At 47.4% G+C, this 72,089-nt stretch overlaps 1 protein-coding gene across 1 annotated transcript; it reads right to left on the bottom strand.

Annotated features, from left to right (window-relative positions):
* Nucleotides 1-17,082: 17,082 nt before the first annotated feature.
* Nucleotides 17,083-47,939, bottom strand: LOC120920756 (tyrosinase-like). Its single transcript, XM_040333031.1, has 5 exons — nucleotides 47,833-47,939; nucleotides 34,628-35,477; nucleotides 26,707-26,920; nucleotides 22,560-22,701; nucleotides 17,083-17,475 (listed from the first exon to the last, which is right to left on the bottom strand). Exons 2-5 carry the CDS (start codon nucleotides 35,414-35,416, stop codon nucleotides 17,295-17,297), a joined length of 1,326 nt encoding a protein of 441 aa, XP_040188965.1. The 5' UTR covers nucleotides 35,417-35,477; nucleotides 47,833-47,939; the 3' UTR covers nucleotides 17,083-17,294.
* Between the last annotated feature and the right edge of the window lie 24,150 nt (nucleotides 47,940-72,089).

The following is a 72,089-nucleotide window of genomic DNA, read 5'->3' on the forward strand; positions in this document are numbered from 1 at the left end:
CATCTATTCTGCTGGCTAGAGTCCCTCCTAGCAGGTTGGTTCCAACTTCCATCTCATCAGCAGAGTCCCTTCCCCCGTCGGGTCGGGGGTGACCCTGAGGTCCCTTCCTCCTACCACTACGCTCATCATGTGTTCTTATACAAGTTTAACAGCTAACTAAGCACAAATCTAGCTTTCCAAACAAGGTTGCGATGAGCTCTAACGCTCGCTTATGTATATTTAAGTATCATCTCCACCCATCTTCTTGACGTATGTTTTCAAGAATAGATGTGGCCTAACCTACACCAGTTGTTCTGTCCTGTAACTACATTGACCTACGTTTGTCCTCAAAGCTACCATGTCCTAAGCATTGATTCAGATACATTTATTACATAAAAATATTAATGAATTTAAAATCTAACAATTCCCCCTTAATGCACTGTAATTAACAAACAAAATAAGTGCATTCATCTTAAATAATAAAGGTTTCTGATTCACTTTTTTCCAATACAAACAATACAATTTAACATTTCAGATATTGTACATAAACTTTTTCCAAAATTCTGCGATATTCCTGTGAAATATTTAACCATTTCATTCCTTTAAGAAATTATAAATTATTATATTATTAATTAATTTTTAATTTATTCTCCATCTAAATGATGTAATATTAAAATGTTTCTTCCTTTACCTTCATAAATTTTACTTCTTATAACTTCAACCATATCATATAATTATTTTATATTTTATCATAAAGAAGAAATAAATATATTTTTGATGTATCAAATTATATTTCTCTATAATATTAATTAATAAATACAATTTGTTCATTTCTTTTGAAATTTCAATAACCAAATTTCTTCAGTATAAGTTTTTTATACATTATCCTAGACACTGAACAATTATAAACATAATACATAATCTATTTGTTTGTGGATACATAAAAACATAACTTTCCCATTATTTGATTGTCATATTTTTATATATTCTATCTTTCTTTCTATTTATTTTCTATCTTTTTAATCTATTCATTTTATTTATTTATCTATATAATTTATTTATCTATCCATGACCAGCAAGCAACTCTTTCTTTTATTTATTTTTCAATGTTCCATATTTTTTAATTCAACGATAATTATGTTTAGACACTTTAAAAATCCTTTTCTTCCACATAAGCCTGTATGTTTTTTAACTATATTAATACTTCAAATGTATACTTTGTTATACATTCTTGTAATAACAAACTATCCATCCAATTTTCCCAAGTTATATGTTCTATAAAATTTAATACAAAATTAATTATTCTATATGAAATAATAATTCTATGTGTATCAATATGTATTCTTATAAAAGATTTAGAAACCAAAATATAACAACTATTTTTCCATATTTCAAAAAAATTCTAAAAAAGTCCTATATTAGAATTACATTCCAACTCCCCCTTACATAATGATCAATCGATCAATATGTCACTTTTGATGTAAGTCCATATGAATAAATCATTGAAGTTCATCCAAAAATGATGATCCTTGATAACATAATCAAAAAATAATTTTGAAAAACTAGAAGTAATAACCAAAATAGAATTTTAGTTGTGCTTGTTTCATGGTCATGGAAGTATCCAAAACATAAAATAACCTTCCCAATTGAAATCTGAATAATATTTCAGTTGGCATACCTATTGATATCCCTGGTACCTTCAGATCTATATTCCTAACCATAACTTTAGCTACTGGAATAAATTATGAAACATACTCATGAGAGGTAGAAATCTTATTCAAAACATCATTTCTATTCAAATTTAGCAAAGGCCTAGCCATATTTTGTGAACAAACTTCTGAAATTCCTATACTTGTACTTTGTCCTATTCAACAGATTGCAAATAACTACATATGCTAATTTAAAAAAAACATAGAAGAACAGACATTCTTCATCCTGTCATTACCTCAAAAAAATGTAACCAACCCTTACTTTAGAAAAGGTTTTAAACAAAAAATATAACAGGTAAATAAGTCACCTAGTATTTACCTTTTCTTAAATCATCTTACCCTATTTAGACTTTAAAATACTATTGTAGCGTTCTATAATATCTGGGTACTAAAAATGATAAGAAACAATAACTTTATCAAATACTAAAATTGCATACATGACCTTCATCACCTGTCCTATAAAAATGAAAAAAAAATCATTATCTGATTCCATGGTTTGAAAACAACCCCAATTGAATATGTCAAAGTTCATAACTAGCTTTCATTAAAAATGTATTAATTTTACTAGAATTACCTCAATTAATTGTATCAAAAAATTAACTAAAAAGGAAAAAACATCCTTGTATCCTCCTTTAACAGGTGAAAAAATCTAATATACTCAATCTACACAGATTGCAAATTTCTCAATACTTTATAGTATCAGATCACTCTTTGCCTTTTGAATTGCTCTATAAACATAATAAAACAATATTCAGAAGTTTGATGACAAAATGCTCTAATAATGAGTAGTTCAAAATTTCTTTCATTAGCTCAAACAAAAAATCAATTAATGTATTTGTCAGTCAATCTGTCAGGTACCTGGATATGCAAAAATTAATATTTTAATTTAAAAAAATAACTCTATCCATTATTGTTGGAATCAATTATTTTTACAATGAATTTTATCTTCATTATCAGTCTGTACTGAGACAAAATTTTCATCGTCCCCATCTTTATTCTGTGACTAATTATATTTTGTAAAAGTAATATTTTTACCATATCATTGTATTTTTCTTTTACTATACTTTACTTATAACCATATTAATTTTGCAAAAGAACATTTAGGTTGGGCTTTCCTAAATATCTTATTTCTAAAAGAAACTTAATCATGTTTAAGTACTTTTTTCTGAACCAATCATACAGTATGATTAATTGAACCACATGTGTTCTGTCACTCTGTCTGCTAAGAAAACACAAGTCTTAAAGCGGTGGTTCACCCTTAGAGGGCATTTTTTAGCCTTAGATTCCTGCTCGTTTTTACTAGGGGAATCGGCTATTTGTTTTAAAATATGAGCATTACTTACCTGTTTACGAGATGCATCCTCTCCGTCGCTTCCGGGTATGGGCTGCGGGAATGGGCGTTCCTTCTTGATTGACAGTCTTCCGAGAGGCTTCCGACGGTCGCATCCATCGCGTCACGATTTTCCGAAAGAAGCCGAACGTCGGTGCGCAGGCGCAGTATAGAGCCGCACCGACGTTCGGCTTCTTTTGGCTACGAGTGACGCGATGGATGCGACCGTCGGAAGCCTCTCGGAAGGCTGTCAATCAAGAAGGAACGCCCGCTCCCGAAGACCCATACCCGGAAGCGACGGAAGAAGATGCAGCTCGAAAACGGGTAAGTACGGATCATATTTTAATACAAATAGCCGATTCCCCTAGACCGAACGAGCAGGAAGCTAAGGGGAAAAAAAAAAAAAAAAAGAAATGGTTGAACTCCCGCTTTAAGATCATTTTTCAGTGTAGACAGATATTCAGAAAGTTCAATTCTGCCAATATATGGATCCGTTATAAAAGCACAAAATTCCTTCCCAATAAATGTCCAATGAAAAATTTATAAAGTAACTTTTGCATGATTAATTTGCATAACTGTGGCTTTATCACACTGCATAATTTTAGCTTCAATGTCCCATTTCAACTGACCTAAACATTCAGTTGTCACTAGCTTAGTCAAAGCGTATTTTGACACCTCATGTACCAAAATAACACCTTTAGTTTTTCAAAACAAATGGTGCAAAACCCACGTGTTTTTTCAAAACAATTACTTTAGTTAGTAATACCTTTTTAAATATTTTTTCCCCATCCATGAACCTTTATTTCAGATTTCTGAAAAAAGATTTAAACACTTACATGTGTTCAGATCCATAGAAGTTAAAAACTCATGGCATGACTGACCATCTGTTTTTCTCTGATAATAGTACATTCTTTTACATGTCACACTCCCAGAGAATGATTTGTCACTGTCAATCATTGCTACCCATTCACTATACAATTTGTCTAAACCAATCTCATTTTATCGTTTTTATAATTTTTAACCTTTTTTTAAATTTTTAAACATATTTGGTTTGTTCATATGCTAAAAATCATGTACATTACGTTTTTATATGACGTTTCTTGATTATAATAATGACAAAAAATTGTTTAGCGAAACAATCTCGTGAAACCCAGATTGGCCCCTGCGCAAGGAACCGACCTGCGTCTCCCCGAGAAAATTACTCCAACCAACCTCTTATCAGAAATACTCAAATTACAAAAACTTTTAACAATAGTTTTTTCTTCAATTTTTGCTAATTTTGGATTGAACAAAACTTTCATATTTTAATATTTTTCCTGGGTAAACTTTAGTAAATTAGAACAATTTACTACTTTAATTTAATAACCAAAACCAAGTTTGGAATATTTTGTAAAAAGTGCTCAATCCTTAACTTATTATTTTCTACAACCAAATCTGTAGGATTTTTGTTAAATACTAGATACCTTGGGGCAGATTCACGTAGAGCGGCGCATATTTAGACCGGCGTAGCGCATCTCTGTTACGTTACGCCGGCTCAATTTCAAGACGCAAGTACCGTATCCACAGAGTATTTGCGCCCAAATTTGCACCAGTGTAAATTCCGAGGCGTAAGGCGGGGTAATTGAAAGTGGGAAGGAAGTGGGCGTGCTCCATTGAAATGAGCCGTGACCCCATGCAAATGAGGGACCGGCCAGACTGCGCATGCGCGCATGATTCTGCACCTCACTGCGCATGCTCAGAACTCGGCCCGGCGCAATCAGTGAGATAGGAACTAGGCCCGGCGTGCTTAGTGAGATACGCCCTGTTTATAAATAGGCCCAGACAAACGCCCTTCCATTGCAAAAGTACATCCATGTGTTTACCTTCCTGAAGCAAGGTGCTTTTGCTCTGTTGTCTGTTGGTGTTTGTTGGTTTGTGTAGGAGTGTTAGAGGAAAGTTTTAGAGGAGATTGTATTCACTGTGTGTTTTTTCTGTGTGTTTTTTCTGTGTGTTTGTTGGTGTCTGTATTAGCTGTCTGTTTGTGCTGTCTGTTTTTGGTGTCTGGTTTGTTCTGTCTGATTTTTGTGTCTGTTTGGTGCTGAGTGTTTGGTGGTGATATGGCAACAAGGAAGAGGAAGCTAAACTTCTCAGTTCGTGAGAAGGAGATCCTTGCCAGGGCCATCACCCGATATGGGCGTTATCTGCATGGCCCTGAGAGCTGGGACACCACCCCGGCCAGGAAGAAGGAAATCCTTCAGGACATAGTTGATGACATCAATGTGTTGGGGGGGGAGAGAAGGACCGTCAGTGGAATCACCAAAAAGATCAATTTTCTGAGGTGCGTGGTCCGTAAGAAGCTGGCAAAGCTTACAGCACATTCCATGGGCACTGGAGGGGGACCACCATGCACCATAAGGCTGACTGATGAGGAGCGTGCAGTGGCCCAGTGCTTCAACAGGAAGCAAGTGGTGGGCCTGCCTGGCTTTGACTCCAAGGAGGCGGTGAGGACAGGTACGTTTTTTTTTTCTATCTGGTGTGTAGCATGTGTGGGGGGGAAGGGAATATGTGACAAGTGTGTGGATCCTCCAACCTGTGTATGTTTTGTGTCATGCACAGATGGCCAGGAGGGTGCTGGGCCATCTGGCCAGTCTGCACCATCCCCCGGACATCAGGCTGCTGAAGACCCCCAGGAAAGCCAGGAGTCCTCAGGGGAGGGGAGTGGCCAGAGCTCACCTCATGAGGAGGATGAGGTGGAGGAGGTTGAGAAGGAGGAGGTGGTCACCTCTGGGAATGAGGTACTACTCCATTTGGAGGACGTTCCCCCTGTGGCTGGCAACAGTCAGGCCACCATCAGGGGTAGCCCCTCCCACTCCTCCCCCAACAGGGCTCCCCCCAGGGGGCTCCCCTTATCCCAGGCCACAGGCCTTAGATGTTCTTAATGGTGGGGTCTGTGCTGAAGGGGGGGTCTGTGCTGAAGGGGGAGGTCTGTGCTGAAGGGGGGGTCTGTGCTGAAGGGGGGTCTGTGCTGAAGGGGGTATGTGCTGAAGGGGGGTCTGTGCGGCGAGGGGGGCTGTGTAATGTAAAGGGGTCCAGAGGTGCAGGGTGCTGTGTAATGTAAAGGGGTCAAGAGGTGCAGGGTGCTGTGTAATGTAAAGGGGTCCAGTGGCAAAGGGTGCTGTGTAATGTAAAGGGGTCCAGTGGTGCTGTGTAATGTAAAGGGGTCCAGAGGTGCAGGGTGCTGTGCAATGTAATGGGGTCCAGTGATACAGGGTGCTGTGTAATGTAAAAGGGGCCAGTGGTGCTGTGTAATGTAAAGGGGTCCAGAGGTGCAGGGTGCTGTGTAATGTAAAGGGATCCAGTGATACAGGGTGTTGTGTAATGTAAAGGGGTCCAGTGGTGCTGTGTAATGTAAAGGGGTTGAAGCTGTTGTAGCTGCAAAGGGTGGGCCAACTTAATATTAAACCCTATGGACTAAGACTGGGATGCCATTAAAGTTTGTGTGCATGTAAATGCAGGTGTCCCAATACTTTTGTCTGTTTGAGCTTTGGGGTGCACACCCTAATGCAATTGGCTGTGCACGTCCATGGTTGGAACGTATGTCCAGTTAAAGTGCTTTATCATGGACTCGGGGCAGGAAAAGGTCAGTGAGTGTACCACAGTGGAGTGCTGGATGTTGAGGCATGCCAGGAAGTCTGGGAGGGAACTTCATCCTTACACAGTCATGGATGAAGTCCTCATCTTTACAGGGTCATTGATGAGGAGTCCTGGAACAGAGGAGAGACTGTGGGACGTTGTGTCAAATCGATGTAGCCTGAGGGCACAGCATTTTCAAGTCGGGCTAGCTGAGATCAGTAGTCCACCAACCATTACAAGCCGGGGAGAGGTACTGCAGGCCTCTGCATACTTGCCAACTGTCCCGTTTTTAACGGGACAGTCCCGTCAAATAGGACCTAGTCCCGGCCAATTTAGCCTGCCGGGACTTGTCCCGGCTAGTGGGGAAGGAACGCAGACCGAAACAACATTGGCCGCCGCAGCTGTCCGCGATCCGTCCGCGGCGCTGAATGAAGATCAGGGGGCCCGCAGCTGAGTGAGGATCAGGGGGGGGGGGGGCGGTCAGCTCAGTCCGCCCCTGAAGGTTCCCCCCGAAAATCTGACTGCAGTCCCGAGCCGCGCTGGAGGGAGGAGGTGGGTGGAGCTGCGCTGCTGGCTAGTCTTCCCCTGCCCTGGTTGCTAACGCCTGTGCCGCTTGGCGTGTAGCAACCAGTGACGTCACGGCTGCAACCCCCCATCAGCATTGAAAGCGAGGCACATGAAGGATTTTACTTCCTCCTCCGCGCTACTGCTCCTGGGAGGCTGGAGTCCAACACAGCTGAGCTCCGAGTCAAGTGTGAGGCTGGCTTGAAGAAACAGCAACGAGAGGGAGTGGGAGAATCGCCACCCTGACCTGAGGCTGAGCAGCAGTAAGCGCGGCATCCCCGGCACCTCCCAGAGCATGTACACCACCTCCACGTCGGCTCCCAGTCCCAGCTGTGACAGCCTGTCATCAGGAAGAAAGATGGTCTGGCCGAGTGCCCAGGGGACGAGGATGGGCGGGAGGTAGGTGCATCACACACCTACCCACTACAGACAGGGGCTGGGACAGGAAGGACCGCAGGCCAGGCTAGGGGGTCAATTTCACTCACCCCCTCTCTCTCCCATCCATCTCCCTCTCTCATCTATCCCCCTCTCTCTCTCTTTTACATCCCCCTCTCTCCCACCCACCCCTCTCTCTCTCTCTCTCTCTCTCTCTCTCTCATCCACCACCCTCTCTCTCTCACCCCCACACTGTCCCCCTGTGCCTCACACCCCCACACTATCCCTCTGTGCCTTACACCCCCACACTATCCCCCTGTGCCTTACACCCCCACACTATCCCCCTGTACCTTACACCCCCACACTATCCCCCTGTGCCTTACACCCCCACACTATCCCCCTGTGCCTTACACCCCCCACACTATCCCCCTGTGCCTTACACCCCCCACACTATCCCCCTGTGCCTCACACCCCCACACTATCCCCCTGTGCCTTACACCCCCACACTATCCCCCTGTACCTTACACCCCCACACTATCCCCCTGTGCCTTACACCCCCGCACTATCCCCCTGTGCCTTACACCCCCCACACTATCCCCCTGTGCCTTACACCCCCTACATTGTCCCCCTGTGCCTCACACCCCCACACTATCCCCCTGTGCCTTACACCCCCACACTATCCCCCTGTGCCTTACACCCCCACACTATCCCCCTGTGCCTTACACCCCCACACTATCCCCCTGTGCCTTACACCCCCCACACTATCCCCCTGTGCCTTACACCCCCCACACTGTCCCCCTGTGCCTCACACCCCCACACTATCCCCCTGTGCCTTACACCCCCACACTATCCCCCTGTACCTTACACCCCCACACTATCCCCCTGTGCCTTACACCCCCACACTATCCCCCTGTGCCTTACACCCCCACACTATCCCCCTGTGCCTTACACCCCCCACACTATCCCCCTGTGCCTTACACCCCCCACACTATCCCCCTGTGCCTTACACCCCCCACACTATCCCCCTGTGCCTTACACCCCCCACACTATCCCCCTGTGCCTTGCACCCCCCACACCGTCCCCCTGTGCCTCGCACCCCCCACACCGTCCCCCTGTGCCTCGCACCCCCCACACCGTCCCCCTGTGCCTCGCACCCCCCACACTGTCCCCCTGTGCCTCGCACCCCCCACATCGTCCCCCTGTGCCTCACACCCCCCACACCATCCCCCTGTGCCTCGCACCCCCCACACCGTCCCCCTGTGCCTCACACCCCCCACACTGTCCCCCTGTGCCTTACACCCCCCACACCGTATCCCCCTATGTCCTCCTCCACCCACCGTGTCCTCTTGTGCCTTACACCCCCCACACCGTATCCCCCTATGTCCTCCTCCACCCACCGTGTCCTCTTGTGCCTTACACCCCTCACAGTGTCCCCCTGTGTCCTCCACCCCCCCACAGTGTCCCCCTGTGCCTTACACCCCCCCCCCACACGGTGCCCCCCTGTGTTCTCCTCCACCCACCGTGTCCCCCTGTGCTTTACACTCCCCCACCATCCCCCCCTATGCCTTACACCCCCCACATTGTCCCCCTATGGCTTACACCCCCCACAGTGTCCCCCTGTGCCTTACACCCCCCCACAGTGTCCTCCACCCACCGTGTCCCCCTGTGCCTTAACCCCCCCCACAGTGTCCCTCTGTGCCTTCCACCAACCCACCCCACAGTGTCCCCCTGTGCCTTCTCCCCCCACGGCTGCCCTGAGAGACACTGTGCTGTGTCTGGAGGATCCCAGTGCTCTGCCCCATGCCCTGTGATGTGCTGTGTACTCCCTGATGTGCCCTACTGTGTGCCCCATGGTCTTCTATTGCCCGGGGGCCCCATGGTCTTCTATTGCCCGGGGGCCCCATGAGTTGTCAGTCCGCCCCTGGGCCGCCCGGTGAGGATAAGAGCATCGCCGGCATGGTCTCCCAGCCAGGGGAAGAGAGAGGAGAGGAAGAGACCAGCTGTCAGCAGAGAGTGGAATTGCCCGCTGTAATAGCTTTCATTAGAACTTCCAGTGTTCCCGGGGCTCATGTCACATAGCTCCACCTCTTGGTCCAGCACCTTTGATCGACAGAACACCGGTCCAGTGTCGGACATGTGACGTCATCAAAGGCGTTGGGCTAAGAGATGGGGCTATGTGACGATGAGCCCCGGGAAGACGGGAAATTCAAATGAAAGCTATTACAGCGGGCAATCCCGCTCTCTGCTGATCCTCTCCACAGGTGAGGCTGTATTGGGCACAGGCAGGCCAGGCTGTATTGGGCACAGGCAATGCTGTGCCAACCGCCGCAAGACTATGTACGGCGACAGAATGGCACGGCTGCGCACATGGGCGTCCAGGTATGTCCCCTTTAAGATGCGGAACCATTGGTCGCGAGCGCGGCGGCATGTTCGCGACTTGGTTCGGGAGCTTAATAGCTGTGCTGCAAAGTGTCCCTGGAATTTTTTTTCAAATGTTGGCAACTATGCCTCTGGCCTAGTAATCACGCAGAAAATACAGCCAGCAAGTTGGGATTATTCATGTGAAGTGATTCCTTTTTGTCACATTGAAGATGATGAGGCGGGATCTAAAAGCTTTACAGTGATATAGTATAGTTTTACATTGAAAGTTCTGTGCAGGAGGAGAGAAGTCCTGGTAGTAGGGATGAGCCAAACACCCCCCGGTTCGGTTCGCAGCAGACCATGCGAACACAAAAATTTGTTGGAACACGCAAACTCCATTAAAGTCTATGGGACAAGAATGTGAAAAATCTAAAGTGCTCATTTTAAAGATTAATATACAAGTTATTGTCATAAAAAGTGTTTGGGGACCCGGGCCCTGCCCCAGGGGACATGTATAAATAAAAAAATTAAAAACGTCAGTTTTTTCGGGAGCAGTGATTTTAATGATGCTTAAAGTGAAACAATAAAAGTGAAATATTCCTTTAAATTTCGTACCTGGGGGGTGTGTATAGTATGGATAAAAGAATAATTGCGCTAAACCCAAACGTGCACTAATGATTAAACTAATAACCAAGTGTCTGTGTAAAACCACTGTGTCCGTGTCCAACACACAAACTCAGTGGAATCGGGGGGGCCAGATGGCCTCTCGGCTAGCAATAATATATATGAACCAAGTGATCAATAACATGAATGATTGTGAACCATAGCCACAATAATTGTTAAAGAAATTAACAAAACATATAATAATGTATTAATATAAAGTCCATATAGTCCAAAATAATTTTTAGAAGATAAGTTGTAGGTCCATATAGCAAATGAAGACACCCGTGAGGATTCCAGAAATGTAGTAATAAAACACCAAACGTGAATCCTCCACCAATCGTGCAGCTGCTTACCAGAACTCTGGGTCCTGCCGGACCACTATCAACATATTTCTCAACCAAAGATTTAAGGCAGCAGTAAGTCCTCCACTTGTACTAGACCCAATCCGTACTCAACGATGGACATAGAAGATAAGACAGAGCTCCACATGGCATAAAATCCGGTTGATTTATTAAAATAATAGTAAAACTATGTACATACAACTCACAATTCAGTTGAAAAAAGACAGCAATTGGCCTGTAACGCCGGCCGGTCGTATCAGGAACCAAAGAGCCACTCGTTGGAGTAATGCAAGGGATGGCGTCCACACGTCACTCACTCCACCCGACGCGTTTCGTGACAAGATCACTTCGTCTCGGGACACGGACACAGTGGTTTTACACAGACACTTGGTTATTAGTTTAATCATTAGTGCACGTTTGGGTTTAGCGCAATTATTCTTTTATCCGTTATTTCTTTGTTTATACACAATTTAATTGCTGCTTATTAATCCTAATTATTCACCCTAGCGCAGTTGTTCCCAAACCTTTTTTCCTTGGTGTGTATAGTATGCCTGTAAAGTGGCACATTTTCCCGTGTTTAGAACAGTCCCTGCACAAAATGACATTTCTAGAGGAAGAAAATTCATTTAAAACTGATCGCAGCTATAATGAATTGTCGGCAATACAGATAAAAGTCATTGAAAAAACAGCATAGGTCCCCCCCAGTCCATTACCAGGCCCTTTGGGTCTGGAATGAATATTAAGGGGAACCCCAAACCAAAATAAAAACAAAATTGTGTGGGGTCTCCCCAAATTCTATTCCAGACCCTACGGGATCTGGGGGTCCACTTTGTTAAAGGGGGCTTACAGATTCTGATAAGCCCCCCGCCCGCAGACCTCCATAACCACCGGGCAAGGGTTGTGGGGATGAGGCCCTTGTCCTCATAAACATGGGGACATCCTCCCCATGTTGAAGGCATGTGGCCGGGTAAGGTCCAGGAGGGGGGGCGCTCTCTCATCCCCCCTCTTTTCCTGCAGCCTGCAAGGTTGCATGCTTGGATAAGGGTCTGGTATGGATTTTAAGGGAGAACCCCTATGCCATTTTTTTTTTAAATGGCGCAGTGTTCCCCTTAATATCCATACCAGACCTGAAGGGCCTGGTATGGAATTTGGGGGGACCCCACACAATTTTTTTTTGGGGTTCGGGGTTCGCCTTAATATTCATTCCAGACCCAAAGGGCCTGGTAATGGACTGGGGGGGAATCCATGCAGTTTTTTTCAATGACTTTTATCTGTATTGCCGGGACCCAACAATTCATGAATAGCCGCGAGTAGTTTTAAATGACTTTTATTCCTTAAGGCTCGATTCACACCTATGCATGTTGCTTTTGTGCATTTTTGCAGTGCTTTTTGCGGTGCTTGCTGCATTTTTCGACACGTGTTTTTACCGCGATTTTACAGCGATTTGCGGTTTTTGATTTTTTTTTAGGAATTTTTGTTTTTTTAGTCGGCAATTTTTATTTTTTTACATCTCCTTTAACAACTAGCTTTAAACAGGTTAAAAAAAACGCAAATCGCGGCAAAATCGTGGTAAAAACATGATACTTGCGTTTTGGATGTGGGTTCATTGAATTCTATTACATGCAAAACGCTGCGGGAAAAAAGTACCCGACCCTTTCCAAAAACGCAGAGGCACAAAAAAGCATTGATGTGAACATGTTCCATAGGAAACCATGTTAAAAAATTTCCCTGCATTTCTGCAAAATGAAAAATGCATCAAAAAACGCATTAGTGTGAATGGAGCCTTAGAAATGTCATTTTGTTCAGGGACTGTTCTAAGCACGGGAAACATGCGCTACTTTATAGGCATACTATAGACACCACCCAGGTACGAAATTTAAAGGAATATTTCACTTTTATTGTCTCACTTTAAGCATTATTAAAATCACTGCTCCCGAAAAAACTTCAGTTTTTGAAACTTTTTTTTGCATTGATACATGTCCCCTGGGGCAGGACCCGGGTCCCCAAACCCATTTTATGACAATAACTTGTATATTAACATTTAAAATTAGCACTTTTTATTTCTCCCGTAGACTTTTGAATTTGCCGCAAACACCCCAAATTGTTCTCTTTTCAGTGAACAGGCGAACACCCAATGTTTGACTCGAACATCGGGCTCATCCCTACCTGGGAGCAACAGTCTGCAAGAGTTAATGCAGAGGAAGAGGAGCAATAGTCTGCATGGTGATATGCAGGGGATGAGACTGTAAATGTTAGAAGTGCATCAGTTCTTCAAGGCTAAGGCAATTTACCAATGTTTCACTAAATATGATGGCAAAGCAACAAGTTCTATGGGCATCCCATAGCCTCCTTACCCCAACCAAGTTATATCCCTCAATAAACAAAAATAAAACAACGCAAATGACTGTTCATTCTCTCTGAGGTGATAGATGGAGGTCTGGCAGCAGGGTGATATGGTGGATGTTTGTTATTAGTAGCAGCAACCAAGTGCTACACAAGCTACAAAGATAAAGAATAACATATATTGCACAACATAAACTGCATATAAAAAGGTGCAAGACATAGTTACAAGGTGTGTCACCTACGGTATAGCAGAGCTATTTTTAGCGCCGATATACCGTCGTATTTACCGCGATATTCGGTCGCTGGGTTCCCTCGGCGTAAGCCGTCGTAGGTGGAAGTGGGCGTGAGTCATGCTAATAAGGCGTGACCCCATGCAAATAATGGGCCAAGCGCCATAGAAGTACTTAAAGCGGTAGTTCACCCTCACTGACATGATTTTTCCATCGAGACAGGCATTGTAGCGCGAGCTACAGTATGCCTGTCCCGATTTTTTTACCCCCGTACTCACTGTGTACTCGTACATTAAAGATTTTGGCTCCCGCGGGGAATGGGCGTGCCTATGGAGAGGGAGGATGATTGACGGCCGGCCCTGGCACGTCACTCTCCCCGAAGACAGCCGGAGTAGGTCTCGGCTCTTCACGGCGCCTGCACACAGGCTATGCGCAGGCGCCGTGAAGAGCCAAGCCTATTTCGTCTATTTCCGGAGAAGCGTGACGCGCCAGAGCCGGCCGTCAATCATCCTCCGTCTCCATAGGCACGCCCATTCCCCGAGGGGAGTCGGTATCTTCGATGTACGGGTACAAGGTGAGTACGGGGATAAAAAAATCGGGACAGGCATACTGTAGCTCGCGCTACAATGCCTGATTTTATGGTAGAAGAAAAAAATTTTTTTTTTTTGCGTTTATAGGGTGAACCCCCGCTTTAAAACTAATGGCGCAAGCGCAGTCCCATGGCCGCATCCCAGTGCGCATGCTCAGAATCACGTCGAAACAACTGCCTAAGATACGTCGAATCACTGCCTACGACGTGAACGTAACCTAGCCATATTCACGTACAACGTAAACGACGTAAAATACGACGGCTGTGTTCCCTGGTCCATACCTTTGCATGAGTTGCGCCTCCTATATGTGGAATAACTTTACGCCGGACGTACGACTTACGCAAACCGCGTATATTATACGCCGGGCGCAACTACGTTCGTGAATCGCGTATCTCCCTCATTTGCATATGTGCATAGAAAATCAATGGTAGCGCTACTTGCGGCCAGCGTAAATATGCGCCCACGATACGCCGGCGTAGGAAAGTTACGTCGGTCGGATGAAGCCTATTTTCAGGCGGATCTCAGATTGTGGGCACGGCGCACAGATACAACGGCGCATAGTTACACTTACGCGGCGTATGTCGAGATACGACGGCGTAAGTGCTTTGTGAATCCGGGCCGGAATGTGTAAACCAATGTCTTGAACAATACCTCAGATGTTACTGCACTCATCTTCAGGATAACTGGACTACCCTTCTTCCTCTCGCTGAGTATTCTTACAATAATTCTACCAGTTCTTCTACTCGTTATTCTCCTTTTTATGCAAACTATGGGTTTCACCCTAATATTCTGCCTGAGTCTCCACTACTTACGAATGTACCCTCAATTAATGATTATTGGTCTACCCTTTCTTCTGTTCTGCAAGTGCTGAAACAAAATCTCAAACTCGCACAAGATCGCCAAAAAACGATTATGGTCTCAGACATAGACCTTCACCACCTTATAAAGTTGGGGATCGAGTATGGCTCTCTCCACAAAATTTATGTTTACACATTCCCGCCAGGAAACTTGCCAAGCAATTTTTTGGTCCATTTCCTAATTCTAAAGGCTATCAACCAAAATACCATGCAACTTTCTCTCCCCCCGGAATTGAGGATTCATCCGTCATTTCATGTCTCTCTTCTTAAACCCTACCTACCCAATCAATTTTCCGGTAGGAATCCTCCTCCTGCACCCCCTATCCTAGTGCAGGGTGAGGAACATTACGAGGTTGAACATATTCTAGACTCTAGAAGGAGAAGAGGACGTCTACAATACTGGATTAGATGGGAAGATTATGGAATTCAAGATGATTCCTGGGAAGATTCAGCTGAAGTACACGCACCTACTTTATGCAACCAATTCCACTCTAGGTTCCCTGATAGACCTTTACCTCTTGGGTCCCCCAGGAGGGTATCCCTTAGGAGGGGGGTACTGTAAGCGCCTTCGCCGATTGCGTGATTGCATTCGTCGATTGCGCTCTGACGTCACTTCCTGGTGTCGCGCACTGACGTCACTTCCCGGTGCCGCGTGCGTTCCAGCGTGGAATGCGGAAGCGCCGTGTGGAATCAGCGCTATTCCATGCACCTGTTTTTGCCCTATATATTTACTGCGCTCCTGCAGTACGGGGTTCTATTATTGTCGGCCATAGCCAGACCACGCTACCATCAAGCTACTGGCAATATTATCCCCTCTGCTGTAAACCATCGCAGCCCGGATCCACGCTACCATCAAACTACTGCTCATTCCTACTAAGTATCCTCTACCTGGATCCACACTGACATACTTACTCCAGTGGCTGTGGGGACACCTAAAGATATCCACCACCAGGAGACCCTCAGTTACCTAATCCCATTGCTGCCACAATACTCTGCTATTGCTGATGAACTTTCATGCTCTACAAACGGATAAGTACACTTACCACGTTACATTTATTGCTCTAGAATTACCCTGTTTACCTATTGCATGTACCAAGTACTGTATTTGAACCTGGCTCAAGTTTAAACTACCACTTTGCTTGGGATTAGTTATTGTGGATTCATATAACAGTTGTGGCATATCTTAAAGGGACATACAAGCTTAAACCAATTTAATCTACAGTTGCCTCTCTCAAGTATATGCTTTCTGCATACAGTATTCTCTTATGCTACGTGCTTGACACTTGTTATTTAAAGTATACGGCATTCTGGCCTGAAATACAGAACTTGTTCATTATACCTTTTTAAGGCTAGGGGTTGTTGGTATGTAGTAATACCTCTTCCCTTAGTAGCTCAATGCATTCTTGTATGTGAGAGATATGATGTAGTGAACCCCCAAACTCTTTTTCTCTGATTAGAGTGACGCCTGGGGTCCAGTACTGAAAACCACATCACAAAGAGAAGTGCATTGAAATCTTTTCCCTAACCGCAGTTGTGGTTCACTCTCGTTCACCGTAGTTTGTGACACATGCAAAGTGAGGAACCTCCAGTGTTCACTAAGCAGTAGGGCAGCCACTTAGTTCGAGACTCGGAAACTAGGGTTGATCACAGTACTAGAGATGCCTACTACAGTGATCTCCAAATTCCACAGGCTCGGCCAAGTATGGCACATACATGCTTACATTGGTCCACACTGTAATTATGTAATTATGTATACAATTCATATCTTTAATTAAGTTTAGAATCAACATTTTCATGTGTATGATTCTTCACTCAAGGCTCAACTTGAGGAACCAGCTCCCTTCCTGGTCCCTTCAGGATTAGACCAGCCTAGGACCCTCACAAGGGCCCCTAGACCATTCATCAGATTCAGAGAGGCCCATAGCTGAAACTCTGATTATCAACCAAAATAAACCTTGAATTCTGTCCAGCACACCTAAAGTGTTCTAGAAAATGATGCGGCAAGTGAAAACAGAGTTCCTGACCTCCATGCTTCTTTGGGGCCAGTGACTCAGCTAGTGTTGAAGATAGTGGATCCCAATGATGGACAATTAAGTAACATTTTCAGACAAAAGAAACTGACCACTACTGAAGGCAATTATTTTTTATTTTTTTTTTCAATTCGATGGCATTATGGTTTACATAGTTAATCTGGAAAATTAGCATCAGGATCAAGTGAGATGATTGGACAGATTTGTTATGAGAGCTTGCTGATGTCCTCAGACCAAGCAGTCATTTTAAGAGGTTTTCCATCCCACCAAAGACAGACCTCAATCTGATGAGACTTGCTGCAATGTAATATTACATCCCCTTGTATGTAGAGTATTTGTATCCAAATGCCTCTGCTCTGTGCAATAAGTGTTCATTACTGTAACACGGGAAGTACGGAGTAGCGCACTCTTTTGGACCTTGACCTGGTTGATCATTTTTAGGGTACACATCTGAAGTTGCATTGTGTCTGTGAAGCCATTCCTCATATATCCTATAAATATTAATAGATAAAGATAATAAATCAACATACAAAAATTCTAATACAAAAAAGTCCTATTTCCGTTTTGCCATTGGAGAATTCTGTTAATTTCTCTTCTCTGTATCACCCAATTACTCCATCCCTGCACTGCGCACACACACCCCACAACTGTCCCACATTTCTGGCTTCCTCTGTCCCTGACCACCAAAACATATCAGACCCCCATCAGTCCCCGATCCTCCAGAGAAATGTGACTGGAGCAACTAATAGCAAAAACTTCCATGTCAGCTCTTTAACATTTACAGCGGCTCCCCTCCCATCCCATATCCATTCCTGGCAACCTCACTCACTCCACAAACACATATAGATTCCCCTGGTTACCTTATCACCCCTCCATCGACCTCCTCACCACCACCCCTCCCTTTCCTTTTTTACACCCATCCCTCTCAGATAGTCTCACTATCTTCCACTGACATATCTATTTCTGGCCTCCTTGTCCCCCTCAAATCCCTACCCCAATGACAGGTATCCATTTCTGGCCTTCTTGTCCCCCTCAGATCCCTACCCCACTAACAGATATTCCTGGCCTCCTCATCCTGCTCAAATCCCTACTCAAATGACAGATATCCATTCCTGGCCTCCTCGTCCCCCTCAAATCCCTACCCCAATGACAGATATCCATTCCTGGCCTCCTCTTCCCCCTCAAATCCCTACCCCAATGACAGATATCCATTCCTGGCCTCCTCGTCCCCCTCAAATCCCTACCCCAATGACAGATATCCATTCCTGGCCTCCTCGTCCCCCTCAAATCCCTACCCGAATGACAGATATCCATTCCTGGCCTCCTCGTCCCCCTCAAATCCCTACCCCAATGACAGATATCCATTCCTGGCCTCCTCGTCCCCCTCAAATCCCTACCCCAATGACAGATATCCATTCCTGGCCTCCTCGTCCCCCTCAAATCCCTACCCCAATGACAGATATCCATTCCTGGCCTCCTCGTCCCCTTCAAATCCCTACCCCAATGACAGATATCCATTCTTGGCCTCCTCGTCCCCTTCAAATCCCTACCCCAATGACAGATATCTATTTCTAGCCTTCTCGTCCCCCTCAAATCCCTACCCCAATGACATATATTAATTTCTAGCCTCCTCATCCCCTTCCAATCTTTACCCCACTGAGAGATATCCATTTATGGCCTCTTCATCCCCCTAAAATCCCTACCCCACAGAAAGATATTAATTTCTGGTCTCCTTGTCCCCCTCAAATCACTACCCCGATGACAGATATCCATGTATGGCCTCCTCCTCCCCCTTAAATCCCTACCCCTCTGACAGATATCCATTTCTGGCCTTCTCATCCCCCTCAAATCCCTACCCAATGACAGATTTCTGGCCTCCTCCCCAACACAGGTTATTTATCCCCTCTCCCAGCATTCTGTTCTTTTCCTCCAGTCGGCTGGAACTTGTAGTCCAACACAGTCCTGCTCCAATGCAAACTTGGCTTTCCAGACTACATGTCCCAGGATCCTTTGCTCTTCTCTCACAAATCCTCATTTACTCTGGATTCAGGATGCAGGAGTCTGTGCTGAACGGTGGCGGCCCATGCATTATGAGCGCACCGGCGCGGCCCCCCCACTTATGTGTCAGGCCACATGATCTACATACAGGGCAGCAAACAAATACTCTTGCAGTGATGTCATGTTCAAGGGATAACTACTCAGGCCTTTCTGCCCTCCAGGATAGGGGCATCCTAGCAGTCATAAGAGAAATAAAGAAAAGAGGGCGCACCGGCCTTGTGCATTATTCTCAATAAATGTATTAATGAAAACAGATTAAAAACTACTCGAAGAAAAATCGCTTTGTAAAAGCCTTCTAGTGTTGGCAATTGGTCTAAATGTCGATGGTCTCCAGAAAGTGCTAGAGGGACTGCTGCTTTTACAAAACGATTTTTCTTCACATGTTTGTGAGTAGTTTTTAAAGTGGTTGTAAACTCTCTACAACCACATTTACCTACAGGTAAGCCTATATTAACCAGTTCCCGACCTCCTCATGTACATTTACATCGGCAGAATGGCACAGACAGGCACATCCACGTACCTGTACGACCTCTGCTAGACGTGGGTGGGGGGTCCGATCGGGACCCCCCCCTCGGTACATGCGGAGGTCGGGTCCGCTCGGGGAGCGATCTGGGACGACGGCGCGGCTATTTGTTTATAGCCGCTCCGTCGCGATTGCTCCCCGGAGCTGAAGAACGGGGAGAGCCGTGTGTAAACACGGCTTCCCCGTGCTTCACTGTGGCGGCGCATCGATCGGGTGATCCCCTTTATAGGGGAGACTCGATCGATGACGTCATTCCTACAGCCACACCCCCCTACACTAGTAAACACATACACAGTGATCCCTAAATGTTACAGCGCCCCCTTGTGGTTAACTCCCAAACTGCAACTGTCATTTTCACAATAAACAATGCAATTTAAATGCATTTTTTGCTGTGAAAATGACAATGGTCCCAAAAATGTGTCAAAATTGTCCGAAGTGTCCGCCATAATGTCGCAGTCACGAAAAAAATCGCTGATTGCCGCCATTACTAGTAAAAAAAAATTAAAAAAATAAAAATGCAAAAAAACTATCCCCTATTTTGTAAACGCTATAAATTTTGCGCAAACCAACCGATAAACGATTATTGCGATTTTTTTTACCAAAAATAGGTAGAAGAATACGTATTGGCCTAAACTGAGGAAAAAATAAATTTTTATATATTTTTGGGGGATATTTATTACAGCAAAAAGTAAAAAATATTGCATTTTTTTCAAAATTGTCGCTCTATTTTTGTTTATAGGGCAAAAAAAAAAAACCGCAGAGGTGATCAAATACCACCAAAAGAAAGCTCTATTTGTGGGGAAAAAAGGACGCCAATTTTGTTTGGGAGCCACGTCGCACGACCGCGCAATTGTCTGTTAAAGCGACGCAGTCCCGAACTGTAAAAACCCCTTGGGTCTTTAGCCAGCATATTGGTCAGGGGCTTAAGTGGTTAAAGGAGTTGTTAAAGTTTTTTTTTTTTTTTAAACATAACAAACATGTTATACTGACCTCCGCTGTGCAGATTGTTTTGCACAAAATGGCCCCGATCCTGGTCTTCTGAGGTCCCTCGGTGGCTGTCTCGGCTCCTCCTCGCAAGAACTAACCCCCTTCGTGCAAGCTCTCTCCCATTGGGGTTAGTTCTTGCGGGCATGCTCCCGTGATAAAGACGGCGGCCATAGCCGCAGACTGTATCACTCGGCCCCCGCCCCCGGCGCGCCGTGTCATTGGATGTGATTGACAGCAGCGCAAGCCAATGGCTGCGCTGCTATCAATCCATCAAGTCTAGCCAATCAACGGCCAGATTGAGCGGAGAAGAGGACATCGGGGGCGAGCGCAGCAGGTGAACGGGCTCAGGTAATTAAAACGGGGGGGCTGGGGGGGGCAGTAAGTGTCAGATAAGGATGACATTGAGCTGCTTCTACAGGCAAAACACAAAACTCCTGTAGAAGCAATGGCCCGGATTCACAAAGGACTTACGACGGCGTATCTCCACGTACACCGTCGTAAGTACGAATGTGCGCTGTCGTATCTGTGCGACTGATTCATAGAATCAGATACGCCTCACTGTTGCCAAGATATGAGCGGCGTAATTCTCCTACGCTGTCGTATCTTGGGGTGCATATTTACGCTGGCCGCTAGGGGCGATTCCGTATATTTCCGCGTCGAATATGCAAATGAGCTAGATACGCCGATTCACTAACGTACTTGCGCACGGCGTATTAAAATACGCTGTTTACTTAAGGCGTACGACCGGCGTAACTTTACCCCTCATAAAGCAGGGGTAAGTCATGTTAAGGTATGGACGTCGGAAACGCCGGAACAGCGTCGTATTTTACGGCGTTTGCGTAAGTCGTACGTGAATGGGGATGGGCGTAGGTTACGTTCACGTCGACTAAGCATTGAGCCGGCGTAATTTAGGGAGAAAATTCGACGTGATACTGAGCATGCGCCGTTCGTTAGGCGCGTCATTTACGTGAGATCACGATTCATTTCCATACAACACGCCCCCTTTGAATTACGCGGGCTTACGCCGGGCCATTTACGCTACGCCGCCGCAACTTACGGAGCAAGTGCTTTGTGAATACTGCACTTGCCTGTCTCAGTTGCGGCGGCGTAGCCTAAATAGGATACGCTACGCCTGCACAAAGATGCGCCCAGGTACGTGAATCTGGGCCAATTACTTTTAAGCCAGTGTGCATGGAGCCTATTGTATTGCAGCTAAAAAACTTCTCTTCAAACACACTACTTCTGCCAAAAAACATAGATAATAGCCTATGGCCCGGATTCACAAAGCACTTACGCCGACGTATCTCGAGATACGCCACGTAAGTTTAAATATGCGCCGTCGTATCTGTGCGCCGTGCTCACAAAACTAGATACGCCTGAAAATAGGCTTCCCGCGACCGACGTAACTTTCTTACGCTGGGCGCATTTGCCGCTCCCATTGATTTTCTATGCACATATGCAAATGAGCTAGATACGCCGATTCACAAACGTAGTTGCGTTCGGCGCATAATATACGCGGTTTACGTAAGTCGTACGTCCTCCCCATATAGGAGGCGAAACTCATGCAGAGGTATGGACCAGGGATCTTTTGTCGTTTTACGTTGTACGTGAATATGACTAGGCGTAGGTTACGTTCACGTCGTAGGCAGTGATTCGACGTAACTTAGGCAGTTGTTTTGACGTGATTCAGAGCATGCGCACTGGGATGCGGCCACGGGACGGCGCATGCGCCGTACGTTGTTCGTATCTTTATGACGCTCAGTCCATCATTTACATGGGGTCACGCCTCATTAGCATGGCTCACGCCCACGTCCACCTACGCTGGCTTACGCCGAGGAAGCCCAGCGTAGATTTGGGGGCGAGTGCTTTGTGAATACTGTGCTTGCCTCTGTGCGCTGCGTCAGCGTAGCGTATATTCGATACGCTACGCCGGCATAAAAATGCGCCGATGTATGTGAATCCGGGCCTATGTGTGCATGGACATATCGATTTGGTGAGGAGACTTACTTGTCAAGAAAACAATGGTGCAGTACAAATATAGGATCATTGCTGGAGATCGTAGACTCGCCCATCGTCCCACCGAGGAAGTCATGGATGAGGTTATGCATGGTAACCTGTGGCGTTATCCCATCTTTTGGATTTATAAAACCTTCAAAGATAATATAAGAAAGTTATAGTCCTCTGGTTACATTTCTATTAGAGCTCTCATATCTTTCTATTTCCCCTAATAGGTCTGTAGGTACCACAAGCTAATGTTGAGTTTGGCAAATTAAAATATAAAAAATCCCTACTAAGCTCTTATTATTATTACTATCTGCATGTAGAATGGCCGTGTGACATAAACCTATCAAATTTCTACAACCATTTCTGTAGCACAGGTTTCTATGGTGCCCCTATGGCTTTAAAAATCAGCTACATACCCAGGAATTCGAATTTCTTTACCAGTGTTGGGCCCTTTCCTCAATGTGTCAAAATGTAGTTAAAGGCCCGGACGAGCCCCCCCCCCCATGTGAATGAGCATGGCGTACATTGTATCCCTACTCATTCACCAAAAAAGTGTCAATAATAAAAAAAAAAACACAAACAGTTCATTAAAAAATAAATAAAAAAATGTCCATCGTCAATCACGACACCTATCACCACCGTCGAACCCAAAAACAGAAAAAAAAGCTCCGCCCGCACGGAAGGATTACTGCTGAATGCCTGCTCCGCCTGTTGACAGTTCTTAAAGTGGAGGTTCACCCGGAAATGTTAATTTTTAACATTAGATTGAGGCTCACTTTGTGAAGGGGAATCCGGTAGTTTTTTTAAAAACGAAGCTGTACTTACCGTTTTAGAGAGCGATCTTCTCCGCCGCTTCCGGGTATGGGCTGCGGGACTGGGCGTTCCTATTTGATTGACAGGCTTCCGACGGTCGCATCTATCGTGTCACGATATTCCGAAAGTAGCCGAACGTTGGTGCGCAGGCGCCGTATAGAGCCGCACCGACGTTCGGCTTCTTTCGGCTACTCGTGACGCGATGTATGCGACCATCGGAAGCCTGACGGAAGACTGTTAATCAAATAGGAACGCCCAGTCCCGAAGACCATACCCGGAAGCGGCGGAGAAGATCGCTCTCTAAAACGGTAAGTACTGCTTCGTTTTTGAAAAAACTACCCGATTCCCCTTCACAAAATGAGCCTCAATCTAATGTTAAAAAAAAAATTCGGATGAACTCCCGCTTTAAATAGGTAAGGGGCGGGGCCACCTGGTGATGTCACCTGATAGCTCAATTGGGCAGGCATTCAGTGGTTAGCCTTCCTCGCGGGCAGAGCATTTTTTTTTTACGGGTGCTCAGGCGTCGTGATTGACAATGGAGCTACATCGGGGGACATTGTTTTTTTATTTTTTTAATAAAGGAATGGTCTAAAACTGTCCCTTGTCATTATTAATTTTTGACACTTTTCTTTGGTGAATGAGTAGGAGTACAATGTACCCCATATTCATTCACATAGGGGGGGCTGGGATCTGGTGGCCCCTTTGTTTAAGGGGGCTTCCAGATTCCGATAAGCCCCCCCACCCGCAGATCTCTACAACCACCACCCAGGGTTGTTGGAAGAGGCCCTTGTCCCCATCAACATGGGGACAAGGTGCTTTGGGGTGGGGGGACAGACCACCCCCCATGTTGAAGGCGTGGGGCCCTCTATGGTTCAGGAGGTGGGGGCGCTCCCTCACCCCCCTTTCCTGACATGTAATGCTCAAATAGGGGCCTTGTATGGATTTTGGTGTGGGGTTTAAATGTAATTTTTTTATTTAGAAAATTTATTATTGCTGCAGCAGGTTCTATACACAGTACAGATGTGGCAGATACAGGCAGACTAAGGGGACCCCCCAGGCACTATATTTAAAGGAATTTTTCATTTTTATTGTTTCACTTTAAGTGGGATAGCAGGCGTGCACGCGCGCGCTGCACAGTGGGGGTGTCGATGCTCATGGTCGGCAGTCGCGATGACCCAGAGGGCTTTCACACTGGAGCTGTGCTCTAGCAGGACGGAAAAAAAGCCCTGCTAGCCGCATCTTTGGAGCGGTGTGTTTACCGCTCCTCCACCACTCCTGCCCATTGAAAGCAATGGGGCACCGCGGCTATACCGCTGGCAAAGCGCCTCTGCAGAGATGCTTTGCGGTGGTTTTTAACCCTTTTTTGGATGCTAGCAGGGGGTAAAACCGTCCTGATAGCAGCCGAATAGCGCAGCAAAATTAGCGGTAAAGCACCGCAAAAAATTGCACGCTTTACCGCCACCGCACCTCCCGCCCCAGTGTGAAAGGGGCCTAACTTCCCTGCAATAAAAGTTGAAAAAAAGGACCATGCCCCTGCATCAATGAGTTGTTAAGGGAGGAGAGTTAGCTGTCTGTCTAATTATACTTCATCCACGTATAGTGAAGGCAGAACAGTATTTTATATACAACTATATAGATCAGACCAAATGAAGGACAAATGAGAAGGAAAGAGGGACAGAAGTACTTTGTTCCAACTCAGGGACAGTTCCAGGGGTGTATTTAGGTGTTGTGCTGCCCTAGGCCTGACTAAACTCGTGTACCCCCTAATTTAAATATGACCCACCCCTTCCTGTCAAGGCCACACCCCTTGCTGTTTAAGACCCGCCCTTCTGTTGTCTATAGTTCTACTTTAGGCACAAAATTCTGCAAATTTTATGGAGAGGACTAAGAAGATATAACCATGCCAATGGTGCAGCAGAAAATACATAGCACAGTGAGGAAGGTTTGTGGTTCAGGATAATAGGACAGTCAAAATTAGAAGCTCCGCCCCCCCCCCCCACAGTTGCGGCTGCTTTATGGGGGCATTAGACTAACTTGCCTCTCTGTCCAGTACACCCCATAAGACTGGCGCTACACTAACAGTGTAGCGCAAGCCGGCGGGGACTCTTTTCATGCTGCCCTCCTGCAACGTGCTGCCCTAGGCCTGGGCCTTGTTGGCCTAGGCCAGGATACAGCCCTGGACAGTTCTTCAAAATCAGGGACAGTTGGGAGCTATGGTCAGTGTTATGACTAATGAAAATGCCCACCAGGGCTGAACAGGCTCCTGCCAAAAGACACAACGTCTCTCTCACAGCTCCATGTTACACTGTCCCATACCTGGACCTGGGCAGGGGGCTTCTTGTCTCCCGGGTGGAACCCGGAATCACTGCCTGCCCCTTAACTACATAGGCTGTGCTCACCTGTACAGTCAGGCTGCTGGTCTCCGGTAAGACATGGACAACCAAAGTAGTGGCTTCTTCCTTCTTAAGACTCTTTGATATCTCTGGACTTCAGGACTCAATCCAGCAATCCAGGAGTTACCAATTCTGGAGAAAAGTGTAAAACCAGTTTTCTCCACTAAAAGCAACCATCCTGGAGTCCCTCGCCCTGCATCAGTGAGAACCCTTTGTGGCAAGTAATCCTTCTAACACAGTAGCGGGGCACTGCAATATCACAGTACCCACTGGGATGATTCAATCGTTCTGTTCAGAAACTGATGGGGAATCCAAAGTTCCTTAGTCGTAACCAAAACAGGAAGTGAGGGGGAATCGTCCAATGGGTACACCGGATTTTGTCACAACTGTCTAAGGCCGCGTACACACGGTCGTTCCAAACCGATGAGAATGGTCCGACAGACCGTTTTCATCGGTTCATCGTTCCAAAAACCAATCGGGTCAGAACGCGGTGACGTCAAACACACAACGTGCTGAATAAAATGAAGTTCAATGCTTCCAAGCATGCGTCGACTTGATTCTGAGCATGCGTGGGTTTTGAACCAATGCTTTTCTGTACTAACCATCAGTTTGGACCGATCGGGCAGCGGTCCATCGGTTCGGTTTTGAAGCATGTTTTAAAATTTTGGACCGAAGGAAAACAGACCGATGGTTTATACACACGGTCGGTTTGGACCGATGAAACTGAACCTCGGTCCATTCTCATCGGTTTTGTCCAACCGTGTGTACGGGGCCTTAGTGGTTATATCCCTGAGATTTACCCTCACTTCCTGTTGTGTCTCCAGGACAGAGAGAGAGAGAGAGAGAGGAGGGGTTTCTGCTCTGACAAAAACAACATTACATTGTTTTAGCTAGATATACACTTTGAGGGGGGGAAGAAGAATGTTAAAGTACTACTTGCCCACCTTCTAAGGCATTACGGAAGCTCTTTTGTGCCTTTCTGTTGTAGGGAGGGGTGTCAAAGTCTTTCCATTTCAAAGTTTCCTCTACATCTTCGAAGGTGGGTAGGCTAGGGGCGTGAGGATTAGTGCCAGGCTTCCTGTGCAGTCTTTCCAACTGATTGAAGTCATCAGCACCCAGGCAGTAAGAATCAATATAGTTGTACCCGCTGCACATAGACTAAAAGATGGAAATATAAAAAGCCTTGTTAATGCAGAAATATGGATGCTGATTTGCTGATTTTCAAAATGACATCATCAGTACTTCCTGTATCCTGTTGCTCTTCAGATAGTAATGGGGAGGGCATTCGTCCAGGACTCATGTATTGATATGTGAACCCAGCCTGTGCGATGGTTTGCCCCCTAGCGTGTGCCCTAATGTGTGTGTGTGATGATCAAGTGTCAAGTTTTGGCCATATTTTATATATGCCACGCTGCAATCAACAGCCAGCAAGGGGTGGGTTTGGGTTTAGTTCTAATAGAATAGCATAACAAGGACAGTGTTGGTTATCGATAACGGGGAAGGGATTCACAGGTGGTCGCTATTGGTAGAGAAAGGATTCAAGTTGGTCATAATTAGGGGAGAGGGGATTCACGTGTAGCGCTAACCCCGAAGGAGCCGCTGATTGTTTTGGGATCGGCGTATAAAGTTACCCTGTAGTGTGTCTAGGGGTGATAGCAGTAAGCCAAAACAGTGAGCAAAGGTCCAGACAATGAATAAAGGTTTTTCCAATGCTTTATTTCCAAGCCAACACGGCCAACATCAATCAGGAAAGAAAGGCTGATGAAAAGAAAGGAGAACCTTGCAGTATCAGGCCTGGGTATTAGTTGAGCAGTCCTTGCTCAATAGAGTTCCAAAATTATTACTCCCCCGGACAGACCCCTCTCACTAGCCTGGCAGCCGAGGTGTCACTTAGGATTTGCTGGGAGGAACAGATCTCTCTCACACACCTGGCTCTAGGGGCCTCTGCCACAGGCTAATGGATGAGCAGAGCAGATCCCTCAGTAGATTCTTAACATAGGTCACCGGATGATGGCAAAGCGTACCTGTCAGCATTCCGGTCACCAGGTCCCCGATTGGTTCGTTCAAGCCCTGTTGGACAACCTGCCTCCGGGTTCTCCTCAGCCGACCCCCCAATCGAACGGCACCCAGCCTCGGATCCTCTCAATAGAACCAGGAACCCAGTAAGTCACTGGGGTCCCCTTTTACCTCCGGATGAGGGTTTGTGTAGCCTGCAATTCTGGCTAGGTGGGCCACACACCCTGAAGGTGGATGCCGCACCTGGAACGGGACCCCGCGAAGATTTTAGAACACATGACACCTGTCACAGATATACCCTTCCCCAGCATGCCTTGCGAGGGAAAAACTCCTCTAATTGGCTGCTGAGGAAAACTTGCTCTGCCAGAACCCCACCAGCGCCAACTGCCAGTCAGGGATGGTACTGCATCCCTGGAGTACAGATTGACCCAGTGGACATTTCTGGAATGACAGAAGTCCCAATTTAAATAAATTGTGAATGGGAGCAAAGTAACTCTCCCATTCCCCACTAACTTTAGCGTAGTGCCCGTACTGAAAGCAAGGGGGCGCTACACACAGATGGTCATCAATGATAGGAAGGGAATTCAAGTTAGTCAACATTAGTGAAGAGGGGATTCACAGATGATTATCAATGATAGGGAGGAGGTTCAAGGTGGTCATCCTTGGTGGAGAGGGGATTCACAGATGATTATCAATGATAGGGAGGAGATTCAAGGTGGTCATCCTTGATAGAGAGGGGATTCACAGATGATTATCAATGATAGGGAGGAGGTTCAAGGTGGTCATCCTTGGTGGAGAGGGGATTCACAGATGATTATCAATGATAGGGAGGAGGTTCAAGGTGGTCATCCTTGATAGAGAGGGGATTCACAGATGATTATCAATGATAGGGAGGAGGTTCAAGGTGGTCATCCTTGGTGGAGAGGGGATTTCAAGATGGTCATCAATGATAAGTGTTAATGATATGTTCAAAGTTTGAGGGAAAATTCAGATAAGATATGAAAGGTCCACTTTAACATCTACTCATGGAATATTAGCACTCTGATTACTTGGGAACAACAATAATTTTTAGTTTAGACATGTGCAGAATGGAAAAATGTGTTTTGTATATATTCGTTATGTTACTAATTTTGTATATATTGTATATTGTGGAGAGGCGACTCCATTTCACGGTGTGGATTAGAACTTTCACTGGTTCTTGTAAACAAAGGAATGCTGATTGCACACCTGTTGGCTGGGTTCATAAACATCCCAGGGATAGAGCTCAGGGCTCCCAATTGGAGACAGCTCCACCCAAGGAGACAGGAAGTCTTGCTGAGGAGTCCGGAGGACTCCGCCCTACAGACACGAGTCTGTGTGTGAGTGTTGGGAAGACACCCACGTTCTTAAGTGAGACTGCAGGTGGCAGTTTGAACCCTGGGTAAGCTAGGAGAGAGCTTGACCCAAGCATACAGGTCTGTGGAACAGACCTATGGCCTAGGCGTGAGGCCTGAAGCAGCTGTGTCATCAGTTGGTAAGCCAGGAGGCTAAATAGCCATGATGCAATAATGGTGTGTAGCACCCTGTAGCTTAGGCAGGAAGCTCCTCACAAATTTACTTGCCAGGAGTAGTTATCCTGGTTGATTGATAGAGATCCATTGATTTCTCCCTAAGTTTGGCCTTGTTGCACTTTTCTCTTCTTCCACTAGGTGGCTGGGTACTTGGTGGTACTAGATATAAGAAGGGCAACCCAAGGTCAGGTTATGAGTATATGGGGTATCTCAGCCAATGGGCAGGGGTTTTCTTGAATCCCTTGGCCTGCTGGGAGCATCTATATATTTGGGTGGAGTCAGGTGATCTACGTTCTGTGCCACCCAGACGGGTGGATGTGTGTCGTGTGCCCTAGGCCAGAGATTGGGCCTATACCGGGAGCATCTGGCTGCTGGACTGGGCTGTCTGAGGGCCTAAGCAGAAGCAAGAGAGCAGAGCGGCTTGCAGTCCAACCAAAAGTGACGGTTCTGTCGGCCGGAGAACCTGTCAGTGATCGGAGGATGAAGGAAAGCTGTCGCCACAAAGAGACCAACCACCTTATTACCAGGGAGGGACCACAGTGAGTAACTGAAGCAAGTCCCGAAGCAGTATCCTCACCAAAAGGGCAGAAAGTGGAGAATCGGGAAACTTGAGGCGGTGATCAAGTCAGGGACCCAACCAGCGGAGTTGACGCTTGCAGAGCAGCCTTGTGTGTCAAGCCAGGGACCGAGCCGGTCAGCAGGGGTGAAACTTGGGAAATATCTGGAGTGCCAAGCTAGGGACCCAGCAGGGAAGCGTGGGTGACGCTTGCAGGAGATACCACTGCAAAGATTTGAGGAGCTCAAGGGATTCAGAGTCAGTGAATCAGAGGGTCTAGTGAGAGACTGGGAGCTCAGTGTTGAAGAACTAAAAGAAGCAGTTGTAGTGAAGGTGAAGGAACTGTTACGTCTGAGTTAGGAACTGTTAAAGACTGTTGCCTTAGGAGACAGCATTCCTGCATGTGCAGATGTGGTGCCATGCTGGGGCCTTTCCCTGCACGGCTGTCCTCCTTTTGAAGTCTCGGTGTCTGCCAATTAAATCTACAACTACTTAAGGGTGTCCTAGTCCTAACCCTCTTTCCCCCCAAAATACAAAAAGGACTGTTAAGAGAAATAAAACCTCTTTTACATCCAAGAAGTGTCTGGCGCCCAATGACTTTCACCATCTTTGCACCCACTATGCCTCACAAACCACTACATATTGAAGGATGTCTGCTATCTCTGGCTTGGAAAGTTCTCATTAGACTGGACAAGGCCAGAGACATTGCTACAGGTGGAACCTCCTGCGAGGAAAATTTCTGTTTGATTTGATCTTTTTGCTTTCTTTAAATAAAAGTGGGCTGCCATGCCCTTGAAAATGCAGTCTGGACTGACACGTGGTTCTTAAAATCGCATACACCACTTTAACTGAATCCCCCCGATATCTTACAATATATTGTATATAAATGCGTTATGTTACTCATTTTGAATTACGAAACAAAATTAGTAACATAACGAATAGATACAAAACAAAACAATTTTTGCCATTCTGCACGTGTCTAAACTAAAAATAATTTGGTGTACTTGTGTGGTTTTGTAATTCAATGAATTTTGTTTCATTTATCAATTTCCAAACAAATTCCATATTTTTAGAACGTTTCAAATTCGGATTGGTCAAAAAATGATCGGCCGATTCAAATTGTGTGTGATGAACAGCTGGTTGTTAAGCCGCGGGACGGGAAGCCAGTGGTTGTGTCCCTTAACAATCGATGAGTCACCAGCTGTCAGCGGGCTTCCCTACTGACAGCTGAAATGTAAACAGAACAATGCCGACAATAGAAAATTCCAGAAAAAATACATTGTGGAGTCCCCCCCCCCCCCTATCAATACCAGGCCTTTTTCGGGTCTGGTATGAATTATAAGGGGAACTCCACACCAAAATAAAAATAAAACAGTGTGGGTCCCCCCAAAATCCATACCAGACCCTTATCCAAGCATGCAGCCTGGCAGGCCAAGAAAGGGTGTGAGAATCCCCTCTCCTGAGCCATACCAGGTCACATGCCCTCAACATGGGGGGGGTGCTTTGGGGCAGGGGGCTGCCAGTTTCTCCCCCACAACCCTGACCGGTGGTTGTGGGGGTCTACAGGCAGGGGGCTTATCGGGATTCTGGAAGTCCCCTTTAACTAGGGGACCCCCAAACCCCCCCCCATGTGAATGAGTATTGGGTACATAGTACCCCTACCCATTCACCAACAATGTGTAAAAAGTGAATACAGACAGTAAGCGAGTTTTTGAAAAGCCCTTAATTTATCTCCCGATGTAGATCCATCTCATGCCGCCCGCCGCACAGCGGAACCCGGAAAAAAGAAAAACCTCCGGCCTCGTCGAACACTCCCTGCGGACTGCCTGCTCCTCTAACTGACATTTCTAATATATGTAATGGGGGGCACCTGGTGACCCCACCCCATTGTGACGTCATCGACCCAGCATGCCCCAGGATGATGACGTCACAAAGGGGTGGGGTCACCCGCTAACATCATCGGGTGACTTTGTCCCTTAGCTATTTAAGAAATGTCAGACGGAGGAGCAGGAAGTATGTGGGAAGCACTTTGAGGTTTATTTTCTGGATGGATTTACATTGGGGGACATTGTTAATTATTTATTAAATCTCACGCCTCCCCCTTTCCTGGCCTGCATGCTCAGATAAGGGTCCGGTATGGATTTGGGGTGGGGACCCCACAATGTTTTTTGTTTTGCCACGGGGTTCCCCTTAGAATCCATACCAGACCCAAAGGGCTTGGTATTGATCGGGGGCGATCCACGCTGTTTTTTGGGGGGAATTTTCTATTGTTTTGCATACAATTCTGCTGTCAGTGGGGAAGCCAGCTGACAGCTGATGAGTCATTGGTTGTCCCGGCCCGCTGCTTAAAGTGGTTGTATAGCCTTTTTTTTTACTTGTACCTACAGGTAAGCCTATAGTAAGCCAGATTCAGGTAGACTTACGACGGGCGTATCAGTAGATACGCCGCCGTAAGTCCGAATCCCCGCCGTCGTATATTTAAGCGTATTCTCAAACTGAGATACGCTTAAATATTGCTAAGATACGACCGGCGTAAGTCTCCTACGCCGTCGTATCTTAACTGCATATTTACGCTGGCCGCTAGGGGCGTGTTCGCTGATTTACGCCTAGAATATGTAAATCAGCTAGATACGCCTATTCACGAACGTACGCCCGGCCGTTGCAGTAAAGATACGCCGTTTACGTAAGGGGTTTTCAGGCATAAAGATAAACCACCAAAAAGATGGAGCAGCCAATGTTAAGTATGGACGTCAGAACCGCGTCAAATTTTTCAAGTTTTACAATGTTTGCGTAACTCGTCCGTAAATGGGGCTGGCCGTAATTTACGTTCACGTCGAAAGCATTGACGATTTGCCGACGTCTTTTGGAGCATGCGCACTGGGATACGTCCGCGGACGGCGCATGCGCCGTTCGATCGAAACGTAATTTACGCGGGGTCACACTTAATATACATAAAATACGCCCACAGCTTCGACATTTAAATTAGGCGGGCTTACGCCGGCCCTAATACGCTACGCCGCCGTAACTACGGGCGCAAAATCTTTGAGAATACCATACTCGCCTTTCAAAGTTACGGCGGCGTAGCATATGGGAGATACGCTACGCCCACCTAAATGTATGTGAATCTAGCCCAATATCTCCTAAACCTGTACGGTTTAGGAGATATTCCCCTCGCAATGCGCCGCTGATTGCAGCGGCGCATGCGCAGGGGGGATCCTCGGCTAAAGGACCGGCAGCCGCCGGACCTTGCTGAATTGAAGTCTCCCGCGCGCATCGCCGCTCCAGCCAATCACAGCGCTGGAGCGGCGATACCCGGAAGACACGCCAAGTCAAGATGACATCTCGCTCGGCATGGACCAGGTAAGTTCTCTTCTCCTCGTTCCGAGGTAAGTATTTCATAATGAGCTAGTATGCGGTGCATACTAGCTCATTATGGCTTTTGCCTTGCAGGTGTACAAAAAAAAAAATTGTATATGCGGGTATACAATCGCTTTAACAACCAGCTATTCTTCACACAAAATTTTAATCGGTCGATCATTTTTGACCAATGCAAATTCTAAATATGTTTTTAGTAGAAATGGAAAAGGTTAAAGTCCCTGTTAACTTTTTAATATTGTCCATGTATCTGTTAAAAATTTTCCCTTACCTCCTATCACATGAAATTGTTTTTAAAGCGGAGTTCCGGCCACAATTTTAAAAATATAAACTTTTTAAATATGAAAACCCCTGTAATACACAAACTTAATGTATTCTACTACAGTTAGTCTGTAAACTAAGGTCCGTTTTGTTAGGTTTTTACAGCATTTAGACATTTTATAAAACAGAAATTGACTGGGGCCATCTTAAGTGTGGGCATCATGAAGCCAGACTGTATGACTTCCTGGATTTCAGCCTCGCACATGCTCAGTGCTGTACAAGCAGTGTAATGGTTTCAGATCAGGTTTCAATAGCAATGGGAGTGTCAGAGGAAGTTACCGCCCCTTATCTATGCAAACCTCTCCTCCCCTCCTCCTTCCAGGAACCAGTAAATATAAGAAATAATTTGTTCCTGTGCAGATATATCTACATAACAAGATGATATATATCTCTTGTTATATATGTGGTGTGTATACATATACCAGACATGTGCACTGTCAATAAATTCATTTTGTTTAGTTCCGTTTCGCATTAGCCGTTATTTCGTATTTTGTGCCCGAAACTCAATTCGGATTCGTACGCTCATAATGGGCACAGCAGGAGTACAACCACAGGAAGTCAGCACAGAACAGGGATGGTGGGAACCCTTCATGAGGGATTCCCACCATCCCTGTGCTGAGTTCCCGGGTCTGTACACCCGCTGTGCCCATTATGAGGGGTTCCCACCATCCCTGTGCTAAGTTCCCGGGTCTGTACACCTGCTGTGCCCATTATGAGGGGTTCCCACCATCCCTGTGCTGAGTTCCCGGGTCTGTACACCCGCTATTGCCCCATTATGAGGAGTTCCCACCATCCCTGTGCTGAGTTCCCGGGTTTGTACACCCGCTGTGCCCCATTATGAGGGGTTCCCACCATCCCTGTGCTGAGTTCCCGGGTCTGTACCCCCTGCTGTGCCCCATTATGAGGAGTCAAAAAAGTCAGAGGAAATCTTCCTAACGAAGCCCACGAGAGCAGGAAAAACAGGACAGAATTTCAAATCCCTCCCTACTTTTGGCTGCACTTACACAGTATACCCATCGTTAAAAATAGTTTTAGTTTCCCATTTACCTTCCAAAAAGCAAAATATGAGTATGGACTGAGAAACCCTTGTTCGTCATTACCCCCGACGAAGTCATCGTTGCAGATTGAGCATTTGTTTCCTTCTCCTCTCCAGTCCCAATAAGGAAGGGCAAAATTTTCATCCCCCGTCATGAGCTGAATTTGTCTCTCCAGGAAGAGGAGGCCCAGACGATGCCAACCGGGAAAAGCTGGACCTTTATGGGCGTAGTTTGTGGTATCATTAAAGGTACCCCACATTAGAATAGGCTTTATAGAGTAGTAATGGATCCAGGCAAACACATCATAGATGGCGGCATCAACAAAGCGGTAAGTGTTTTTGTGCAGACGGTCTCCGGTGTATAAGATGACAAAGTCCTGACTTTTTGTGATTTTGGCCAGCGCCAAGTAGCTGAAAAATCTTTTCCTTTCGAGCAAAGAAAGTTCTCGAATTTCCTTCCGCACTATGGTGATTTTGCGATCACATTTTTCTCCGAAATACCCGTACTTACATTCACCGCAGTCGTAGCCGCTGTAGTTTTCAGAGCACTTGCAGGCTTGGTCAAAGTAATACGTTGGCCAGTCTAGGCGGTCATCATTAAATTGAGGCACAGGTTCCATTTGAGGGACAATACGGTTAAAGCATTCGCCACGGCCTGAGCTGGAGCCACAGGTGCTCTTATCCTTCCAAACTGGGCAACAGGTTCTGCCCTTAATAGCCTCATCTGTGACACAGGCCCGTGGGAACTGAGCTTGGACCAAATCATAGCAAAGAACAAGGAAAACACAAAAGACAATCATGGCTTGCTGCAGAAAAAAACCTGGAGAGGACAGTGGAGCCAGAGGTTTTAGGAACTCAAGCCTAAATAAAAAAAAAAGTAAAAGAAAGGTGTTGTAAAATACAAGGACTTTTAAAAATATGAAACTTTAATGGGAAATGATAATGTACATTCAGCAAGTAGACCTTTCACATTTATACCTCCTTTTTGTTTCTGTATTTTGCTTATTCAAAAGAAAAAGAAAATTATAATAATATGCGGCGCACAAAACAACAACCATAAAAAATGTGTACATGAAAATAATTAATACATAAAACTATAACTAGACTGTTGCAATCTTGAATTCCTCTTATGTGTATCACTCAGTGCTCCAGGTGGCCTCTGATGCTGTCAAGGTGACGAAACACGTTGGTACACAACTATTACTAAGTGAAACACTTTACTGAAGCTCTGTCCACGTGATTGGGGAGGGCACTTAATCAGGGGTAGTACACGGATCAGCCATGCCATTATGACCACTGACCAGTAAAGTGATGACCATTGATTATCTCATTACAATGACACCTGAAAGTGGGTGGAATATATTAGGCAGCAAGTAAACATGTTGCCCATGAATTACATTTTTTATGCAAGCAGAAAAAAAGCTGAAAAAATAGACAAGCGTAAGGGTTTGAGGGAATTTGACAAGGACCAAATTGTAATGGCTAGACAATGGGGTCAGAGCAACTCCAAAACTGCACCACTTGAGGGATGTTCCCAGTCTGCAGTGGCCAGGATTAGGGATGAGCCGAACACCCCCCCCCCCCCCCCCTGTTCAGTTTGCACCAGAACCTGCAAACAGACCAAAAGTTTGTGTGAACTTTAGAACCCCATTAAAGTCTATGGGACTCGAACGTTTGAAATCTAAAGTGCTAATTTTAAAGGCTAATATGCAAGTTATTGTCCTAAAAAGTGTTTGGGGACCCGGGTCCTGCCCCAGGGGACATGTATCTATTTACTTATTTATGGTCACAAATAATTTGTTTATGGACTTATTTCTTCTCACATCTGTTTACTATTTTTTTCACCGTGAGAGATCACTATGTACTATATATACACTGGCCCATATTCAAGTACATTTGCGCAATATTTGCGGAGGCACAGGGCAACGATTTTGCCCTGCGCCCACGCAAATATTTTGCGCTGCCCTCGATTCACGGAGCAGTAGCTCCGTAAATTGCGAGGGAGCGCCGGCAAAATTGCCCGGCGTAAGCGCGCGCAATGTAAATGATCCCGCCGGGGGCGGGAATCATTTAAATTAGGCGCGTTCCCACGCCGATCGTAAAGCGCATGCGCCGTCGGGAAACTTTCCCGACGTGCATTGCGGAAAATGACTTCGCAGGGACGTCATTTGCTTCAAAGTGAACGTGAATGGCGTCCAGCGTCATTCACGATCCACTTACGCAAACGACGTAAAATTTGAACGTCGCGACAGGGGAACGTGGCCATCCTATAGCATTGGCTGCGCTTGCTATTAGGATGTGTAACGTTACGTGAAACCCGACGTACGCAAATTACGTAATTTGTGTACGCAGGGCCCGCGCAAGTTTGTGAATCGGTGTTAGTATGCAATTTGCATACTATACACAGATCACAATGGGAGTGCCCCCTAGCGGTCTTCGCTAGAATGCAGCCTAAAATCTGCGTGGCATAAGAGCCTTATGCCACGCAGATTTTAGGCTGCAGTCGGCGTTACGATGTTCCTGAATCAGGAGCATTTGTAACGCCGGAGCAAGTCAGCAATTGCGCTGCGTAACCTATGGTTACGCAGGCGCAATTGCTTCTTGAATCTGGGCCACTGTTTGCATACAGTGAGCGATCACTATTTATGCCATTTTGGATACAATTATTTTGTTATTTATTGTATTGTTTTGAACGCTACACTTACAAATCACATGGATATTAAGGGGAACCCCACATCAAATAAAAAAAAAAAAGGCGTGGGGTTCCCCCCAAATATCCATTTTAAAAAAATGGCGTGGAGCTCCCCCAAAAATCCACACCAGACCCCTTATCCGAGCACGCAACCTGACAGGCCGCAGGAAAAGAGGGGGGGATGAGAGAGCGCCCCTCCTCCTGAACCGTACCAGGCCACATGCCCTCAACATTGGGAAGATGCTTTGGAGGTCTGTGACCCCTCAAAGTACCATGTCCCCATGTTGATGGGGACAAGGGCCTCTTCCCCACAACCCTTGCCCGGTGGTTGTGGGGGTCTTTGGGCGGGGGGCTTATCGGAATCTGGAAGACCCCTTTAACAAAGGGGACCCCCAGATCCCATCCCCCCCTCTGTGAATTGGTAATGGGGTACATTGTACCTCTACCACTTCACTAGGGAAGTATAAAGAATCGTAAAAAAAAACACAGACACCATGGAGAAAGTCCTTTATTCAATAAAAAAAAATCCAGCGCTGGTAATCCACTCTCGGTCTCCGCTCCAACGCTGTCGGTATCCTGCGGCGGGTGATCTCCTCTCCGCCGGGGTCCAGCGATGAGAAGATCTCCTCTTCATCCAGGTCCGGGATCCAGTACACGCATCGCCACCTGTCTCCACCAGAGACAGCCCGGCGAATGACGCGGCTTCAGCCAGTGACAGCTCTTATGTAGGTGAGGGTTGGGTGTGTCAGAGGGGGGTGGGGTCACGTGACGGGTGGCCCCACCCTCACCTACATAAGAGCTGTCACTGGCTGAAGCCGCGTCATTCCCCGGGCTGTCTCCGGTGGAGACAGGCGACGATGCGTGCGCTAGATCCCGGACCTGGATGAAGAGATCTTCTCATCGCTGGACCCCAGCAGAGAGAAGATCACCCGTCGCAGGATACCGACATCGTTGGAGCGGGGACCGAGAGTGGATTACCACCGCTGGATTTTTTATTTATTTTTTAATAAAGGACTTTCTCCACAGTGTGTGTGGTTTTTTTTTACAATTCTTTACACTTCCTTAGTGAAATGGTAGAGGTACAATGTACCCCATTACCAATTCACAATTTACAATGAGAATACTTTTGAATCTCATTGGCCACCGCATTCAATGAGAACCTATGGGAATCCTTTTGAGGCTCTTGTCTTCTGGGACAGCATCTTGGAATAAAGAAGAGTTTCTCATTGGCTAGCACGTTCAATGACAGCCAATGGAAACCCTTTCGAGGCTCTTTTTTTCTGGGACAGCATCCTGGAATAAAGAGGAGTTTCTCCATTGGTCAACGAATTCTCTTCCTTATTCCAGGCACTGTGACGTAAAGTTTTAAAGTGCCGGACCATTATACCGGCTGGAGACGGCAGTAGAAGATGGGATCACATCATTTACAGGCAGCGTGGACTGCAGGGATGGGGATGATGTTGGGAGTTAGGTTGGCCATAGGCTTTGCACATTTCGGCCAATGAAAATCTCTTCTTAATTCTGGGATGCCAGAAGAATGGAGCCTCAAAAAGATTCTCACTGACCAATGAGAATCCTTTTGAGGCTGCTTTCTTCTGAGGCCCCGTACACACGACCGAGTTTCTCGGCAGAATTCAGCGAGAAACTCGGTCGGAGCCAGATTCTGACGAGAAACCCGGTCGTGTGTACACTTTCGACCGAGAAAACCGCCGAGAATCTCGTTGGGCCAAATAGAGAACATGTTCTCTATTTTCTCGTTGTTCAATGGGAAAACTTGGCCCGCCGAGATTTTGGGCGGCTTCACAAGAAACTCGACGAGAAAAACTATGTGTTTTTCTCGTTGGGTTTCTCGGACGTGTGTACGGGGCCTGATACTGCATCCTGGAATAAAGAAAAGTTTCTCATTGGTCAGCAGTGCACATTCAATGAGAACCAATAGGAATTCGTTTGAGGCTCTTTTCTTCCAGGACACCATCCTGGAATAAAGAAGAGTTTCTCATTGGTCAGCGCATTCAATGAGAACCAATGGAAATTCTTTTGAGGCTCTTTTCTTCCGGAACACCATCCTGGAATAAAGAAGATATTCTCATTGGTCAACAAATTCTCTTCCTTATTTCAGGCACTGTGGCGTAAAGTTTTAAAGTGCCGGACCATTATACCGGCTGGAGAGGGCAGTAGAAGATGGGATCACATCATTTACATGCAGTGGGGACTGAAGGGATGGGGATGATGTTGGGAGTTAGGTTGGCCATAGGCTATGCACATTTTGGCCGGTTCTTCATGGATTGGTCAAAATTCTCTACATGGGTGGCCTTATTACCACCCTCCTGCTCAACACCCTTCAACTGAAGAATCAAAGGATCTATAAAGCTAAATTCTCAGCCAATCAGCAGCTCTGTCTCACAACAAATTGTGCCTTAATGGTAACAAAACAGAGGTCATGATAGTTGGAAAAGGCAAGACCGACTTTCCTCAAAATTGGCCCACTGAGTTGGGCTTGACGCCAAATCCAAAAGATAAGGTGACTTGGGGGCTATTCTTGACGAAAAACTAAGTACGATTCCCCAGGTCAGACAATCGGTTTCAAGAGCCACCCACTTTTTACGACTTATCCGCAAGACCAAACACCTCCTGACCCAAGATCAAAGGAAAGACTTAGTCCAGGCACTAATTATTTCTCGTCTTGACTTTTCAAATGGAGTCCTACTAGTCACCCCCATCAAATGGTCCAAGAAACTGCAGCTGGTGCAGAATCAAGCAGCCAGGCCTATTTTTAATCTCCAAAAACAAGATCATATCAGCCCTGTGCTTAAAGAACTCCACTGGCTTCCTGTTACAAAACGTGCCGATTTTAAAATCCTCTGCCTGATCTACAGGGGTTACTATCAGCTGGGTCCACAGTTCCCATCAGATCTGACCCCACACCAGGCCCTGGACTGGCCATAGGGCAGACCGGGCATATGCCCGGTGGGCCGCCATGATGATCAGGCCGCACAGCGGGAGGTAAGCGGCGATCGCAGCCTGGACAGGGTTAACACAGGTCACGGCCGCCGCTCGCCTCCCGCTATGCGGCCGTGCCTGTGCCTTCTCCGGCGAAACTAGCGGCTGCATGGGCTGAGCTGTGTGTCTCTCACACACAGCTCAGCCTCAGAGCCGCGCTTGACGGCTCTGCTCTCCGCCCCTACAGACTGCTCCATGATCCAGCCATGGGTGTCCGTCCGCACAGAGGGGTCAGGGGGGGGGAGCTGCAGGCGCTGTCAGGATGTCCCCCGACCCCCCCTCTCCCCTCTCCTCTCTCCTCTCTCATGTCGGACTTGTCGGCAGCACGGGAGAAAATAAAACTTCCTGCTTCCCTCCCAATTGGCTACAACGAAGCTCCAATGAGAAATAACTAGTGGGGCATCATGGGAAATGTAGTCCCAGAGATAGGGGGCCCAATTAATGTCAGCAGGGAGACGGCTACAGTCCCCAGAATGTACTCTGCTGGGGGGGGAGAGAAAACCTGGAAACAAGCAGATACTACAGAAAAAAGAAAGAGGACTGTGCTGGGGGAACTAATAGCCCCAGCACCACCAGATAGAGCCATGCTGTACCCACCCCACCAGAGAGAGAGAGCCACACTGTACCATACCACCAGAGAAAGATCCACACTGTACCGTACCACCAGAGAGAGCCATGCTGTACCGTAACTACAGAAAGAGCACCACGCTGTACCGTACCACCAGAGAGAGCGCCATGATGTACCGTACCACCAGAGAGAGTGCCATGCTGTACCGCACCACCAGAGAGCCATGCTGCACCGCACCACCAGAGAGCCACGCTGCACCGCACCACCAGAGAGCCATGCTGCACCGCACCACCAGAGAGCCATGCTGCACCGCACCACCAGAGAGCCATGCTGCACTGCACCACCAGAGAGCCACGCTGCACTGCACCACCAGAGAGAGAGAGCCACGCTGCACTGCACCACCAGAGAGAGAGAGCCATGCTGCACCGCACCACCAGAGAGAGCCACGCTGCACCGCACCACCAGAGAGAGAGAGCCATGCTGCACTGCACCACCAGAGAGAGAGAGCCATGCTGCACCGCACCACCAGAGAGAGCCACGCTGCACCGCACCACCAGAGAGAGAGAGCCATGCTGCTTTGCACCACCAGAGAGAGCCATGCTGCACCGCACCACTAGAGAGAGCCACGCTGCACCGCACCACCAGAGAGAGAGCCACGCTGCACCGCACCACCAGAGAGAGAGCCACGCTGCACCGCACCACCAGAGAGAGCCATGCTGTACCGTACCACCAGAGATAGCGCCACACTGTACTGCACCACCAGAGAGAGAGCCACGCTGCACCGCACCACCAGAGAGAGAGCCACGCTGCACCGCACCACCAGAGAGAGAGCCACGCTGCACCGCACCACCAGAGAGAGCCACGCTGTACCGCACCACCAGAGAGAGAGAGAGCCACGCTGTACCGCACCACCAGAGAGAGAGCCACTCTGTACCGCACCACCAGAGAGAGACACGCTGTACCGCACCACCAGAGAGAGCGCCACGCTGTACCGCACCACCAGAGAGCCATGCTGTACCGTGCCACCAGAAAGAGAGTGCCATGCTGTCCAGGAGCACCAGAGAGAGCAGGTCAGTGTCACTGAGCAGTGTGGGCACAATAGGAGACAGACAGTACTAGAATTTTATGGACACAATAGGACTGGGACACTGTAATATAAAGGGGACTGCACTATAAAAGGGCACTACAGTCCCCTTTATATTACAGTGTCCCTGCACATTACAGTGTGGAGGACCAACACCATCCACCCCCGTGAATGTCTACCGACATCTCTGACACCCCCCTTCCCCCCCGCCCCTGGAAAAGTTGGCTGCTCATTCTAAAATGCCTGGGCCTATTTTTTGCATTTAAGCCTAAATATGAGATGTGACGTCTTTTTGACCCCAGATCTCATAATTAAGAGGACCTGTCATGCTTTTTTCTATTACAAGGGATGTTTACATTCCTTATACTAGGAATAAAAGTGATCAAATTTTTTTATTTATTTTTTTTCAGTGTAAAAAGTAATAAAATAAATAAAAATAAATAAGAAAACAAAAAAAAACATTTTTTTAAAGCGCCCCGTTCCGACGAGCTCGCACGCAGAAGCGAACGCATACGCGAGTAGCGCCCGCATATGAAAACGGTGTTCAAATCACACAAGTGAGGTATCGCCGCGATCGTTCGAGCGAGAGCAATAATTCTAGCCCTAGGCCTACTCTGTAGCTCAAAAAATGCAACCTATAGAATTTTTTTAAACGTCGCCTATCGAGATTTTTAAGGGTAAAAGTTTGACGCCATGCCACGAGCGGGCGCAATTTTTAAACGTGACATGTTGGGTATCATTTTACTCGTCGTAACATTATCTTTCACAATATAGAAAAAAATTGGGCCAAATTTATTGTTGTCTTATTTTTTAATTCAAAAAAGTGATTTTTTTCAAAAAAAAGTGCGCTTGTAAGACTGCTGCGCAAATACGGTGTGACAAAAAGTATTGCAATGACCACTATTTTATTCTCTAGGGTGTTAGAAAAAAAATATATAATGTTTGGGGGTTCTAAGTAATTTTCTAGCAGAAAAAACAGTTTTAGTCTTGCAAACACCAAATTTGAAAAACACCTAAGGGCCCAGATTCAAGTACATTTGCACAATATTTGCGGAGGCACAGGGCAACGATTTTGCCCTGCGCCCACGCAAATATTTTGCGCTGCCCTCGATTCACGGAGCAGTAGCTCCGTAAATTGCGAGGGCGCGCCGGCAAAATTGCCCGGCGTAATCATTTAAATTAGGCGCGTTCCCGCGCCGAGCGTAGAGCGCATGCTCCGTCGGGCGACGTGCATTGCGGCAAATGACGTCACAAGGACGTCATTTGCTTCAAAGTGAACGTGAATGGCGTCCAGCGCCATTCACGATCCACTTACGCAAAGGACGTAAAATTAGAATGTTGCGACGCGGGAACGTGGCCATCCTATAGCATTGGCTGCGCCTGCTATTAGGATGTGTAACGTTACGCGAAACCCGACATACGCAAATTACGTAATTTGCGTACGCAGGGCCCGCGCAAGTTTGTGAATCGGTGTTAGTATGCAATTTGCATACTATACACAGATCACAATGGGAGCGCCCCCTAGCGGTCTTCGCTAGAATGCAGCCTAAAATCTGGGTGGCATATGAGCCTTATGCCATGCAGATTTTAGGCTGCAGTCAGCGTTACGATGTTCCTGAATCAGGAGCATTCGTAACGCCGGAGCAAGTCAGCAATTGCGCTGCGTAACCTATGGTTACGCGGGCGCAATTGCTACTTAAATCTGGGCCAAGGTCTTTAAGTGGATATGTTCAGGAAAAAGCTGAAGACATGGGCCCAGATTCAAGAAGCAATTGCGCCTGTGTAACCATAGGTTACACAGCGCAATTGCTTACTTGCTCCGGCGTAGCGAATGCTCCTGATTCAGGAACATCGCTACGCCGACTGCAGCCTAAGATATGACTGGCATAAGCCTCCTTATGCCTTCATATCTTAGGCTGCATTCTTGCGTTGGCCGCTAGGGGGCGCTCCCATTGTGATCAGCGTATAGTATGCAAATTGCATACTAACACCGATTCACAAAGTTGCGCGGACCCTGCGTACGCAAGTTACAGAGTTTCCGTACGGCGTCTTTAGTGTAAGGCTGCCCCTTCTAATAGTAGGGGCAGCCAATGCTAAAGTATACCTGCCGTTCCCGCGTCGCGACGTTCAAATTTTACGTCGTTTGCGTAAGTGAATCGTGAATGGCGCTGGACGCCATTCACGATTCACTTTGAAGCAAATGACGTCCTTGCGACGTCATTTGCCGCAATGCACGTCGGGAAAGTTTCCCGACGGAGCATACGCTCTACGCTCGGCGCAGGAGCGCGCCTAATTTAAATGATTCCCGCTCCCGGCTGGATCATTTACATTGCGCGCGCTTACGCCGGGCAATTTTGCCGGCGCGCCCTCACAATTTACGGAGCTACTGCTCCGTGAATCGAGGGCAGCGCAAAATATTTGCGGGGGCGCAGGGCAAAATCATTGCCCTGTGCCTCCGCAAATAGAGCGCAAATGTACCTGAATCTGGGCCATGGCTATTCCGTCAACCATTCCAATCCTAGGCCAATATTTCTACGCTCATCAAAACATCCGGGCTATCGGTCACAAAGCACTTTGGCACCACCGACTGGTGGTATATGCGCGCTTCCCAAACAAATAGTAATAAATAAATAAATACCTGTACATCCAATCAGATACAGACATTGTTTGGGTGTTCTGACAGCTGTTGGTGCCGCCATCAGAATACAATAGGATTAGTGGGACATTTTCCCATCAAAGCTGTATAGCAGGAAGGAGGAATATGTCAGATTTAGGGCGGGATTCACAAAGAGTTACGCCGGCGTATCAGTAGATACGCCGATGTAACTCGGAATCTAAGCCCGTCGTAAGTTTAAGTGTATGCTCAAACTGAGATACACTTAAACCTAGCTAAGATACAACGGCCTGCGCCGTCGTATGTTAGGGTGCAATTTTTCCGCTGGCCGCTAGGTGGCGCTTCCGTTGATTTCGGCGTAGAATATGTAAATGACTAGATACGCCGATTCACGAACGTACGCTTGCCCGTCGCAGTAAAGATACGCCGTTTCTGTAAGAGGTACGCCAGGGGGTAAAGATAAAGCTGCCCCCTAGGTGGCGTAGCCAATGTTAAGTATGGCCGTCATTCCCGCGTCGAAATTTGAAAAATGTACGTTGTTTGCGTAAGTCGACCGTGAATGGGGCTGGCCGTAATTTTACGTTCACGTCGAAACCAATACGTCCTTGCGGCGTACTTTGGAGCAATGCACACTGGGATATGTACACGGACGGCGCATGCGCCCTTCGTAAAAACCGTCAATCACGTCGGGTCACCAATCATTTACATAAAACACGCCCCCTCTCATCCTCATTTGAATAAGCCGCGCTTACGCCGGCCCCATTTACGCTACGCCGCCGTAAGTTAGGAGGCAAGTGCTTTGTGAATACAGCACTTGCCTCTCTGACTTAAGGCGGCGTAGCGTAAATACGATATGCTACGCCGCCGTAAAAATGCGCCGATCTATGTGAATCCAGCCCTTAGGGCCAGATCCTCAAAAGAGATACGCAGGCGGATCTGCTGTTACGCCGTCGTATCCCTGTTTCTATCTTTGGAACTGATCCACAGAATCAGTTTCCAAAAGATAGGCAGAAGATCCGACATGTGTAAGGGACTTACACTGCCGGATATTAGGATGCAGTACCGCATCCGCCGCTGGGGGCATTTCGAGTCGAAAAGCCGATTCGGGTATGCAAATTAGCACTTACGGAGATCCACGAAGCTTTTACTCTTCGTTTTTACTCCGTAAGTTTTAAGTTGCATGTGTAACTTTAGGGCTGCTTTTACAAGGTGTAAACTGTTTACACCATGTAAAAGTAGACCCTTCTTACCCGCGACGCTGTTATTTTTTTATTTTTTTTTTCCCGCCGGATCTTTTTTTTTTCCCGACGCAACTTTTTTTACCCGGCGCGATTCACAAAACTCGGCGCAACGTAAAACCGCGCTATGAACGTCGGGAAAATGACGTTGTGAGCATGCGCAGTACGGCCGGCGCGGGAGCGCGCCTAATTTAAATGGGACTCGCCCCATTTGAATAGGAACGCCTTGCGCCGGCCGGATTTAAGTTACACAGCCGAAAATTTCTAGGTAAGTGCTTTTTGGATCGGGCACTTAGGTAGAAATTTTCCGGCAGTGTAACTTAAATGGGAATTTTTACGTTACGGCGGCTCTTTGTGGATCTGGCCCCAAGTGCTTTGTGAATACAGCACTTGCCTCTCTGACTTAAGGCGGCGTAGCGTAAATACGATACGCTACGCCGCCGTAAAAATGCGCCGATCTACGTGAATCCAGCCCTTAGTTTTTAGTTCAGTTCGTAAATTGTGTACGGACAGCTTTATCTTTTCACCTGTTTTGTGATCAGGTGAACCAACCCATTAAAGGAGAAGTCCAGCCTGAGCTTTTTAGGCTGGGCTTCTCCTCTGGGTCACAGGAGTGCAATTCGTTTCGCACTCCTGTGACCCGTTTTCAGCGGAGAGCATTTTAAAGTCCGCTCTCCTCTGACATCACTGCCATCAGTCAGGGTAGCGCGTCATCACGACTTCCCAAGTCGGGATCCGCCAGATTGATGGCAGTCTCAGGCCCCGTACACACGACCGAGTTTCTCGGCAGAATTCAGCGAGAAACTCGGTCGGAGCCGGATTCTGCCGAGAAACCCGGTCGTGTGTACACTTTTCATCGAGGAAACCGACGAGAATCTCGTCGGGCCAGATAGAGAACATGGGGCCAAATCCTCAAAAGGGATACGCAGGCGGATCTGCTGTTCAGCCTGCGTATCCCTGTGCCTATCTTTGGAACTGATCCTCAGAAGCAGTTTTCCAAAGATAGGCAGAAGATCCGACATCTGTAAGAGACTTACACTGTCGGATCTTAGGATGCAGTACCGCATCCGCCGCTGGGGGCATTTCGCGTCGAAATGCCGCTTCGCGTATGCAAATGAGGACTTACGGAGATCCACAAAGCTTTTCAGCTTTGTTTTTTCTCCGTAAGTTTACGTTTGCATGCGTAAAATTAGGGCTGCTTTTACAAAGTGTAAACTAGTTACACCTTGTAAAAACAGACCTTTTTTTTTCGATCGCCGCAATTTTTTTTAAAATTTTTTTTTTTTTTTTCGCCGTATCTTTTTTTTAACCCGTCGCAACTTTATTGTCCCGTCGCAATCCACAAAGCCCGGCGTAACGTAATTTCGCGCGATGCACGTCGGGAAAATGACGCCACGAGCATGCGCAGTACGGCCGGCGCGGGAGCGCGCCTCATTTAAATTGTCATCGCCCCCTGGATAACAGGACCGCCTTGCGCCGGGAGAATTTAGGTTGCACTGCGTGAAATTTCTAGGTAAGTGCTTTGTGGATCGGGCACTTAGGTAGAAATTTCCCGCCAGTGTAACTTAAATGGGAAAAATTAAGTTAGGCTACGATTTTGAGGATTTGGCCCATGTTCTCTATTTTCTCGTTAGTCAATGAGAAATCTTGGCCCGCCGAGATTTTCAGCGGCTTCACAAGAAACTCGACGAGAAAAACGATGTGTTTTTCTCGTCGAGTTTCTCAGACGTGTGTACGGGGCCTAAGCGTATCAGCGAGCCGCTGAGACAGCCTCTCCCCGCCCCTCCACTGCTCAGCTCTCCAATGAGCATGGAGAAGCAGAGAGGAAAGAGGTTGACTGACAGCCTCCTTCCTCTCGGGGATCTGTGAGACCCGAGCCAACGGCGATGTTCGGTGGCTTGGTTCTCCGTCTGATGCTCCATCCACCGAGGTAAGTATGAATATAAAATAAAAAGGAACCCCATACTTCTCTTTTAAGAAGATCGGCGATATTACCATGGCAACAAAAATAAAAACTTACGTGTGTCCGGGGAAGACGTCTCCTCTCTCAGGGTGAAAGACTTCTCGCTGAGATGGATGGAATTCTGAGGATTTCTCCTTCGTGCTTTGGCTTATAAAGCCAAAAAATTACCATAGATAGAAAATACATCCCAGAAAAGGTGTGACAACGTTACCTGGAATCCAATGCAGCCAATCAGAAGAAGGTATTTCATTCGGAAAGGAAACTGTTAACTTTGATTTTACAGATCTCAGTGAAAACAAACACCTGATTTTTTACCTTGGTCAAATTCGCTAGAAATGAAACGTTTATTTGCTTAAAACGACGTCCAGTAGAACACAAGTTGATTTATGTTGTAAGGTCAAGGATGTTGGCAAGCGCTGCAGAGAGTGGGGTAGATTCAGGTACAGCTGCGCGCTCCTTACGCAGGCGCGGTGTCCCCTTTTTACCCTGCGCCTACGCAAATTGGCCTGGAGCAACTGAGGCCACAAAGGGGCCCCAGTGACTGACTGGGTCCCCCTTCTACTAAGGAGATCCCAGGCTGTATGCCGCACGGTGGGGGATCGGCTTGAGGAGAACCCGGAGGCAGGTTATCCAAGAGGGCTTGAACGAACCATCGGGGATCTGGTGACCGGTTGCTGACAGGTACGCTGAAACTGTCAGACGGTGACCCTAACGTGACTTATTGGGAGGATTCGCTCTGCTGTTCACATTGGGGTAGATTCAGAGAGCAATTACGCCGGCGTACCCATAGATACGCCGCGTAATTGCTAAGTTGCGCCGGCGTATCTTCTTTCTGTATTCAGAAAGCTTGATACGCCGACTGTAGCCTAAGATACGACTTTAGCCTAAGATACGACTAAGATACTTTAGCCTAAGATACGTCTCTTACGCCGTTGTATCTTAGGCCGGGTACACACGAACAAACATGTACGGTGAAAGCGGTCCGTCGGACCGTTTTCACCGTACATGTCTGCCAGAGGGCTTCTGTACGATGGTTGTACACACCATCGTACAGAAGTCCGCGCGTAAACAATACGCGGGGCGTGTCCGCGTCGTCGCCGCGACGATGACGCGGCGATGATGCGGAGACGTGGGCGGGCCTGCCATTTAAAGGCTTCCACGCATGCGTCGAAGTCATTCGACGCATGCGAGGGACGGCGGGCGCCTGGACATGTACGGTAGGTCTGTACTGACGACCGTACATGTCCGAGCGGGCAGGATTCCAGCGGACGGTTTTAAAACACGTCCAGGAATATTTGCCCGCTGGGAAAAGGCCCGGCGGGCAAATGTTTGCTGGAATTCGGCCCGCTCGCGCCCACACACGACCGAACATGTATGCTGAAACTGGCCCGCGGACCAGTTTCAGCATACATGTTTGGTCGTGTGTACGGGGCCTTAGGGTGCATTCTGACGCTGGCCGCTAGGTGGCGCTCCCATAGATGTCAGCATAGAGTATGTAAATTACATACTTACGCCGATTCACGAACGTACGTGCGCCCGGCGGTAGTTTTTTACGTCGTTTGCGTACGTCGTTTTCGGCGTAAAAGGCTGCTCCTGCTATTAGGAGGCGCAGCCAATGTAAAGTATGGACGTCGTTCCCGCGTCGCGATTTTAAAATTTTACGTCGTTTGCGTAAGTCGTCCGTGAATGGCGCTGGACGCCATTTACGTTCACGTCGAAACCAATGACGTCCTTGCGACGTCATTTACCGCAATGCACGTCGGGAAATTTTAGGGACGGCGCATGCGCAGTACGTTCGGCCTAATTTAAATGATCCACGCCCCCTACGGGATCATTTGAATTACGCGCGCTTACGCCGGCCCCTTTTACGCTAGGGCGCCGCAACTTTATAGGCAAGTGCTTTGAGAATCAAGCACTTGCGCCCATAAAACTTGCGGCGGCGTAACGTAAATGTCATACGTTACGCCGCCGCAGTTTTGCTCGCCCCTACCTGAATCTACCCCATTGCCAGCATTGAGCCTGTGGCAGAGGCCTCAACTGGCATCTTAATTCAATCAGAGCCGGGCCTGTGGCAGAGGCCTGTTCCCCCCAGCAACTTAAAGTGGCACTCCGGCTGCCAGGCCTGTGGCAGAGGCCTGTTCCCCCAGCAACTTAAAGTGGCACTCCGGCTGCCAGGCCTGTGGCAGGAGTCTGTCCGGGGGCACTTCACCCACTCTGGCTGGAGTGGCGACGAACTGTACAACTATTGCTAAAGGAAGGTTTGCTTTCCTCCTATCCAAGCCGGATACCGCAAAGTTCCTTTACTTCATCAACCTTTCCTGTCTACCTCAAGTTGATGTGTTTGTCGTGTTGGGCCAAGAAATAAAGGAACACATGAGGTCATCGAAACAGGAAATGACATCACAAGCCATAAGGCTTCATGTACAACTCCTCTGAACAACCTAAAGACACAAGATTGCAAACGCGTTAAGGCGTCAATATTGACCAACTAAGGACCACCCCACGCAAATATACTGCGGCAGGGCGGTCCTCCTGCGCGAGATCACATACAAATGCGTGATTTCACGCAGAGGGATTGGGGTGTGGGCCACCAGCGACCTGCACCCACAACGGCCGATCGTTCGCAATGGCAGACCGCCGTTCTGTGAGGGAGGGAAACACAGATCTCTGTTTTCATCCAGTCACAACACCCCCCCCCCCCCCCACACACACAGATAGTAAGCACTCCCTAGGAACACATTTAACCCTTTGATCGGGCCCTGATGTTAACCCCTTCCCTGCCAGTGTCATTAGTACAGTGACAGTGCATATTTTTATTGCACTGATCACCGTATTAGTGTTACTGGTCCTTTAAAAAGTGTCAAAAGTGTCAGTCAAGTAAACCACTTAACCCTCCGGACCATTTCGCTGGCCAAAGACCGGCTACTTTTTGAAAATTGGGCACTGCGTCGATTTAAATGACAATTGCGCGGTCGTGCGACGTGGCTCCCAAACAAAATTGGCGTCCTTTTTTCCCCACAAATAGAGCTTTCTTTTGGTGGTATTTGATGACCTCTGCGGTTTTTATTTTTTGCGCTATAAACAAAAATAGAGCGACAATTTTGAAAAAAATTCAATATTTTTTACTTTTTGCTATAATAAATATCCCCCAAAAACATATATATATATAAAAAAAAAAATGTTTTCCTCAGTTTAGGCCGATACGTATTCTTCTACCTATTTTTGGTAAAAAAAATGCAATAAGCGTATAGTGATTGATTTGCGCAAAAGTTATAGCGTCTACAAAATAGGGGTAGTTTTATGGCATTTTTATTCTATTTTTTACTAGTAATGGCGGCGATCAGCGATTTCTATCATGACTGCGACATTATGGCGGACACATCGGACACCTTTGACACATTTTTTGGACGATTGTTATTTTTACAGCGAGCAGTGCTGTAAAAATGACACTGGCAGTGAAGGGGTTAACCACTAGGTGGCGATGAAGGGGTTAAGTGTATCCTAGGGAGTGATTCTTACTGTCAGGGGGCGTGGCTACGAGTGACACGTCACTGATCGCTGCTCCCGATGACAGGGAACAGATCACGATCAGTGACAGTGTCACTAGGCAGAACGGGGAGATGTTGTTTACACTCTCCCCGTTCTGCGGCTCTGTGATCCGATCACAGGACACGGACATCAAGTCCGCGGGCACGGTCACGGGGCGCGCGCGCCCGCACGGCGGGAATTTCAAAGTAACGTATATACACTTTACTTTGCCCAGCCGTGCCATTCTGCTGACGTATAAGCCACTGTAAGAGGAACAATGCCCATTTGCACGCCTCACTGTGCCCATTGTCACTGTGCCCATCCTCACTGTGCCCATCGTCACTGTGCCCGTCATCACTGTGCCCGTCGTCACTGTGCCCATCGTCACTATACCTGATATTGAGAGGCTGCGGGCGTCCATTCATTGTTTAAAGCTCGCGATCTCCTCCTGGTCCCTTCCGTGATAGCCGTTTCTCAGCTGACACAGCTCCGCCTATCACGGACATTCTCTCTTCCTCGGACTCAGTTTCCCAGCAGACACAGTGTTCAGTGTTCCCCCAATCACAGACGTCCCCTTGTCCGCGGATGAAAAGGCGTCAGTGATTGGCGGAACACTGAACACAGTTGGCCAGATTCACGTACGGCGGCTTAAAGTTGTGCGGGCGTAGCGTATGTAATTTACGTTACGCCGCCGCAAGTTAGAGAGGCAAGTGCTGTATTCACAAAGCACTTGCGTCCTAAGTTACGGCGGCGTAGCGTAAAAGCGCGCCTAATTCAAATTGTGAAGAGGTGGGCGTGTTTTATGTAAATAAAGCATGACCCCCACGTAAATGAAGTTTTGAACGACCGGCGCATGCGCCGTCCGTGGACGTATCCCAGTGCGCATGCTCCAAATCACGTTGCAAATAGTCAATGCTTTTGACGTGAACGTAACCTGCGCCCAGCCCTATTCTGAATCGACTTACGCAAACGACGTGAAATTCGACGGCGGTTCCGACGTCCATACTTAACATTGGCTGCGCCATCTTTTTGGTGGTTTATCTTTACGCCTGAAAACGCCTTACGTAAACGGCGTATCTTTACTGCGACGGGCGATTGTACGTTCGTGAAGGTGTAAATCAGCGTACACGCCCCTAGCGGCCAGCGTAAATAGACAGCTAAGATACGACGGCGTAGGAAGACTTACGCCGCTCGTGTCTTAGCAACATTTAAGCGTATCTCAGTTTGAGCATACGCTTAAATGTAGGACGGCGCGGATTCAGAGTTACGACGGCGTATCTACTGATACGCCGGCGTAACTATACCTGAATCTGGCTAAGTGTCCGCTGGGATGGGTGAGGATGAGAGAACGTTTGTGATAGGCGTTTGTCAGCAGACAGAGTTCCGCCTATCACGGAAGGGACAGGAGGAGACTGCGAGTTTTAAACGATGGACGCCCGCAGCCTCTCAATAATTCCAGGTACACGGACTCGAGTATAAGCCGAGGGGGGCATTTTCAGCCCAAAAAAAAGGGCTGAAAATCTTGGCTTATACTCGAGTATATACGGTAAATGTATTTTATGGGGATTTTATGTGATAGACAAATGCCTCGTTTCCACTGAGCGGAACGGTTCGGGTCGTTACAGTTTGGAAGGGTTAGAAAAAAGTGCAGGGACACCGTTCCCACGCGTTCCCGCAGGACTTGAGCCCGGGTCTATGTAATGACAGATCATGTGACACTTATGCCGCGTACACACGGTCGTTTTTTTGTGATGAAAAAATACATAATTTTTTAGCATGAAAAAAAACGACCTTTTTAAAAATTCATTTTAAAAAACGACGTTGCCTGCACACCATCGTTTTTTCAAAATGCTCTAGCAAAGCGCGGTTACGTTCAGCACGTACGGCGGCACTCTGTTCCATTCAAGCTCGCGTCATAACTTGCTTCTGAGCATGTGCGGGTTTAAAAACGTTGTTTTAGCCTACGCACGGTCATTTTTTATGACACAAAAAACGACGTTTTGAAAAACTTATTTTTTTGTCGTTTTTCAGAAGACATAAAATGACATTTTGCCCACACACGATCATTTTAATTGACATTTTTAAAAATGTCATTTTATTTCATCACAAAAAATGACCGTCTGTACGCGGCATTATAGGTAGATTCAGGTACAATGGCGTTAAGTTACGGCGGCGTAGCGTAGCCTGTTTAGGCTACGCCGCCGTAAATTAGCTAGGCTAGTAATGATTCTCTATATACTTGCCTGCTAATATACGGCGGCGTAGCCTAAAACCAGCGGGCGTAAGGGCGCCTAATTCAAATGGGTTGGGGGGGGGGCGTGTTTAATGGCAATGAGGCTTGACCTCACGTTTTTGAAGTTTTTTTGTCACTGCGCATGCGCCGGGCGACTACATTTCCCAGTGTGCATTGCGGTTACGTACACCGCACGGACCTATTGATTTCGACGTAAACAACGTAAATCCCGATTCGCGGACGACTTATGCAAACGACATTAAAATTTCGAACCTCGCGGCGGGAACGGCGGCCATACTTTAACATTGTTATTCCACTTAATAGGTGGAATAACTTTAGGCCTGTAAAGGCCTTACGGAAACGACGTAATTCGACTGTGGCGGGCGGGCGTACATTCGTAAATCAGCGTACAAACTAATTTACATAATCTACGCCGGCCGCAATGGAAGCGCCACCTAGCGGCCATCTGAAAACTTGCAATCTAAGATAGGATGGCGCAAGCCGTCCTATCTTAGATATGTTTAAGCGTATCTCTGTTTGAGCATACGCTTAAACATACGGCGGCGTAGATTCTGAGTTAGGCCGGCTTATCTACTGATAAGCCGGCCTAACTCTACCTGAATCTACCTATGTGTTTTCCCCACACACGGTCATTTTAAATGACGTTTTTAAAAATGTTGTTTTTTTCATCACAAAAAACTACCGTGTGTACGCGGCATTAGATTGCACACAGGTGGACATCATTTTACTAATTATGTGACTTCTGAAGGGAATTGGTGGCACCAGAGCTTTTTATGGGCTTCATAACAAAGGGGGTGAATACATACGCACATGACAATTATAATTTTTTTTATTTCTGAAAAATAGTTTTATGTATTTATTTTTCTAATTTGACTTCACCAACTTAGACTATTGTGTTCTGATCCATCAAATATAATTCAGATAAAAAAAAAAAACATTGGCCTAGATTCAGGTACATTTGCGCCCTCTTACGGAGGCGCAGCGTACCGTTTTTACGCTACGCTTCCGTAAATTACCTGCGCTACGCTTCATTCACGAAGCAGTAGCTCCGTAATTTGCGCGGGCGCTCCGTAAAAATAGCCGGCGTAAGCGCGCGTAATTTAAATGACCCCGTAGGGGGCGTGGATCATTTAAATTAGGCGCGTTCCCGCGCCGAACGTAGTGCGCGTGCTCCGTCGGGAAACTTTCCCGACGTGCATTGCGGCAAATGACGTCGCAAGGACGTCATTTGCTTTAACGTGAACGTAAATGGCGTCCAGCGCCATTCACGATTCATTTACGCAAACGACGTAATTTTCAAACATCGCGACGCAGGAACGGCGGGTATACTTAGCATTGGCTGCCCCTGCTAATAGCAGGAATAGCCTTACGCGGAAACCGACGAATGCAAACGACGTAAAATGCGTACGCCGGGCGCGCGTACGGTTGTGAATCGGCGTGAGTATGCAATTTGCATACTCTACGCTGACCACTACGGGAACGCCACCTATCGGCCATCGTAAGAATGCAGCCTACGATACGACGGCATAAGAGCCTTATGCCAGTCATATCTTAGGCTGCAGTCGGCGTAACGAGCTTTCTGAATACAGAACAGTCGTTACCCCGGCGCAACTAAGCAATTGAGCTGCGTAACTATGGATACGCAGACGCAATTGCTTACTGAATCCACCCCATTGAACTAAAGCCTGTAATGTAACAAAATAGGTAAAAAGCCAAGGGGGGTGAATACTTTTGCAAGGCACTGTAGATGTTAAACAAAAACCCTTTACACAAAAATGAGGGATTGTGAAAAAAAAATGTGAAATTTAATAACATGTAGTGCTAGCCTCGCGAGGGCCGCTGATAGAATCTATACCCCCACTGGTTGCCCCAACTCTGAAAATCCTTTACAGAAAAGGAATTTTATAGGATTTTAAAGGTGCAAATTTACAACAAGAATTTATAGAAAAAAATGTATTTATTGAACAATTAAAAAGGCATGATCCAAATATGAATATCTAATCATACAGTACAGTTGACATGTGTGGACTGATTAGTCCTCTACATGTTTCGCCACGAATAGTAGCTTCTTCAGGAGATTTTAATTATCAGGCACTGTAAACACTGGAAATAGAGACATTTTTTTAAAACAAAGCATGAAATACAATAGCGATACAAAACAGTTATATAAACATACAAAGGGTTTTATTTTTCTAAATTTTCTATGAATCTAGATACATCCCCCTCTATGGTTGCGCCAGATGATCCAATCCATTGCAACCCCTATGACTGCGGCCTCAAAGCAAAACATTTTACTAGCTACTTTTGAATATACAGGTAACTCCTATGACTATGGATGTAGCTTGTCATTGTATTCTCTGCCAATAATTTACTATGTCAGGTTCACTCCCCTCTGTTTCCTCAACCCATAGTCCATTAACATAAGTACAACATGACAAACATTATGCAAACTGTTGTGTTTAAATTGGTTAACTAGAGTTCCAGAGAAAATGAGAGCTGAACCTTTGTGCTAAAAAACAAGTCACAAGTCACTTGGGTGGATAAAGAGGATAAAAGGGATTGAAGTTTTAGGCCCCGTACACACGACAGAGGAACTCGACGTGCTTGGCACGTCGAGTTCCTCGTCGAGTTTTGGGATGAAGCCGCCGAGGAGCTCGGCGGGCCGCCTTCTCCCATAGAACAACGAGAAAATAGAGAACATGTTCTCTATTTTCTCGTCGAGTTCCTCGGCGGCTCCATCGAGCCAAAACTGTACAGACGACAGAATCCGGGTTTTGACCGAGTTTCTCGGTGAATTCTGCCGAGAAACTCTGTCGTGTGTACGAGGCCTGACTCCTTGGAATCTGGCAAATCTCCAAGTATAATGCCGCGTACACACCATCACTTTATGTGATGAAAAAAAACGACACTTTCTGTGAAGTAAAAAATGACGTTTTTGAAACTTCAATTTTCTAAGACGAAGTTGCCTACACACCATCGTTTTTCTCACAATGTTCTTGCAAAGTGAGGTTACGTTCACCACGTTTTACCATTGAAGCTCGCTTCATAAGTAGCTTCTGGGCATGCGTGGATGAAAAAACGTCTTAGAAAACGACGTTTTTTGCTACACACGGTCAATTTCTGTGAAGTAAAAAGTGCACTTTTGAAAAACGACACATAAAATTGAAGCATGCTTCAATTTTTTTTGGTCGTTTTTTACAAGACATAAAACGATGTTTTCCCCCACACACAGTCAATTAAAGTGACGTTTTTAAAAACGTCATTTTTTTTCATCACATAAAGTGATGGTGTGTACGCGGCATTAGGGTCAGGGTAATTCTCGATGATAGGGCATAGCGAGTTTGGCTGATCTGTGGTGTATCTTTATTTTACTTCACAATCTTCCTCTATGGCTGGAATATTATTGTATCCAATGAGATTTCAGGTGTTAAAGATGTGCACAAGATATAGATAAAAATATAAAATAAAATATAGCCAGGGCTTTTTTTCAACTGAGTTCCACCACCTCTGGCTCAGACCCTTTGGTGCCTGCTCACCACAATCACTTGTAAACACAGAAGTCTGGTTTCTGTGTGTACAAGTCACAGCTCTGCACTCTGTGTGTTACCCCCTGAACTCTACACTCTGTATGTAATACAATCCTGGTATTTAATGCCCCTTTAAGACCCTTCTACTGTTTGTGAAATCTGAACGGGGTCGTGGTTGAGTTCCTGCACCTATTTTCTGAGAAAAAAAGCTCTGAATATAGCTAAAATAGATAGATGTCTGCATACAGTGTCCGTTAGAGTATGTGAACTAACTTCCAGAGGCACCACAAGTACCAGAAAGCTGGGTTGAATGAAGGATGTCTATATGCAGTGTCTCAAAGAATCTAAATGGGCAAATGCCCGCTCACCACTCTGGTTACAGAAGCTGCTGTCAGCGATGCAGGTGAGGATGAAGACTCTTTCAGGAACTCCCTCTGAATCCTGGCTCTGGGAATGGTGTCTGACCCCGTCACACCACGCCGCGGCCTAGCCGGATCTGAAGTGCGGATGTTGCTGGAGGACTTTTTATTGCAACTGTATATTTTATTTTATATTTTATCTATATCTTGTGCACATTTTCACCACCTGAAATCTCATTGGATACAATAATATTCCAGCCATATAGGAAGATTGTCAAGTAAAATAAAGAGACACCACAGATCAGCCAATTTCGCTAGGCCCTATCATCGAGAATTACCCTGATCCTAATACTTCAAGGCTAGCCTGAAGATTTGCCAGATTCCAGGGAGTAAACTTCAACCCATTTTATCCTCTTTATCCACCCAAGTGAATAGAGTTGTTTTTTAGCACAAAGGTTCTGTTCTCATTTTCTCTGGAACTCTAGTTAACCAATTTAATCACAACAGTTTGCATAATGTTTGTCATGTTGTACTTATGTGGGTTGAGGAAACAGAGGGGAGTGAACCTGACATAGTAAATTTAGTGTCAGTTCCCTACCCTTCTGCTGACCTCTTCACATAGGTTACTGTGATGGCACAATTTGTGTCATTTTTTTGTATGCTTTGCATTTCTCTTTACTACCAAAAGGTCACCTACTGCCAATCGTGCTTAGAAACAGTGCTATATTGTTCAGATAAAACACCTTTGCAATTTACAGTGTTATGTTTTACACTTTTTTTTCTTTTTTATCACAGTAAACAAACTTAAAGCGGTCCTCCACCCTAAAGTGGAGTCCCGCTGATCGGAACCCTCCCCCCCTCCGGTGTCACATTTGACACCTTTCAGGGGGGAGGGGGGTGCAGACACCTGTCTAAAGACAGGTATTTGCACCCACTTCCGGCCACACGCTACGGGCGAAAGACGGGCATTCCGTCACATCCCGTCTGTCGCCCGTTGTGTGCTGGGAACACTCGGCTCCCAACACACAGCGTGTGAGCCAATCGGCGGGCGCAGCGCGACTCGCACATGCGCCGTAGGGAACCGGGCAGTGAAGCCGCAGCGCTTCACTTCCTGGTTCCCTGAGCGTGGATGGAGGGGGGAGCAGCAGAGAGACGAGCGATCGCTCGTGCTCTGCTGCGATCAGCGCTGGACTCCAGGACAGGTAAGTGTCCTAATATTAAAAGTCAGCAGCTGCAGTATTTGTAGCTGCTGGCTTTTAATATTTTTTCCCCGTGACACATCCGCTTTAAGTGTTTCACTAACATCGTGTAAGTTTCTACAAAGCGTACAAAGTGTACAAAGCGTCCATAGGCACCGCAGGTGCAGGGGGAACCAGTTGCCAACAGTGTTGTCAGTAACTGCGTTAAAGTAAATGTAAAATATAAGACCTCTGAAATTGCAGAAGCCTTTCAGACTTTTTATAGAGCATTGTATTCCATCAGAAAGGGAGAAACTCAGGAGCAGAAAGAAACTAGGAAAATAAAAACTAAGGAATATTTAGAGGAAGCCAATCTACCCAAGCTGTCGCAAGATAATGCTAAACTCCTAGATGACCCAATAACGCAGGGGGAAATCTATAAAGCCATCCAAGAAACATCTGGAGGAAAGAGTCCAGGTCCAGACGGGTTACCGATTAAATACTATAAAAAATTTAAAGAACTCTTGGTCCCAGAGCTATGTAACTATTTTAACAGGTTGGGAGAAAAGGAAAAAATAAGGAAATAATCTTTCCTCGCCAATATTTCAATCATTCCTAAAATGGGAAAAGATGGTACTCTATGTTCCAAATACCGTCCAATAGCATTATTAAACACTGACATTAAGGTTTATGCAAAAATATTGGCAACGAGGATAAAGGCATTAATGCCGGACTTAATAAACGCAGATCAGACAGGATTCGTAATAGGGAGAGAAGGGAGGGATAATAGTCTAAGGGCCAAATCCACAAAGATCGTGCGTAACTTAATTTTTTCCATTTAAGTTACACTGCCTTAAAATTTCTACCTAAGTGCCCGATCCACAAAGCACTTACCTAGAAATTTTGGGCTGTGTAACTTAAACTCCGCCGTCGCAAGGCGTTCCTCTTCAAATGGGGGCGATTCCCATTTAAATGAGGCGCGCTCCCGCGCCGGCCGTACTGCACATGCTTGTGACGTCATTTTCCCGACGTGCATAGCGCGAAATTACGTTACGACGAGCTTTGTGGATCGCGTCGGGTCAATAAAGTTGCGTCGAAAAAAAAAAAAGATACGGCGGGAAAAAAAATAAATAAATCGCGTCGCTGGACAGAAGGGTCTGCTTTTACATGGTGTACTAACTTTACACCTTGTAAAAGCAGCCCTAATTTTGCGTATGCAAACTAAAACTTACGGAGAAAAAACGAAGCTGAAAAGCTTCGTGGATCTCCGTAAGTGCTAATTTGCATACCCGAGGCGGCATTTCGACACAAAATGCCCCCAGCGGCGGATGCGGTACTGCATCCTAAGATCCGGCAGTGTAAGTCCCTTACACATGCCGGATCTTCTGCCTAACTATGGAAAACTGATTCTGTGGATCAGTTCCATAGTTAGGAACAGGGATACGACGGCGTAACAGCAGTTACGCCGTCGTATCCCTTTTGTGGATTTGGCCCTAAGAACTCTTTTACAGGAGGATGAAAAGAAGAAACCCCCAGTCGTACTCATGTCAATAGATGCTGAAAAAGCTTTTGACAGAGTCGACTGGGGGTTTATGATGGAAACTTTGCAAACTATAGGATTGGGACCTAGATACATGAAATGGGTGGAAAACCTATATAATTACCAGACGGAAAGGGTGAAGGTCAATGGGAGTGTGTCGTCTGAGTTTGAAATGATGAACGGAACCAGACAGGGCTGCCCGCTCTCGCCCCTCCTGTATGTATTATCGTTGGAATCATTGCTGGCCAGGATACGGAGCAATCCGGGTATAGGAGGGGTGAAAGTGGGAGAGGAGGAGCACAAGGTTGCGGTGTACGCAGACGACATACTCCTATATGTGACCAAGCCAGGACTCTCTCTTCCCAATGTAGTGACAGAAATAAAAAAAATATGGGGAACTCTCTAATTTTAAAATCAATCCTATAAAAACGGTAATCCGTTGCAAAAGAAGAAAAAGACTTACAGCAAGAATTTCCATTTATCTGGGGAAAAAAAACATTAACATACTTAGGAATAAAGATTACACCTAGAGTAGAAAAACTATACGTGGCCAATTATATCCCACTAGTCAATGAAATAAAACAGGATCTGAAAAATCTAGCAAAGAGACCGAGCTCCTGGGTAGGTAGGATCAATGGGCCAAATCCACAAAGCAGATGCGCCGACTTAACTCGAGATTTCTAATTTTACTCCGCGCGTATCTTTGCGCCCGATCCTCAAAACGAGATACGCATTAAAATCTGGATTTTCCGTCCTACCTAAAATAATTACACCGGCGCATCCTCGGACGCAAATTACGCTAGTCACGCCGCTGTTTTTGATAGGCAAAGATGCAAATGAGGGAGATAGGGCGATCCACATAATTAAGTGTGCGCGCCGTAGATTACGCCCTGTGCGCACCTGTTAGTTTCCCTGCGCAAATTTACACGTTATAAAAGCAGCCCTAATTTTACACATGCTGTGTAAAGGTCTGCTGAAGCAACAGCATTGAGGAAAAGCTGAGAACACATATTTGCTGGACTTCAAACTGTCTGCCAACATGCCCGGGCCATCCATGATCCTAGCAGCACTCGCTACTTTAGAGGCACAAATAAGGAGGAGGGCACAGAGGAGGAGGAGGAGGGCACAGGAGAGGGTATACCGCCCACGCCGAGATCTCTTTGGCATGACTGCTTCTGAGGTCTATGGCAACTTCCGATTTAACCAGGAAGCCATCCTGGAATTAACCAGAATCCTGCAGGATGATCTCACCACCCCAACCCAACGATCCCATGCCCTGCCACCTCTCATCAAAGTAATGGCAACACTCCATTTCCTTGCCACTGGGTCTTTCCAATGCACATGTGGAGGTCTGTCTGGGATGGTACAGTCCTCCATGAGCAGGTGTGTCCATCAAGTAGTCCCTGCAATACTGAGACGCATGGCCAATCAATTTCAAAAACCCACCCAGGAGGACCAGCGATTGCAAACCATGACAGACTTTTACAACATTGCCCGATTCCCACGGACCATCGGGGCCATTGATTGTACCCATGTGGCACTACAGCCCCCCCATGAGACAGAGCACCTGTTCCGGAATCGGAAGCACTGGCATTCCATAAATGTCCAGGTAATCGTGGATGCCCATGGCCTCATCTGGCACGTCTGTGCAAAATTCCCTGGATCCTGCCATGACAGCTATATATTCCGGCAGACCAAAATCTGCAGAGATTTGGAACAGAACATGTATGGAGACAGCTGGCTGATTGGTGAGTGACATGGGTGTCAGGTATGTCCCCCCCCCCGGCTGGTTCAACAACCAGCTGTCGCTACTGAAGCAAGAGCGCAGAAGGGCGGAAGCCGCCTGGAAAAGAAGCCCTTCAGAGGATAACTTCATCATCTACAAGGCAATAACAACACAATATCATAAAGAAATCTTCAAAGCCAAGAAACCAAATTTTTCTATGGCGATTAACAGCGCCCTAAACCGCCCCCGCGAACTCTTCAAGATCGTCACCCAGACCATGAATCCCCAATTCAGTCACCCAAGAGTTCTGTAATGAACTATCGGATTTCTTCATCAACAAAATTGAAAGAATCCGGGAAAGCATTCTGCAAAACAATACCCCCCTCAACCCCCCCTTCAATCAACCACAAAATACCCACAGAAACTTTCTACAATCAACAAACTTCACTCTGGAACCGATCTCCATCGATACCACAAAAAATACCATTGGTGCTTTGCGGAACAGCACAGCACCCAATGATATCATCCCCACCAAACTGCTGAAGGAATGCGCCGACATCCTGGCACCACCCATCACACAGCTTATAAACCAGTCATTTAAGGAAGGCATAGTGCCCTCCCTGCTGAAAGAGGGCACAATCCAGCCCATCTTGAAAAAACCCAACCGGGATCCCAAGGACCCAACTCAATGCCGCCCCATAACAGGCCTAAACGTTCTCTCCAAGATAATGGAGAAAATAGTGGTACAACAGCTGCAACAGCATCTAGATACCCACAAACTACTTGATCGATTTCAATCAGGTTTTCCTGACGCATTCATGGCAGCACACACTGGGTTGTGACTCCGCCCCCACAACCTGACAGGATTGGTTAGCTATAAATTCGAAGAGGAGACACCCGGCATCATTCTCTTTTTTTATCCTCACCTGACAGGACATGGACGTACAGCTTGCCTCCTACCGCTATCGCCCCAGCAGGTTCAGCCTCTCCTGTTTGGAAGTCCCCCCTGTACAGTCTCTAATAGAGCTATATGGGGGGATCCCCGCTCTGGTGGTCTCAGGGGCTAAATCCCGGCAAAATTCCTGGCATCACACAAGCTCTAAATGAGCTTAGAACTCTGGCAGTGGGTCTCCCTCTTTTTCCAGGTATTTGGCTAGCTGCCTTCTGTATGCCTTTTTTTCCACTATTTGACATGCCTTTATACATATATATATATGTGCCTATCTGCTGTGCCTGTTAGTATACATATGTAGGTGCCTGTTAATTGTGCCTGTTAACTTTGGGAAGTTCCTACCTCTTTCTTTCTCCTCAGGCTTGCTGGGCTGTGTTGTCCCATGCTTCCCCTCCACCACCGCGCTCCCCGTCCGCTCTGCGCATGCGCGCCGCACTCTGATGATGCGGCAGCCTCCCTCGCCCTCATCCAAAATGGCGTCCGGACACGCGCGGCGCTACTGCGCATGCGCGATGACGTCATCAGCGCCGCGACGGCGGCGCCGAATTTAAAAAATGTCATTTTTTGATTTTTTCCTTTTCCCAGCTGCTGCTCTGCCGTTTTTCCTGGAATTTTTTCCTGCAAGGTACCCAGCTCTTCTCCTCTGCCAGGCTCATCTCATTTATCTTTTTCCACCTCTTTTAACCATTTCTTTGCTTCTCCAGCTCCCATTTCTGCTGCTGTCTTCTCCATGGAGCCCACTGCCCTAGCAGACCACTACCAACAAACGAGGTATGGAGGCCATCATTTGACGGGTAAGTACTGAAGAGAAAAAAGAGAGCCGGCCACTGAACACTGCCTTTGTTTTGCAGTCCCACCAGGCCTAGAGACGCAAGCCCACGGCGCAGGGAGAGATCCAGGCATGTATCAAGCAGAAGGTCTCACAAGAGTCGGTCAAGATCATCCTCCCGTTACCACCGATCAAGGCATAGCCGATCACGCCACAGCCGTTCCCGTCGCAGCCGGTCCCACCGCAGACGGTCTCCCTCATCGCACCGTGAACATTATCATGCCCGTCCTGCAGCAAACGCCTGCTGGGTATGCGGTGCTACTGCCATGCCAGGAAAGCTAGCCTGTCACTCTTGCTTTAATGAAGCAACGAAGGAAAGGGAGATGGATGTTAGAGCCTCTTCTGACCGTCCAAGAGAGCCGGCACAAGAAGCAGCCTGGGCCGTGGCCCCTCTAGCCTGCGATGACCCCACTCCGGGAACCTCTTCGGCCTTTAGTCCGTATGCCCAGCTACCAGGAACCCTTCCCGATCCTGAGGAACAGGAGATGATATCAGGGTTTGATTTCAGCTTGGTCGAACCCTTTGCACGCTCGGTTAAGGAGGCCATTGGCTGGGAAGAACCAGTGGCAGATCCCCCGAAGGTGGGGAAATACTTCCCAGAATTAAGAAGGGACCCTGAACTGTTCCCCTTCATTGAGGAATTAGAGGACCTCATCAAAGACGAGTGGGAAAAACCAGACAAGCGGCCTGGTCTGTCCAATAAACTAGCTAAGTTATACCCGCTGAAGGAGTCTAAAGTCTCCCCCCTCATCAACGCCCCCATCGTTGATTCATCCCTAATGCGGCTCGCCAGGCATGTTACGCTGCCCATAGAAGACGCGGTCTCGTTCCGAGATGTCCTTGACCGCAAAATTGATTTGGAGCTAAAAAAGGCATATTCTACGGCAGGGGGAGCATGCAGACCAGCCATTACCACGGCAGCTGTCGCCAGAGCCATTTCCACATGGGCAGCCAATGCTGAAAAGGCCCTCCTGGAAGGTACCGATCAGGGGGAGGTGATTTCCACTTTACAGGAAATCAGACTGGCTGGCGACTTTGTGGCAGGGGCTTCAGTAGATGCGATTCGCTCCTCGGCTAGATCCATGTTAGCCTCAGTGATGGCCCGCAGAGCCTTATGGTTGAAACCCTGGGTCGCTGACACAACATCGAAGTCAAATTGGTGCAAGATACCATACGATGGCGCAAACCTGTTCGGCGCTAAATTGGACTCTGCGATCTCCAAGGTCACTGGAGGAAAATCAGGGCTTATTCCATCGGATAGGAGACCCAAACCTCAGAGGAATCCTACCTTCAGGCGCAATCTGCCTGAAAGATACAGGGAGGCCAGAACCTATCGCCCCGGCAGGGAGTTTAGGAGAGATTGGAGATCCACTCGCCCTCCCTTTACAAGGGCTCAGAAGACCAAGCCCGTCACCGCGGGGGACCAACCAAAGTCCTTTTGAAGCTTTGCCTGCCCACCCAGCTCAGGTGGGCGCCAGGCTCAGGGCTTTTGCACAAGTGTGGTTAGAGCACATAAAGGACCCATGGACCCTCTCTACGATCAGCCAGGGTCACAAGTGGAACTTTATGGGGGCATTGCCTCACACTGTCTTCCAACCCACCAAGATTCCATCTTCTCCGGACAAAAGGAAGCTTCTCGTTCAGTATATTTCAGAGCTGATTCTAAAGGGGGCAGTTATAGAAGTTCCTTCGCACCAAAGGGGCAGGGGATTCTATTCCCCTCTATTTTTGGTCCGAAAGAAGTCAGGGGACCTTCGGCCCGTTCTGGACCTCAAACGTCTCAACAGGAGAATTCAGATAGAAGCTTTCAAAATGGAAAGTCTCCAGTCTATCCTTCTGGCAGTAAATTTAGGGGATTGGATGCTGTCGGTGGATCTTTCCGACGCCTACCTCCATGTGCCAATCCATCCGGCGTTCCAGAAGTTTCTACGCTTTTCCATCAGCCAACAGCACTTCCAATTCCGATGCCTACCGTTCGGCATCTCTTCGGCACCCAGAACGTTCACAAAGGTCCTCCTACCTCTCGTAGCTCTCCTCAGGGAAAGGGGACTTCGCGTGCATCACTATCTGGACGACATCTTGCTCTTAGCAGCAAGCCAGGAGACTCTGCTCCTCCAGCGGGAGATCCTGATCGCTACCCTTCAGAATTTCGGCTGGCTGATCAATTGGCGGAAGAGCAGCCTTCAACCCTCACAGGTGATGATATTCCTTGGGGCAGAGTTGGACACCAAACAGAACAGGGTACAGCTGCCCCTGGAGAAGGTGGAACCTCTAGTTCAGAAGGTACGGAATCTACTGTCCTCCAAACTCGCGTCAGCCAGAACCTGCCTCAGCGTACTGGGCTCAATGTCCTCAACCATTCCCATGATGCAGTGGTCCCAGTGGAACATGAGAGCCTTCCAGAACTCCTTTCTAAGACAGTGGGACGGAGTTTCAATGCACCAACGCATCAGAATCTCCACTCAAGTGAAGCACGCTCTTGTGTGGTGGACATATCCTGCCAACCTCAGGAGATCCAGACCTATAGCTCCTCCGAGTCCAGAGATCGTGACCTCAGATGCCAGCGAGAAGGGCTGGGGAGCTCATTACCGGGACCAGACAGCCCAGGGACCGTGGCACTTCCCTGCCCGGGGCACAGTTTCGAACATTTTAGAGCTCCGAGCTGCGTTCCAGGCACTCTTAGCCTTCGCGCCTCTGCTACAAGGGAAGACCGCTTTAATCCGGATGGACAACAAGGTGGCGGTAGCTTATGTCCAAAGACAGGGCGGTACCCGAAGCCACACTCTATTAGAGGAGGTTCACCCCATAATGGAATGGGCACAGGCTCATCTATTAGACCTGAGAGCAGTTTACGTTCCAGCGGCACAGAACACGCTAGCCGACTTCCTGAGCAGGGAACTTCGTTCAAACAACGAGTGGTCTCTGAACCTCCGGGAGTTCTCCATTTTGACGGAGGCATGGGGGACTCCAGAGATCGACCTGGCCGCAACACCAGCGAATGCCAAATGCGTGAAATTTCTTTCCAGAGTTCCCTTTCCGACAGCAGAAGGGACAGATTGCCTTCTTCATCCATGGGACTTCAATCTGGGGTACATCTTCCCCCCAACTCCCTTGATAGCAAGGTTTCTATCTCGGCTCCGAAGGTCATCAGTCACAGTGATCGCGGTAATACCATTCTGGCCGAGGAGGCCGTGGTTCACGACTCTCCTGCAACTCAACACCCGACCTCCTATCCACCTTCCGGTCTCAGCAGACCTCCTTCACCAAGGTCAGCTCCTCCATCCGGCTCCGGACAGACTCCACTTGACAGCCTGGAGGTTGAGAGGGCTAGGCTTAGAGAACAAGGATGTTCCCAGGCAGTTATAGCAACCTTAATGCAGGCCAGGAAGGTCACCACGAACACTGTCTACACCAGAGTCTGGGAGAGATTCGCCCATTTGGCGCAACTCAAAGGTTGGAATCACGTCTCTCCGGATCCTTACCAAATCCTAGAATTTCTGCAAATAGGAATTGACAAAGGTCTGAGCTCAAGCACCCTGAAGGTGCAGATCTCCGCTCTGTCTGCCAAAACAGGCACTAGATGGGCCCTGCACCCTTTGATAATTCAGTTCATGAAGGCATGTATTAAAATTAGGCCGCCCAGGAGACCATCCTTTCCGGCTTGGGATCTTTCAGTAGTTCTGGAGGCGTTGTCCAATCCTCCCTTCTTCCCGCTCAACTCAATTTCCTTGTGGGACCTGACCCTAAAATTGTCCTTCCTCATTGCCATTGCTTCGGCTAGGAGAGTGTCGGAGCTGCAAGCTCTTATGTCAAAGGAACCATACTTAGTTTTCCTGTCCGACAGGGTGGTACTAAGGCCTTCGGATCGCTTCCTTCCCAAGGTTACTTCAGCCTTCCACTACGGCCAGGACATCGTCTTGCCATGCCTTTCTAACGAAGATGGTGAACCGCATGCCTTGGACATTAAGTCTGCAATTTCTAACTACCTATCAGCCACTATCCACCTTCGGTCAACAGACGCCCTCCTGATTATACCTCACGGAGCCAGACGAGGTCAGGCAGCCTCCTCTCGAACCATCGCCTCTTGGCTAGTTAAGGCCATCGAAAAAGCATATTCCACTCAACAGCTGGAGATCCCAGAAGGCATCAAAGCGCATTCAACTAGGGCAGTGGCTACCTCTTGGGCAGCATATTGTGGAGTCTCTTCAGAGACCATCTGCAGAGCAGCAACCTGGTCTTCCAGGCATACCTTTATCACCCACTACAGAGTGGACGCCGCTCTGTTGGCAACTTCCGAGTTTGGCAGATCTATCTTCAGGGCCAATTCTTCAGCTCTATAGGAAATAAAATACTTTTGCATTGAACCCGCCCGACTAGCGAGTTATTTCCCAGTGTGTGCTGCCATGAATGCGTCAGGAAAACGGAAAATTGTATACTCACCTTTCCGTAATTTTCCTTTCCTGACGCATCTTCATGGCAGCACACAACTGCCCACCCTGTTGTTCAATGATGATGATATTTACGGAGAATGATGCCGGGTGTCTCCTCTTCGAATTTATAGCTAACCAATCCTGTCAGGTTGTGGGGGCGGAGTCACAACCCAGTGTGTGCTGCCATGAAGATGCGTCAGGAAAGGAAAATTACGGAAAGGTGAGTATACAATTTTCCGTTTTCGTCCCGGACACGGGACAGAAACGGCCTTACTCAAAATATGGGACGATGCCCTCGAGGCCGCAGACGAAGGAGAATCCTGTCTCCTGGTTCTGCTGGACCTAAGCGCAGCCTTTGACACAGTAGACCACAAAATGTTACTGATGCGACTGGCCGAGGTAGCCAGAGTCGCAGAAGGTGATTTACCATGGTTTTCCTCCTTTCTTGAAAACCGATCACAAACAGTGAAACTGGGATCTTTCACGTCAGAAAAACGCACGGTGTCATGTGGAGTCCCCCAAGGATCCCCCCTGTCGCCGGTGCTTTTCAACATCTATCTTCGCCCTCTCCTTGATATTATCAGTAGCCAAGAACTACTCTATCACTCTTATGCAGACGATACGCAACTGTATTTTCGCATCTGCAACAAAAAGGATCATCATCTCAGTTTAGAGAAATGTCTCTCTTCGATAGAAAACTGGATGACTAAGAGTTATCTTAAACTCAACAGTTCAAAAACAGAACTTCTTATGTTTCACGCCAGCCGAAAGAGTCAACTGGCAACAACCTGGACACCCCCGCCCATTCTGGGCCAAATCATCACCCCTAGCTCCAAAGTCAAAAGTCTCGGGGTCATCTTCGACACCTTCATGACAATGGACGCACAAATAGGGTCAGTAGTCAGCGGAGCGCACCATCTGTTGCGCCTACTACGCAGACTTATTCCATTTATCCCCAAAGAAGACGTAGCAGTCGTGGTGGGAACAATCGTGAATTCCAGACTGGACTATGCTAACGCCCTGTACCTCGGACTCCCAAAGTACCAAATTTCCCGTCTGCAAGTCGTTCAGAATACGGCCGCCAGACTGGTGACTGGGAAAAAAAAATGGGAATCAATCTCACCTTCGCTGAGAACCCTTCACTGGCTGCCAGTAAAAGACAGAATTGTATTTAAAGCACTCTGCCTGACACATAAGTGCATCCATGGGAAGGCTCCGCAATATCTTTGCGACAAGATAGAACCTCACAATTCGAATCGCGTTCTGCGATCCACCGACCAAAATCTGGTCAGGGTACCAAAAACCAAATACAAGTCCAAAGGAGAAAGAAGGTTTGCTTTTCAGGGTCCTAGACTATGGAACGCTTTACCAACCAGCATTCAGTTGGAGGAAAACCACCTGCCTTTCAGAAGACGGATTAAAACTCTGCTCTTTTGATGTCATGAGACACGAACAACTAGCGCCCAGAAGCGATTCAGTTCGCATGTGCCGCGCTATATACGTTTTTTTCATTCATTTTCATTCATTCATGATGCAGACATCACAAGGGGCACATGCATGACTAACATCCTCCTGTCTTTTCCCATCCAGGTGACTCTGGATATGCCCTGGGACCACATATGATGACCCCATTCCGGAACCCCCAAACCCCAGGAGAGCAATGCTACAACGAGGCTCACATACGCACCCGGGCAGTTGTGGAGCGCACATTTGGGCTGCTGAAGTCCCGCTTCAGATGCCTGGATAAGTCTGGGGGTACATTGTTGTATTCCCCAGACTTTGTGTGCCAGATAATCGGTGCATGTTGTATTCTGCACAACTTTGCCATGAGAAGGGGACTGCAGATTGACATACGTGCTGACCTGACCCCCCACCCAGGCATTCCCCCCCTAACCCACTCTACCCGGTCTGCTGAGGGCACAGCAACCAGGAGACGCCTCGCAGAAGGCATCTTTTCACAGAAAAACGCACATGAATAATGTCACAATAATAATATTTGTTTTCACAGTAAACGCACATGAATAATGTCACAATGAGAATGTTTTTTATTCATAGTAAACGCAGATTAATTATGTCACAATAAGAATGCATGAATGCACACCACTGTTGTCCCTAGCACAGACACATCACATGCACATCGAATTGGATTAGATCCAAGTACCCCCCCCCCCCTTTGGTACTTGGGAGCAGTAACGCCACGGCTCCAATTATGTCACTGTGCATTCATACACCATTCAGGAACCTGGGATCACTTCTCCCTGGTGCTGGGGATCCCTTCTCCACCAAAACTGAGGGTGACACCCTTATTTTATCAGGAATGCCACCCCCCCCCCCCCCCCACATTCACACATCATTCACACACATAAACCAAATCATAAGTACAGTATAATAAACTAAATCATAAAAATAAAAAAAATAAAAAAATAAAAAGTACCCCTGCTAATTAATTCCTGCGGCGAGTGCTCCGTCTGGGCAGCCCAAGGGCACGGGCACGGCCACGGCCACGGGCACGGCCAACTGGAGGATCTTCACGGGGGGGGGTGTGAGCAGGGGAGGGAGTATTTTCATGGGGGGGTGAGTGAGCAGGGGAAGAAGGAGCCTCCCCTGGTGTCTGTCCTCCTGCTGGCCTGCCCTCCAAGGCCACTGCTATTCTGTTCAGACAGCCAGTGATGGCAGCCGTATTGGCCTGGCCAGCCCGGGTATTGTCCTGCACAGCCCGGGTATTTTCCTGCACAGCCTGGGTCAGGGCAGTCACCTCCTGGGCCACGCCTGTTGTGGCGGTCTTCAGGTCCCACAAACAGGTGATGACCCCCAAAGAGTTTGTGGCCACATCACCGAGTGACTCCCTCATTGCACCCAGGCTGTGCTCCATCTTGGTGATAGTTTTTTTTATCTCACCCAGACTGCGGGTCTGCCGGGCATTGTCCTTCTGCAGACTGGCCCGGCAGACGCTCAAACACCCCCCTGGTCTCCTGGGTCGCCATCCTGCCTGCCCCTGAGGCTTGTGGCTCTGGAGGAGGGGAGAGAGTGACCCTTGTGGGTTGCAGCCTGTTGGGGGAGGAGTGGGAGGGGCTACCCCTGATGGTGGCCTGACTGCTGCCAGCCTCTGGGGTAGCCTCTGGGGTAGCCTCAAGGGTATCTTCAAATGTCATTAGCTCAGAGGCCAGAAGGATTTCCCTGCCAAGCTGCAGGTTTTCTTCTTCCTCCCCCTCATCCTCTTCCCCCTCCCCCTCCTCCCCCTCATCCTCCTCATGAGGGGAGGTTTGGCCACTCCCCTCCCCTGGGGAATCCTCAGCAGCCTCCTGTCCTTGGGGTGGTGCAGCAGCCTGGCCTGATGGCCCAGCATCCTCCTGGGCTGATGGGCCTGCAACCTCCTGGGAAGATGGGCCTGCAACCTCCTGGGCTGATGGGCCTGCAACCTCCTGGTCATCTGTGGAGGACACCAAACAATCACAGGTTTGAGGATCCACACACTTGGCACATCTTCCCTTCCCCCACCCACACATGCTAATCACCAGATATAAAAAAAAAAACTTACCTGGCCCCACAGGAACATCAGAGTCAAAGCCACAAAGGCCCACCACCTGCTCTGGCTGGAAACACCGGGCCACTGCCCATTCCTCCTCAGTCAGCCGGATGGGGCATGGTCCCCCTCCTCCAGTGCCCCTCCTATGGGCAGTGAGCTTGGCCACCTTATTGCGGACCACGCTCCTCAGATCATTGATCTTTTTCTGTATGCCAGCGGGGGTCCTCGTCTCCCCCCCCCCCCCCCCGCCGCATTTATCTGATCTGTAATTTTTTGATAGATCTTCTTCCTTTGGGCCGGGGAGGTGTTCCCGCTAGCAGGCCCATGTAAATAGCGCCCATATTGGACGATGGACCTGGCAAGGATTTGCTTCTCCACATGGGTAAAATTAAGCTTCCTGCGCTTGGGTGCCATCACAGACACCACTCAGCAACAAGAAAACTCACAGGACAAACAAACAAAACT

Source organism: Rana temporaria, chromosome 13 (assembly GCF_905171775.1).
Source record: "Rana temporaria chromosome 13, aRanTem1.1, whole genome shotgun sequence".
Taxonomy (NCBI): Eukaryota; Metazoa; Chordata; class Amphibia; order Anura; family Ranidae; genus Rana; species Rana temporaria.

Bases quoted from the DNA above. Each gene is read 5' to 3' on its own strand.
- LOC120920756 (XM_040333031.1), bottom strand. From the start codon at position 35,416: ATGATTGTCTTTTGTGTTTTCCTTGTTCTTTGCTATGATTTGGTCCAA. The intron at 22,702-26,706 runs GTGGGCAAGTAG...TTATCTTTGAAG, and splicing joins CTTCCGTAATGCCTTAGAAG to GTTTTATAAATCCAAAAGAT. The intron at 17,476-22,559 runs GTAAGTCTCCTC...TAATATTTATAG, and splicing joins CACCATTGTTTTCTTGACAA to GATATATGAGGAATGGCTTC.